Source organism: Antechinus flavipes, chromosome 4 (genome assembly GCF_016432865.1).
Source record: "Antechinus flavipes isolate AdamAnt ecotype Samford, QLD, Australia chromosome 4, AdamAnt_v2, whole genome shotgun sequence".
Classification (NCBI taxonomy): Eukaryota; Metazoa; Chordata; class Mammalia; order Dasyuromorphia; family Dasyuridae; genus Antechinus; species Antechinus flavipes.
The window spans coordinates 192,975,763-193,047,648 of NC_067401.1; the positions used below are offsets into that span (position 1 = coordinate 192,975,763).

Consider the following 71,886-nt stretch of genomic DNA (forward strand, 5'->3'; position numbering starts at 1 on the left):
ACTATCACCATCTTTTATCTATGTGAATTTTCAGGATGTAAGATGATTTGCATTTTTCTTATTAGTGATTTGAATTCTTCTTTCTTATAACTGTAAAGAGTTTGCAAATTTATGCATTTATTTTTATTTTCATTATTTTGTTTTTATTTATTCTATGTTTTGTTTATATTTCTTTTAATTTCTTTTGACCATTTATTTATTGAGGAATGGCTTTAGATTTTAGTTCTGTTCATTGTTTACATATCTTAGATACCAAACTCTTAACAAGAAATTGCCCTCCTTATTTGACACTTCTCTTAGTATCTTAGGGGGACATTAATTTTGCTTGTGGAAAAGCTTTTCAGTTCCACATAATTAAAGTTATTTCTTTTATCTTTTGTAATTGTCTCTATCTCTTGTTTGGTTAAAAACACATAGTCTACCTATAAATGTGAAAAGTCTTCTGTCTTCTATTCTTTAATGGTATGTTCTTTAATGGTGTATATCCATTTAGTATGTAAAATTAAATATGATGTAGTATATATTGAACTAAGCCCAATTGCCACCAAGCTTTTTTTTCCCCAATTCCAGATGATTTTATTAAATAGGGAGTTCTTTCCTAAGTAATTTGTGTTTTTCTATTTATTAGCCTGGGTTATAGAATTCCACTGTTTCTGTTTCTCCCTTGTCTAGTCTGTTCCACTGATCTATCTCTATTTTTTTAAATCAATACCAGATGGCTTTGATGACTGCATTTTCATAATATAGTTTAAAGTCTAAAGATGCTATTTTCCCTTCAATTTTACCTCTTTTCATTATTTCTCCTGATATATTAGATCTTATATTTTTCCAAATGAATTTTGTTATTATTTTATTGAGTTTTTAAAAGTATCCCTTTGATAATTTTACTGATATAGTATTCAAAGTGTAAATTAATTATGGTAGCATTATTGTTTTTATTATACTGGTGAGGCCCAGCCATGAAAACCAAATATTCCTCCAACTATTTGAATTGTTCTTTATTTCTTCATTTTATAGCTAATTGGAGATTTCCCTTTCTATTACTGCCTCTAAGATGAATCATAATTATGTAGAAATCTTTTCAGTTTCAAAGACTTATTTTATAGCCTGTAACTTTGCTGAAGTCATTATCTCAAATAGTATCTTTGCTGATTCCCGAGGATTTTCTAAGTAAAGCATCAGTAGCAAATGTCTCCTCTTTACTTATGCCTTTATGTTTCTTTATATTGATTTATAATATTGCTAGTAGATGAATATATATGAAAAATAAAACACCCAAACTGGAAGAGATTAATTCCAAAAGAAGTCATTTATGAGCTGCTGTATATAAAAGAACTGGCACTGGATAAATTCACAGTGAATTTTTCTAAATATTCAAAAAAATGTTTTGTGTTTGTGTAAATATATGTGTGTGTATGTGTGTGTGTGTGTCTGTGTGTGTGTGTCTGTGTCTGTCTGTGTGTCTGTTGTGTGACTTTTAAATACAGAAAAGAAAGGTATATTACCTTATTTATATGGTCTTAACCTTTAAACCTAACTGATAGTGCCTGCCACATGTGGAGTCAAGAAGACCTGAGTTCAAATCTAGTCTCAGAAAATTACTAAGTTGTGTGACCCTGGACAAGTTACTTCACATTTTCCTCATAAGTAAAATAAGCTGGAGAAGGAAATGGCAAATGATTCAGTATCTTTGCCAAGAAAACCCCAAAAGAGGTCATGAAAAGTTGGACATGATTGAAAATAAAACAATAACAATAATTTTTAAAATTATATCTTACTTTTATTGCTACCTTTTGCTTTTATATTACAATTGTGTGTGTATGTGTGTGTGTATCCCTCCGTCTTATAATAAAGATTTAAAATGAAAGAACAAAGGTAATTTAGCATAAACAATACATTGACCTTTTCTAATATACAATATGCTACACCCAGAATTCCTGCTTCTCTAAAAAAAGAAGATTATTTTCTCAATTCTTCTCCAGCGCCAAACTTGGACATTATAATTATACAATGTTTAGTTTCCATTTTTTTCTATTTATATCATTGTAGTAATTAAATAATTTTTCTGATTTTGATTATTTCACATTTATTAAATGTCTACTGCAAGCAAATCACAATGTTAATGTTGAGTATACAAAAACAAAAACAAAATAATTCCTGACCTCACAGAACTTACATTTTCTAGGGAAGATATAGTGCCTGTACAGCTAAGTATTTTCAAGGCCTCTATAAAGTAAAAAATAAAAATTATTTTAGAAAAGAAAGAAGAGGACAGCTGGAAATGGCATCATTTGCAGGAGATGGCTAGTACTACAGACGACCTTTGAAGAAAGGATTTTAATAACTAATATTTTGGGAAGGATAGCATTTTAGGTGAATCTGAAAAAAAGAGAGCACTCAAGGTATGGATCAATTATACAAAGGCAGGAATGAAGGCTTGGAGTGCATGTATGGGGAACAGCAAGTAACCTAATTTGACTAGCTTTGAACATGAAATGTATAAGTGAAAAGAATGTGAAACAAGCCTAACTAATTAAACTGGAGTTTTTATGAAGAAAAAACTGGTGTAAAGACAAACAACCACTTATAATGATGACAAATGTATGTATTAATATATTCATATAATATTCATTATTTTTCTATGTATTTTACTATATAGTATCAGAGGGATTTCCCTTGGCCATGATTAAGTTGAGCCTACATGGTTAAAAAAAAAAGTCAATAATTTTAAATTGTAGATTCAATGAAATGTTAATCAAAACAACAATGGATTACTTCATAGAATTATAAAGTAATAACAAAACTTATGTGAAAAAAATCATCTATTTAAAAAAAACTAAAGGGAGGAAAAAAACAACCCAGATAACTTTAGTATCACCATGATTTATTGGAAAAAATGTGGGGCTTTAAAAAAAAAAAATGTTGAGCTTGTGGTCAGAAAAGTAGCACTTGAAGCCTGGCCCTGTCACTCACTACTTCATCAAGCCAGAGGCAGCTAGGTGGTGCAGTGATAGAATACCAGCCCTGAAATCAGGAGGATTTGAGTTCAAATGTGACCTCACACACTTAATGCTTCCTTGCTGTATGATCCTGGGCAAGTCACTTGACTCAGCACAAAAAAAATAATAATAATAATCAGCAACCACTGAGTCTTTGATTAGCACCTTCTTATTATTCAATTTACTCACCTTTAGATGAAAAATTTAGACAAGATGATATTTAGAGCCCCTTTGCAGTTTTAAGTGCTATGATTTAACCTTCTATTCTCATGGAATAATCATAGACTGCTAGAAGTAGATCTTACAGGTCATCTGTTCCAGTGGCGCCTAGTCTTTTTGTTTGTCTGTTTTTTAAACAAGGGCTTTTATTGAAATGCCATACAAGAGGAAAAAAAGCAACAATAAAACAAAAAAACAAAAAAAATTCCATAAATTTAGGATATATTTTATTACAAATATACAAGGGGAACAAACACTGAATTCACAAGTGGAGAGATACACAAATAGTGAACACACATGACCAAAACAACTTATATCTCCAGCATCACAGGACCCGTAAGCAATGCATTCTCCTGATATCTTCACATTGCTCCTCAAGGAGGTCTGTGCTTTTCTGCCTTTTTGAGTACAGGGATTCCTTTCTTATTTCCCAACATATTTTCAGATCTCCTTAAATAATAATTGTACCTGTTAAGTATCCTTTCAATAAGAAAATGCATTTGAAAAAGTGACTATGAATTCAGTATCACTTTTCAACCCATTTTTATTTTGCTAGTTGCAAACTCATTTATCTTTATTTGAAAACTAGCAATGTGTAAAATGTATCAGTATTAAATCATCATCATCATAAGCCACCAATGCGTACATAAGCAGCATATCACAAACCACTGCTCCCACTTCCAGCTCATCCCTCAAAACTATTATTTAGGGAAGCGGCTCCTGCAGCGAAGAGCCTAACTATCCCAACCAGCTGCCACCCACTGAAGGGTAGGCAAATCAGCCTGCTGAAGCAGGAGCCACCTCGAGAGAGAGACTGGAAGGCAGAAGCACAAACTAAGCAAGGCAAGCCACCAGTATCATCACCTTAATCATCATCTTCCCTCAGATTCTGACGGAGATAGCTCAGGTCTCTCCAACTCGGCTTCTGGAAAAACAGCCCTGCACTCTGAGCCATCCTCTGGGAAAGCAACCCTATGATGATGTTGATGCGGTTTGCCTGGTGGTCTACGGTTAGTGGCTATAACAGAGTTATTAAGAATCCCCATTAAATCAGTCACAGGTTTTAGGAGGGAAAGAATTCACTCATTCCCGAATTATTAGTTGCAAAATCAAAGTTTATTGTTAGATAGAAATCAGTTTACCAAGAGACTGACTTCTGTAGTGGCAGATCTGTGGAAAATGGAGTTCTAGCGGACAGAAGGGTTCTGATAGCTGAGTGAGCTACTGAAGTCCATCTGCAAAAGTCCTTCGTTGAAGGAAGCTGTTATATTGAGTCTTAGTGGGGGCTGGGACAGCCCAAGCAGGTCAGACCCAGTGGGGGCTGGGACAGCCCGGATCTCCTGTTGGAATTAACAACACTTCAAAGGCGTGCTTTTTTGACCAGGATTTCTAATTGAATCAAAGGCCCTGGCATCCTGGAAAGACAATTTATCTAGGGGGATGTCTTCCCCAGGAGGAGCTAAGAATCTGAAAGGGATCACAGATCAATAGGAAATAGTTTCTTAAAGGGACCACAACCTGCTTCAATGTGGAGTAGTAAATGTTTCTGCTGGTGCTGGTCACCAAAATCCTTGACTGTCAAATGGCTCACCATCAGAAATTGACACAATTTTTCCATGGAAATGACATTTTCCCAAAAAAAAAAAAAAGGGGGGGGGGAGCAGAATTGCTACTTTCTATGTCACTGTATGGTATAATGGGTACATGGGACATTTTCATGTGATTTACAGCTTAAATTTTCTACATGTGTTATCTCTCCCATTATGAAGTGAACTCTTTGAGATTAAGGATTATCTATTTGTATCCCCAACACTTAGCACACTGCTTTACAAATAATGGATGGATAATGTTTTATTCATTCATTCATTAAACAAATGGTTTAGTAGTCAGAGTTGTTTAACCACTCCTATTTGCTCCTCACTCTCCTATTAACTCATTGCACACTTAAGTTTCCTGGTATAGAGCCTCCTTTTCTGTTCTGGAAAGTAGCATCACTTTCCCTTTTTCTTAGCTCTGAGCCCCCAGCTAGAGATAGTTCTTCTGGGAAAACAATTCATGTTAATTCTAAATCTAAATCTCTTCAATTGCCAGTCCCAATAAGCAACTCTGCCTAGAACTGTTGGTGATTATATTGTTTATAAAGATATAAACATTTAAAATAAAGATAGACTTTCTATGTCCAGAGGAAATAGTTTCAAGCTTCCATAAAGGAGATAGGGGAGAAAGAAAATATAGAATTACTTGCTTGAATTTGGGAGGAAAGAAGGAGAGGTTCATCAACGTTGTTTATTTCAACCCACAAATTGCTTCATTGTCCCAAGCAGCCTAACTTCCAGAGTCCCTTTCTTTGGTGGCAGTTGTTCTTATCTGTTTTTCCACTCTCTCAGCCAGCTCCATGTAGCCTCCATTTTCTTATTTTTTAGTTTCATTCATCTTTTTTTTATCTATTTTCTACATCTACCTGAAGAACTTGGGTTCCTCTTCCACTGAGATTCAATCTCCTAGACTCCTAGACTTTTAAAAGTCACCATAAAAAATAACCTGTCATTCTTTATCCTATTATATTGTTTTATGTCTAATTCATTCAAAAAACCAATTTTCATTGAACAAAGTGATCACTTATTCAGAGGTATCTTTTCCAGTTAGATTAACAGCTTATTATTCCCCTTTCTATTGCTAGGTCCTGGGCTTTGAGGAATCACTCACTTTCACAAATATGTGAAGTACATAACTTATTGCTTTCATAAGAAGTAAGTTTGTTTATTATGCTGAATAATTTACTTATATGAACACTTTGCAATAATTCCATGATCCTACAGAAGGTTGTAACCCACAGGTTATTTCCCTTTATTTCACAAGAAGTGACCCTTTCACAGTCCTCCTGGCATATGTGTGGCTCCACTGTATACAGATATACGCACCCAAATGCAAGTCTTGAAACCAGTGACCTTTCCAATATATCATTTTACTTTTCAAAATATACCATATGTCAAAATAAACCCGCAACACCAATCTAGCATATGCACAGAGTGCTTCTGATGGTTCTCTCTACATGAAGAGTCTTAGAACACAAAACAGCTATGCCATGGATGGTCCCTTGTGGTTAGGAGAAACCAAAATAATTATAGAGTGTCTACAAATGTTCCAGTCTTTCTAAGTCATCTCTAAAACCATGCTATCACACAGAAGCAGGCTCCTCAGTGCTCAGGCACAGAGAGATGCTCTTTAAATGCATCAAACCCCATTACACACCACGTTTCATTTCCATTCAACAAGCATTGATTATGTGTTTTCTTTCCATTAATTATTTCCTAATTATCCTGCGTGTAGTTTACTTTCTATATATTTGTTTGCATGTTGTCTCCCCCATTAGATTGTAAGGTCCTTGAGGACAGGAATTGTTTTTTGGTTTTTTGTGGGTTTTTTGGTCTCTTGTCCTTGAGGTCTGTTAACTTCAGACCTTAGTGCAGTGCCTGGCACACAGTAAGTATTTAATAAATGTTTGTTGATTAATTGATTGTTCTGGGTAAGGCATACTTAGAAGCAATGGGTTCTCAAAGACAAAAACAAACGTCACACAAGTCTCACAGATTTAGAACTAGAAGAGAATTTTCCAGACTAGTGAGTCTAATTTCCTTATTTTAGAAATAAAAAAACTTGGAACAAGAAAGACTTTAAATCACTTGCCAAAAATCACAAAGAGATAAAATAAATTTTGTAAAGTTATATAACTTATAAGTGGCAGTGTCAGCATTTGAACTCATGTCTTAAATCTAAATCTAACACTTTCTACTATGCTAGGCTGCCTCCAAGATAACCTCGGCTTTCAAGAAGTTAATATTCTGTTGGAAATGAGAATTAGAGGAGTGATATTTGTATTTTATTAATTTAATATTTGTTTATTACCATGATAAAAATAATTATCAAAACTATATGGATTTTAAAAATATATAATAAGAACAGAATAAAGCGTTCAGAACTGGAGTAAAATATATGGAATGTCCCAAAAGTCTATTAAAACTCAGAACTACACTAAGCTGTTTGGAAAGCCTTGTGTATGAGAATTTAGGATTCAAAAAACTTAAGACAAAACATTAGGGAAAGGAATAATAATATTATTATTATTATAGCAGTTCCCATGTACCAGGTATTGTGCTAAGTGCTTTATAAGTATTTACAAGTATTATTTTATAATTGTTAGGTTATGTTCACATTAATGTATTAATAATTATTCAATAAAATGGGGAAGGGATTTAGTTGACACTATGGGGGAAAAAATATCTCATAGACATTTTTTGGCCTATGTGCTATTAATATATTGCAACTGCATCTGTAATCCAAATGCCACCCACAAAAATATTAAAAAGAAAAAAAAAAGAAATATTATGTTCATGTTATAAAAGAAGAAAAATCAAACAAATTAAAGAAATGACCAGAGACAAAATAGTTTAATTGTAAAATTGAAAAGATTTTTCATAACAAAAAACATTTTACCTAAAATACAAAGAAAAGCAACAGATAATGAAAAAATATTTACAGTAAATTTATCTGATAAAGGGCTGACATTTGAAATTTATGAGAAATTGAGAGAAATTTACAGGAGTAAGATACAGTTCCCAGTAGAGAAATTATTAAAGATATAACAGGTAACACTCAAAGAAGGGAGTATAAATGTTTGATAACCATTTTTAAACGTGTACCAACCCTAAAATAGTCATAGACATGAAAATGAAAACAAGTTAAGTGAAATAAAATGGGCACCTATCAGGTCGGCAAAATTTGTTTCAAATAGCAACATTCCAAATTAACAGCTGGTGGGACTTTGGGAAAATAGCCATTGGTTCATGGAGCCCTCTTTCTGAAGAGCCATTGGGTCATTTGTAAGAATTACACTATAGATCAGATCCTTTTTCCCACAGTTAGGACTTATGTCCTAAGGGTGTATTAAAAAGTAAAAGATCTAGGTGCATAAAAATATTTATAGCTGTTTTATTTCCTCTATCAAAAAATGGAAGAAAAAAAATCTTATGTCTCTTAACGATCAGAAGAATGGCTGAATAAATTGTGGTATATTACTGTAATGGAATAGTATTGAGCCATAAAAAATGATAAACATGAAGCCTACAAAGAAATATGGAAAGACCCATAAAGACTTATGCAGAGCCAGGAAAGTGAAATCGGAATTGCCCACACATTGACTACACAGCGTAAAAAATAACAACAGCAACAAAACTTTACAAGTACACAGATGGAAAAGAGCTCAGAAGGCAACAAACAAGAACAAATCAGTTATTTTGTTAAAACTGAAATGTAAACAGATTGGAGTTTATGATTGCATTTGGGGATTTTAGTCTTAGTTATGTTTGATGTTTTACCTTTGTTAAGTTTATAATAAAAATTGATTTTTAAAAATAAAAAAAAAACGGGGGTGGGGGTGGGGGTGGGGGAGATTGGGCTAGATGATCTCTAAGGTGCCTTCTGACTCTGACATTCTATACATCTAAGAAGCCATGAATTCCAGGCTAAGCCGTAAAAGGAGTTTGGCCTTTCTGTAACCCCTCATCTCACACAATGGAGGGACTGACTGTTCTGTGTCACCTTGGAAAGTAAGCAACCTAATGGAGATAGAAAGGAAAGGAGTCCTACACAGTACCTTTGGGAAATAAAATGGACCTATCCAGAAATGGAATCAAATCTATAGGAATAAGAGGGAAGGAGAAACAGACACGATTATATTGATAGAGAAAAGGGGAATGTCTGATGAGGAAATTTCCTTTTTCAATGCAAATGATTTGTCCAAGGTCAATTAATCAACATTTGTTAGCTGCCTACTGTGTACCTGGCACTACAGATACAAAAAGAGGCAAAATACAGTCCCTGCTCTCAAGGAGCTTACAGTCTAATAGGAGAGACAACATGCAGATAAATCCATAAAAAGCAAGCTATATACAGGATCATAGGAAATAATCAATGGAAGAAAGATGCTGGGATTAAGAAGAGTTAGGGAAGGATTCCTGGAGGTGGTGAAATTTCAACTGGTACTTAGAGGAGGTCAGGGAGGTCACTAGTCTAAATGGAGGAAGGAAATTCTTTCGGGCATGGGGGACAGCCAGAGAGAAATGCCCAAAGATGAGAGGGAATGTCTCCCTGAATTGAAGAGAACAATTGTTGGAAAGTAAAGTACACGGAGCCTGGAAAAGTAGGAGGGGGCTAGGTTAGGATTCTGTGTTAGATTCTTCCATGCTCTGCTCCTGAATGTGCCGCTCCATAACTTCCTTTCCTTATCATGACTAAGGCAGGGCAAAAATCAGCTCCAGGCCCTGAGGGCTCTGAGTGCTGATGGTGAAACCTTGGCTAGGAATCTGGATGCTCATGTTCTTCCTCCAACCTCTCCTTTCCTTCCCAGGGTTGCTCCACTCTTCAATGCATCCCTCTGTTCCCAATCCAGGTCCCTACCCTAGAGGTATCACGGCTATTCTCTTTCCTAGATCAGTCCTTTTTCTTTTTGCTTACAGATTTTCTCCATTCCTTAATCTTCATTCTACCCGTTTCTATTTTTTATTTGATTTCTTTAGATCTGTCTCCATCTGTTTCTACTTTCTATTTTTCTACCTTTTTTTTATCTTTTTCTATCACTATTTCTTTCCATTTCTTTTTTCTAGCCTTTTCTTTTCTTTATCCTTCAGTCTTTCCATCACTGAGATCTTTCCTTCATCCCTCAGCATTTCTGCTCTCATCTTTAGCCTTTCCATCTCACAGACAAAGGGTGTCTTGCCTCAGGATGACATGGGAGATAGTATCTTTTCTTCCTGACAATTAGTAATTGTCCCCATACCTCATCTCAAGGACCTCCACTGCTGCTAGCCATTAGAGATCACTGTCAGAAATGGACCCATCGCTGGCTATTCCTCCTAAGAAGTTCCCCTTTCCCCGTAATCTCCAGGAGGCTGAGTTGAACCTCTTTGAATTGACTGCCCTCCAGAGTGTGTTATGTTTTGTACCAATGGCCCCTCCTGTGTCACTCATCCATCCCCCCAATTTTTTTATGCGATTATAGCTCCGTTATCTCTTGGTCATTTGGTCTCAGCTTCTCCCTCTGGGTCCCCTAGGCGCTACATTTCTCTGTCCTTTTTTTCTCCTCCTAAGTTCTGTTCCTCGATGTCTCGTCTCTTTGTCCCCGATTCTTCATTTCTCCTTGTCTCCACATCTTTGTGTCTCGCTTTCTTCATCTCTGTGTCCCTCAGTTTCTTAATCTATTCTTTATCTATTTCTGACCTTCACTCAGATATCTCTCTGTTCCTCAGTCTTAGTCTTTCCCCATCTCCCTATCTCTCTCTGTGTAATTCCCTGTTCATTTAGCTGGTTTGTGGCAGACCCGGGTGAACAGAAGGGGAGGGGAGAGGGAAGGAGGGAACTGGCTGGAAGCCCAGGCCTGAGTCAGAGGCATGAGGCATCGTGAGTCAGGCTGGAAGGGAAGTCCCTGCAGTAGGGGCTTTCAGAGCTGGGATCACAGGCAGAGAAAGTGTCAGAAATGCCCCTTTGACACAGTGACCCTGAGCCTGGAAAGCCAGACAGATGCTTATCTCCCCTCCCCACCCTGGCCTCCCACCCAGATATGCACAGACATGGTCACAAAAACATGTATGCAGGGATGCACACAAACAAGACTGAAATTCATCCACATGCATTGGACACGGAACACCGAGCTCCCAGGCTCGCCCGATCTCTGTGTGTCACAACACACATACACACACACACACACCTGAAATTCACTTTTCCCCTCCCTCTGTCCCCCATCCCAATGCTGACTCTCATACCAAAAGATATCACTGATGCCTCATGAGCATAGGGCAGTTTGTGCTGCTTGGACAAACGGATTACACAGCCCCATCCTCACTCTCTCTCCCACTCATCTGGATTTGTGAGATAGCTATGGCTGGAGGCGCCGTAGGTGCAAAGGCAGGGGCTGCTAAGGAGAAAGGTCTCTAACCCTAACCCTGTCACTTAGTAGCGGCACATCCACCAGTCGTGACCCTGCCATGGGGATGCTATCACTTATGCCTACCTCGGAAGGATGCTTACAATCCTGCAGACCAGAGATGAAGTCGAGCTCAATCAGGCCAACCCCAGAATTTTATAGAGGGCTGCAGGGGCCCTAACTTGCCCAAGTCACCCCTAGTGAAATTGAGATTTGAACCCAGGTCCTCTTAACTCTACACTCAGTCCCCCTTCAAAGATGAAGCTGGGCCAATTATCTGGGAAAAGATAAAAGGGGAGAGGACGAATACATTCTTCACAAAGGCAGCTAGGTGGTGCAATAGATAAAGTCTGGAGTCAAGAAGATGAGCGTTTCACTTTTTTTCCTTTTTAATCTGATTTTTCTTGTGCAGTGTGATAATTGTGTAATTATGTAAAGAAGAATTGTACATGTTTTAACATATATTGGATTGTTTGCTGTCTAGGAGAGAGGGTGGAGGAAGGGAGGGAAAAATTTGGAATACAGGTTTTTCAAGGGTAAATGTTAAAAAAACTCCATGTATATTTTGAAAATAAAAAGCTACTATTCAAAATTTTAAAAAAATATCTGGCACATGATGAATGTCATATAAATGCTGACTTTTTGTATTATTAAAAGCTGTTAAATAAATATCAACATTTTAAAATTTGTTAAAAAGAAACAAACAAAAAAGGAATTCAAATCCAGCCTGATATTTACTCAATTTACCTTGATTTCCTCATCTGTAAAATGGGTATAATAACAGCACCCACCTTCCAAGAATACTATATAAAAATTATTTGGCCAGCTAGGTGGCATAGCAGATAGAGGCCCGGAAATGAAGTCAGGAAGATTTAAGTTCAAATCCACTCTCAGATACTTTAGTAAATATACATTTAATGATGTGTGACCCTGGGCAAGTCACTTAACCCTGTTTGCCTCAGTTTCCTCATTTGTAAATTGAGCTGGAAAGAGAAATGGCAAACCACTCTGGTGTCTTTGCCAAAAAACCCAAATAGGGTCAGGGAAACTCAACCCAACTAAAATGACTGAACAACATTAAGGCATTCCTGTGTATTATAATTCTGTTTTATTGTCACATTGTTTATTGTTAAATGTTCTGAACCAAAAGATTTCTTGTGAGTCCCTCATGATGTATATTTTAACCCATTTACTAGAGAGATGAGATTAGAACTTCTGTGAAGACAAGATCATATGTAATCTAAGTTTTTTATTTCCCCGTGTGTCTAAAGTGCATTGTTCTTAAATACTTAACAAATTTTCATTGTGTAAGAAATGAGTCCTCTCCACTTGCCTAGATCCATCTGCCACTTTGGGTCCAGATACCCACATCTTCTCATCTTTTCTCTGGTTCTTTCACACTGTATCTCTACTAAATAGATCTCTAGTGTGGAAAAAATTCAACTTTTCTTAACATGTCTAAAACACAGTGTATACTCTTTTACCCTATCCTTGAATCTCTTCATTTGACTGTCTTTGTCCATCCTACTATGGTGCTGGGGTTATTCTTGACTCTTTCTTTTCCTTCGCCTCTCACAGCCATATAGTTTCCAAAATGTTACATGCCTCTATCTCCCCAATAACTCTCCAACCATGTTCTCCTCTCTTTCCACTGTCACTGCCTTAATACAATTCCACATTACCATCCAACTAAATTGTTGCCATGGCCCCCTAACAAATCTCCCCTTTCCTCTCCAATCATCTTGCATATTTTCCCCCTAATGCATGAATTTGGGCGCGTCATTCCTCTATTCAAAAACCTTTAATGGCCTTTTTACCTTCTGTGAACAAAGTTCAAATCCCTTAGGCTGGCATTTAAGGTTTACCAAAATTTGGTTTCACTTTTATTCTTTTTTTAGTATGTAATATTTTTATTTTTCCCAGTTACATGCAAAATAAATTTTTACACTTGTTTTTATAACTTTGAGTTCCAAATTCTCTCCCTTCCTCCTTACCCCCATACCCCATTAAGAAGGCACATGTGAAGTTAAGCAAAACATTTCCACAAAAATCATGTTGTATCACTTTATTCTGAGAGAATTAGCTCTATATACTCTATAATAAAGATAAATTGGACCAGTGATGTCAAACTCAAATGGGAAAAAGGCCATTAAACAGTACATTAAAACTCTGGTACCCAGGACTTCTCTTCTTAACTTCAAATCTGGTCTCTGACACTCATTAACTGTGTGGCCTTGGGGAAATCACTTTACCCCGTGTGCCTCAGTTTCCTCGTCTGTCAAATGAATTGGAGAAGGAAATGGCAAATCACTCCAGTACTTCTGCCAAGAAAATTCCAAAAGAGTCAAATTGAAAAGCAAAATACACATATATATTTTGTTAAATGTTTCCCAAATTACATTTTAATCTGGGGGCTTCAGCAAGCCATGTATAATGCCTCTGAAGACAGCCCAAGCCTTTTCATATTCTTGCCTATATTCACAACATTATTCTTCTTTAGAAAGCCCTCTCCTTACTTCTGTTAAATTCTTATCCATTCTGCTTCATCTTGTCTAAAACTTCCCCCAGAACCTTTAGACTAGCCTCTCTATATAAAACCAAAGTTCTGATTTGTATCCACAAGAGTCAACATTAGTGCTTGTTATGAAGTAGCATTCAAATCCTCCAAGATCTGGGTAGGACATCTTGCCCAGTTGTCTCAGAAAGAAGAGGAAAAAGAACATTATCCTTGTTGGTAGAGAAGCACCTTCTTTTACTTCCTCTACTCATGATCAGGTTATCTCTCTTTTCCCCCACTCTACCACTGGAAAGAGTAAACTGTTTCTGTATCAGTTCAGGCTTTAACCCAAATGCCTACTTTTCCCCAGATCCCCTTTCCATCCCTTTTCCCTTCCTATTCCCCCAAACCAAGTAAGTAATGTGTCAAATTTGACTCTGGTAAATAATAAAGGGCTATGAAATAGCATCTTTTTATCTAAAACAGGGCCTCTTATCTTGATCTTTTGTTTTTAATTGATAGTTTCAATATAAATGATTTTCTTTGTAATTTTGGGCATTTTATTTTAGGCATTTAAAAACATTATTCTAAGAAGGGTTTTACATGTATTTTAACATTTAACATGTATTAGACTACCTGCCAGCTAGGGGAGGAGGTGAGGAGAAGGAGGAGAAAATTTAGAACAAAAGGTTTTGGAAGGGTCAATGTTGGAAAAATTACCCATGAATATGTTTTGTAAATAAAAAGTTGTAATTTAAAAAAAAAAAAAAAAAAAAAAAGGAAGAAGGGTTTTATAGGGTTTCCCCAGACTGCCAAAAGAGGCTCGGGACACACAAAGGCTAAGAAACTCTGATCCAAAGGGAATTCAGAGGAAGCTGGATAGTGAAGATGGTGATTCAGTCCTGGGTATTAAAAAACAAGCCCAGATCATTTGAGTCTGGAAAATTGAAAGAAAACCGCTTCTGAAACTCAATTTATTGCTTACCTCAATAACCCATCCCAGATGTCACTTATTGACAGAGCCCTTCAGACCTAGTTTTGATCCATATTCATGTTTCTTCATCTAATCCTTACAACAATCATGTGCCTAAAAGAAAGGCAGTGTATTCATTACCCAATCAGGGAGTACAATATCTGAGTTGTCTACAAGGTGATGTTCACCTTAAGACACTAGCCCAATAGCCGCCCCAGATCTCCCTGGCACACGTGCAGGAGAGGCTGAGCACCCTGTATGTTCACTAGATGATATTTGGCTTACAGATGTCTCAATTATTTCCCTCCCTTTCTCCCCCAAACTGGAAACTAGCCCATGGCTAGTGTGGCATGCTGCCTCAGTTCAGAATTTAATCTTGTAGATCAAACAAGAATATTATTTAAAATATCTAAAATATATGATCTGTAAGTAGTTATAAAGTCCCACTTCATCTCTTTCTGGCTATGATTTTCCACATTCACAGGACTCAAAGACTTAACATATTGTGAACATGTATTTTACTGGGCACAGCAAAAATGGAAATAGGTGAAATGGTCTCATATGAATAATCCATCTCTGGTAATTTCCCAAACCTTCCCCCAGTTTCCTCCCCCAACTTCTAGATCCTTAGTTATAGTCAGAAGAATTCCCAAATCACAAGTATCCAAAATTTTTATTCAAAACTCTCATGGAAGAAAAATAAAGGGAGAGAAATACATCCAGGACTCTACTTGCAAGTCACACACTACATCACGATCAGCCTTCCCCTACTTGTTTATTAGTTTTGGGGTTTGTCAAAAACTGCCAGTTGCAGAAAATGTGTCCTTACTCCAGATCACAGATTTAGAACTGGATACAACGTTAGTCTAAAGGTGAGGAAACTGAGGCTTACAAGGTGATTTTTTCAGATTCACTTAAAAAGTAAGATGCTGGAACCAGGATTTGGACCTGCGTGCTCAGACCCCTAACCTAAGATACTTTTTACCTAACCTAGGATATTTACTACCTTAATCACTTCTGCAGTCTTACTTCTGAGAGTCTTTTCCCAAGTCTCAGGCCACAGGAGCAGCAGTTGTAGCCACCACCAGTTCAGACTGATCTAGTCTACTTCCTAAAAGTCCAGCAATTCAAATTCAGAGGTGGCTCCCACTTAGCCATACCTGTTAGGCTTCCAACAGCAGTGCTGAAAACTCCAATCCACAAATCCTAGAGGGAAGTGAGAGGAAGGAGAAAGAATGAATCCTGCATGCCAGGATACAAAGTTAATGTTTCTCATGGGAGAAACTTTCTATTTTCTATTGAAAATTCTGTTGGAGGCTTTCCACCAATCACTAGCATGTGCTCCTCCCATGACTCCCAATTCAGGTGAAGTGATGATTAAAAGGGAAGAGCAGGCAATCAGCCACCTTTTTATGTCAGGACCACAGAATTCGTTTTGCAGTCTTTTTTGGGGGAACCATCACTATCCTGGACACAGAAATCAAGCAGATAAGAGGGCAAGCTGATGGTATCAGCTATATTCCCATTGCTTTCCCACTCCCTTTTAGGTCAGACTTACCATTTGGAATTGCCTCACTTGACAGCCCTTGGTTCCCAAACTAGGAGATATATAGTCATGACCATGAAACCAGTCAGCTAAGGCTCATGATAGGTTCTTCTTTCCCTGTGGGCAGAGAAGGGGTGATACTCTTAGAACCTCATAAACTTCAAATAGCATCTCTATGAGTTTGTGAAGATATGGAACTGGAAAGAACTGCTAAAACCATCTAATCCAACCCCTTCTTTTTATAGATGGGGAAAATTAAGGTACTGAGAGTTGAAGTGATTTGACAAGATCACATAGATCAATAGTTCTTAAACTTTGGTCCACAAATCCATATGAGATTGAATAACTGAATGGAGGAGGATGTCAAAAACTTACAATTTATTATAGTAAATGTTTGCATTACATACCTTTTTTATATATCTAGGTACCTGGGTCACCTAAAAACATCTCAAGTAAAAAGGGGTCACAAGTGGAAAATCTTTAAGACGTCCTGACATAGAACATAAATATCATTTATTCATTTCTACAATATTTATTTTTAAATAAATTTTTATCATTATCATCTTTTGTTTTTACATTGCCAAAATTTCTCTCAGTATCTTCCCCCCAGTCCTTTCTCCCAGGTCCATATCACAAAAAAACAAAACACAATTTTTTAAAAGACAAGAACAAGGAAAAAATTCAGCATAATTAATTGATACATGAAAAAACCTTGAAAAACACATGCAGTATTACACACCCAGGGATCTATCACTCCTGCAAAGAGATGGGTTCAGAAAGTCTTATCTCTTCCTCAGGATCATACTTGTTTTTTATAATTCTTCAGTGTTACCTTTTGATAGGTTTATAATGGGTTGTTCTTTCCATTTACACTGTTATTGTCATTTCACATACTGTTTTATTAGCTTTGAATCAATTCATGTAGGACTTTTAATGCTTCTCTGTTTGTCATGTTTAAATTACAATATTCCATTATGATCATATACCACAAATTGTTTAGCTCTTCGTCAATCAATGGGCATCTACTTTGTCTTCAGGTCTTTGCTACCACAAATGGTGCTGCCATAAATATTTTTATTAATATGAGGGCTTTCTTCTTAGCAGTAACTCCCTTGGGCTATATGAATCAGTGTATTCATGTAATAGTGTATGTTATACTTATCTGTGTATGTTGTTCTGGATGGGACCTAACTCAGGCTATTTGTCTGACAGTTTAAATCATACTGAAACCAAGAAAAACGAGCATGGAAGAAAAAGAAAGATGCACTCTAAGAAAGAGGACTAATTAAACTATAATGAAATAAGATACACCACAGTTAATAAAAGGAATCTATTTAATTGTCAGAAAAGGAAACTTAACCAAGATAATTCAAGAGGACAACATGAGTTGATTCATCTGAGCACAAAATTGCCCAAGTGGTCTTGCCAGCCAAATATCAAAGAATGCCTGGAACTCTATTTTCTATTCGGATGACCAAGAAGTGATGTCAGGAACCTCAGTTTTCAGTTTCCTCTCAAGTTTCAAGGATGGTTTAAATACTTTTTAAGGAAAATTTGCAGGGGCATATGTCATTATTCCCCTAAAATGTAAGTTCCTGGTCCAACCTTTCTGGAGAGCAATATGGAACTATGCCCAAAGAGCTATCAAACTGTGTATACCGTTTAATTCAGCAGTGTTACTATTGGGTCTGTATCCCAAAGAGATCATAAAGGAGGGAAAGGGATCTACATGTGCAAAAATGTTTGTAGCAGTTCTTTTTGTTAGTAGCAAGGAACTGGAAACTGAATAGATGTTCAATCAGTTGGAGAGTATAAACATTATGGAATATTATTGTTCTATAAGAATTGATCAGCAGAATGGTTTCAGAAAAACCTGAAGAGACTTATATAAACTGATGCTAAGTAAAGCGAGTAGAACCAAGGAAACATTGTACACAGCAATAACAAGATTATGTGATGATTAATTCTGATGGATATGGCTCTTTTCAACAATGAGGTGAATTCAGGCCAGTATCCAATGATAAAGAGAATGATCTACAACCAGTGAGAGGCCTGTGGGAACTGAGTGTGTATCACAACATAGCATTTTCACTTTTTTGTTGTTGTTTGCTTGCTTTTTGTTTCCTTTATCATTTTTTTGATCTGATTTTTCTTGTATAGCATGACAATTATGGAAATATATTTAGAAGAACTGAACATGTTTAACAAATATTCGATTACTTATTGATAGAAGGAGGGGGTGGAAAGAAGGGAGGGAGAAAAAATTGGAACACAAGGTTTTACGAGGGTGAATGTTGAAAACTATGCATGTATTTTGAAAATGAAAAGCTAAAATAAAGTAAAAAGTAAGTTCCCTGAGCTTGCTAATGGTTTGTTTTTGGTAAAATTTATATTTTTTCCTTCAGAGTCTAATAAAAGGTGTCAGGGCAGCTAGGTGGAGCAGTGAATACAGCACCAACCCTGAAGTCAGGAGGACCTGAGTTCAAATCTGCTCTCAGACAATTAACACTTCATAGCTGTGTGACCCTAGGCAAGTCACTTAACTCCAATTGGCTCCAGAAAATAAATATAAATAGAAGGTGTTAAGGCAACACAGAGTGGGTGCTTAAATGTTTATTTTGTTTTTACTGAATGTTTAAATTTAAATTTAAATTTTAAATTTTTAAATTGAATTTGAGTATTTCCCAGGTTTGAGCTAGTACCAAAACTAAGATAAAGGGTTATTGATCCTGCTTCTCAACTAAATTGTGACTAAATCAAAACAATATACCATGGAGTAAGGAAGAAATGCCCCCAAAACACATCCTCCCTTCTCCTCATTTATCCATTCTGAATACCTCCAGGGATCACCCGAAGAGACTAAATAAACAAGCAGATTTCTCTCCTAGGGATTCTGCTTTTCTGTGTTATTAAAGACAGGGTGAAGAACTAGATGGGACAATAAAGGTACCTTAGTTGTAGTATTGTTATTGTAACATACAGATGTTCTTCACCCCCAAGTCAGTGGGCCAAATTGAGATCATTATGGAACTTGAGGACTTAGTGAGAAGGGTGTAAACTAGAACCAACCTACCCAGGAGGAGGAACTTGGAAGAGTAGAGAGAGGAGGTACTTGGCTTCGGGGGCCCAGTTGTGGGCAGGGCCTAGGATTTGGCAGGGTACCCTGTATAGTGACCTAGAAATATATGCTGCCAGCAGCCCAGGGAAGCCCCACCTGGCACTGCCCAGTGGCTAAGCGGTATCACTAAAAGGCATCAAAGTATGTCTGTCACTCTCCCACACATACAAAAATGAGTCTCTCTTCCCTCTCCTATAGCCCAGTGTCGCTGCCTGAACTGTCTTCAGTATACCTGCCCTATCTGGAGAAAAGACAGGACAGAGACAAAGCAATATATTTATAGGACATGGGCTTGATTCCCAACTCCACTGTCTAATAGGTGCCATCCTGAGAAAAATCAATTTCCCATGCCTCAGTTTTCTCACCTATAAAAGAGGACTCATTTTCCTTTCAGTTCCAATTCCTATGACTCTAGGATTTCTGGATTCTTCTACCTAATTAGGATAGTGGTCCAAAATTTTATGTGAACCTCTTTCCCTTACCCTACCCCATTCCCTCAAACCCTACTTTTTACTTTTCTTGGACTTGAGATGAACAGCACATCACTATCCATTCCATGGTGTGATCTTGTTTTTAATTTTTATTTTTAAAATAATAGCATTTTTTTTTTCCAAATACATGCAAAGATAGTTTTCAACATTCATCTTTACAAAACTTTGTGTTCCAAACTTTTCTCCCTTTCTGCTCTCCCCCATTATTGAGTGATCTCTAATCATTTCCTCCATCCCAATCTAACATCCCTCCAATTTACAAATTTGCAGTCAGAATGAGAAGTTTCCAACAGCTAAAAAGGCTAGTCATGTCAGTCTAGTAATGATAATACATTACCTTTTTATTCTTTTCAAGGCAAAAAAAAATGCAAATGACATACTTTAAAGTTTAGCATATAATAATAACACTTTCTAAAATTGGGGTGTATGGATTGTTCAGGGAGGACCAGCACCTCCACTGTGAGAGCTTGCTGAGAGCCCTCTACAGGGCTGCTCATTTACCTTTGGTATCCATTGCTCATCTAATTCTCACCCATGGCTCTAAGAATAGCATGTACAGTAGCCACACTCTAGTAAACTGTCTCAAAAAAGACTAAGCCAAGTTGACTGCAATCAACAGTCCTCAAACCCACTGGTGAGTTAGGGGATGACTACATGCAAGTGAAGGTCTCCCACAGTGAGACAGGAGGATGAGAACACCATGAAGGCAGCTGAAGCAGGTTCTGTGGAACATTAGCACTTGGTCAGACTTCTAAAAATGTCATCCACAGATACCTTGACTTTTGTTTTGCCAATGGACTTCCACTGACTCTAGAAAAGAGAATGATGACTTTGTGCAGCTCTGCCTTCCTTAAATCCAATTAACCCATATGTCAAGACATCCCCTCTGATGTCGTTGATCCTCTTTGAAAATGAAGAACAAACAGACCTAGACAATCCACGAAACAATAAATCAGGCTCTGATTTGCAGTTTTGTTCATTCTGAGAGATAAATAGCTCATGATGAAAATTTAACTAACACTCTCGAGCTAGGATTTGGTTGGAACTAACTCCAACACACTCTTCCAATTCAACTATATAAAGAAACTGAGGCCCAAAAGGCTTTGCTTACTGTCTCAAGAGCTAATCTGGACCCCTCTTTGGAGTGCTATAGTCCTATCATGGGCTGTTGTCTCTACTAGCTAATTTAAAAATAATAGATTTAACACCTAAAGAGACTTTAAAGATCATGCAAAGTCAAACCCATAATTTTTCAAATGGGGTAATTGAACCGAATGAAAGTGAAGTGAATTGTCTTAGGTCATACAAGTAATGAATGGCAGAGATGGAATTGGAACTCAGGTTCCAAGATTCCAAATTCAGACCTCTTTTCCAATGCATTTAAGTTGCTCTCCCGTTTGTCTGAAAGACTGGGAAAAATCCATGCTTGAAAGCAGGAAAGATAAGATCTTTTTCTCTTCTTTCCAAGCAAAAATATCTTTTTTCATCATTATCATGAAACATCCCCTATAGTTGTTGTCTTCTCCTATTTATATATAAATTATTTGAGGGCAAGGGTTATCTTGCATTTTTAATTTGTACTTCCAGTGGTTGGCATATAGTAAAAGCTTAATAAATGCTTTTGAGTTGTTCATTCATTCACTCTTCTGAATATCAAGTCTGTCCTAATAATACCAAGAAATAAGAGAGAAGTTTCATAGCCCACATCTGGGGAAAAGACAGCCTGAACAGGACATAAAAACTTAGTCAGCAGGATGGGCATACACAGAACCCCATGTTCCAACCCTCTGACACATCTGTACAATATTCAAAAAAACCAAGAAATCATTTATTTATTTACTCACTCAACAAGTATTTAGTCAGCTTTGACAAAGGGCCCAGTCCTATACTAGGTGCCAGGAAGACGACAAACTATAAGGTTGAGTCTCACTCTGTCTTCAAGGAGCTTATGGTCCAGGTACAGAGATAACCAATTAACAATTGACATTTTAATTTTTAAAAATTAAAATTAGCATTTTAATTGTTCTGTGTGCCAGGCATTGAGCTAGGTCCTGGGAAAAGGACTTGACTATTTCATATAAAGACAAAAAGATGGAACAGTCCCTGCCTTCAAAAAACTTAACTATCAAACAAGTACATATTCAGGAACAGGAAATGGACCTGTGATTTAAGTGAAATAGGGAACTCCTCTCACAAGTGCTGTTTGGCACCTTCTCTTCAAGTTGGTATTTAGTCTTTTAAAGCTGTTCTAGGTCCAAAGCCAATCAATGTCAGAAGTGAGACTAGAATCCAACTTCCTTTATCTGCAAGGCTGGCTCTCTACCTATTGCCTTTAGTACAAAGATAAGCATGTATAAAATAAATAAATACAAGGCAATTGGAGATAGGGGAGGGCACTAGCAGCTGAGGGTATCTGAGGAGGTCTTTGATTGGAAGCAAGACATAAACAGCAATTCCTCTCCCTTTCCCTTCCCTAACTCCCAGAAGCTAAAGACTCAAAACAAAGGTCCAATAGAACAAAATATTCATAGAAACTTTCTTTATGGTTACAAAGAAATAGGAACAAAGTGGGTGCCTAACTATCAGAGAATGGCTACAGCATACAAATGTAAAAGGCTTGTCCATCAAGAAATGATCAAATATAAGGAATTCAGAGAAACCTGAGAAGATTTGCATAAACCAATAACTTAGTGAAATAGGCAGAGCCAAGAGAACAATATATGGACTGAGTTTACCAATATATATGAAAAAAAACTCACTAGAAAGGAAGTTGAACTGAGTAATGGGAAAACCAGCAAAGATAATAAAACCTAACCTCCTCCCTCACTGCAAAGGGGCGGGAGACTACTATTTATGATGTACTTTGTCAGATAAGGTTTATATAGCCATTGTTTAATTGTTCCTTCCTCCAAGAGAGGGTTCAATATCTGAATCAGGAGAGAGGTAGGAAATGTGATATAGACACAAACAGCATTAACTAAACATATTTTGTTTTAAAGAAGGTAAAAAGAGGGGCAGTTAGGTGGTATAGTAGATAGAGCACCGGCCCTGAAGTCAGGAGGACTAGAGTTCAAATCTGGTCTCAGACACTTAATACTTCCTAACTGTGTGGCCCTTGGCAAGTCATTTAACACCAATTGCCTCAGGAAAAAAAAATTAGAAAAAGAAGCTAAAAAGATACTAATTGACAAAGTTTCATACAGGTTATTGAGTGATGTGAACTCAGATTCTCAGCCCTAAAGTCCTTAAGAATCGGTTTTATAGTGGAAGAAATTCAGGTTCATGGGTCACATAGCAAATTAAGAGACAAAGGCAGGAGTTGAATCCAGTCTCTTGACTCCCAACTCAGGGTTCCTCAGACTACATCAAGCCAGCAGGCCCCAGCTCAGAGCCTCTAAAAGGCTTTTTAGAAGAAGGTCTCCAATTGCTTTGTCACCAAGGAAGTGATAGGGAGAGTATATCTCCTCCAACTGCTCCCCACTCATCCCCACTCTCCAATTTCCCCCTCTACTCTTCCCACTTTCCCAGACCTTTTCTTTTCATTCATATTCATCTGTGAGAAGAGGGGGTGGAGGCATCTCCAGGATAAGACAGCCACTAGGCCAGAGGTGGAAAATGGAATTCACACTGTGGTAAGTTTAGAGACTGACCCTGTGATTTCATTGACTGTCGAGAACTTTCAGGTGAGGAAATTCCCTCTACCACTCAAGCTAGGCACCTCTCTACAATGTATAATCTTAAGAGGGATGCTGAAAGCAGTGAGTTAAGTGAATTGTTCAGGGTCATACAATAGTGTATGTGTGTGTGCATATTTACATGTATATATTGTGTGTATTTTTCTCCAAAGGAAGACTTGAATGCAGATCTTCCTGTCTCAGGAAGATCTCCTCTTAAGTAATTCTCTTAACTAATACTTCACAGAGTCTGTACTCTATTAAAGGTTATGGCCAATGAAAGGTGTTTTGTTTGGAGAAATCACAGGAATTTGCTTATTGTTGATTTCATTTGATGCTTGTTCCCTGAGCAAGAAGTGAAAAGGGAGTATAGTGGCTAGAAATTGGAAATTGAAGGGATGCCCACCAATTGGAGAATGGCTGAATAAATGAATGATATGGAATATTGTTGTTCTGTAAGAAATGACCAACAGGATGATTTCAGAAAGGCCTGGAGAGACTTACATGAACTGATGATGAGTGAAATGAGCAGGACCAGGAGATCATTATACACTTCAACAACAATACTACATCATGATGATCAATTCTGATGGAAGTGGCTCTCTTCAACAATGAGAGGATTCAAATCAGTTCTAATTGATCTGTAATGAACAGAGCCAGCTACCCCCAGAGAAAGAACACTGGGAAATGAGTATGGATCACAACATAACATTTCCACTCTTTCTGTTACTGTTTGCTTGCATTTTTGTTTTTCTTCCCAGGTTATTTTTACCTTCTTTCTAAATCTGATTTTCTTGTGCAGCAATATAACTGTATAAATATGTATACATATTTTGTATTTAACATATATGGGACTACCTGCCAACTAGGGGAGGGAATGGAGAGGAGGGGAAAAGTTGAAACAGAAGTTTTTGCAAGGGTCAATGTTGAAAAATTACCCATGCATGTTTTGTATATAGAAAGCTATAATTAAAATTTTAAAAAAGTGAAAAGGGAGGACTAGGCAGAGGACATTGAGGAGACCAGGTTTGGAAGTCAATAGGATAGGAATGCAGAAGGAACTCACCATTTACCAAAGAACCAGATTTTGTTTTTGGATAGCTGTTAAAGTAATATTCTCCTGAAATCAATCCTAAATTTGCCTCTTTGAAACTTCTACTGTTGATTTGTAGTTCTTCCCAAAATCTTGTCATTTCCATCTTTGAAATATCTCTCATCTATGTTTCTTTCTCTCCTCTAACACTACCCCCACACTGATGCAGTCTCTCCACTTCACATGACACCTGGACTATTGAAAGTCTCCTGGTCAGTTGTCCTGCCTCAAATCTATCCCTACTATGGTCCATTCTCCTCTCATCTATCAAAGTGATCTTCCTCAAATGCAGATCTGAACTTGCCATTTCCCTATTCAATAAACTCCAATAATTCTATAACTTCCAGATTCCGTTTGGCCTTTTTGCAATCTGGCCCTTTACCACCTTCCTAATTTTCTTTATTCTGTTCTCTATGATCCACAGAGAGATATCCCTCTTCTTCTTCTGGGTCTTCAATTCCCTGGTTTCCTTGAAACTCAGCTGTTCAAATCCCACTTGCTATGAGAGATAACTCCAATTTATACTGTATATGTCTGGTATGTACAAAACTTTATATATTACCTTTCCCATTAGAATGTAACTTCCTGCTATAAGAAATAAGCAGAATGCCCTCAGAAAAACCTGGAAAAATTTACATGAACTGATGCAAAGTAGCAGAACCAAGAGAATATTGTTCACAATAATAGCAACACTCTATGATCAACTATGACTGACTTAGCTATGTCCAGCAATATAATGATCCAACACAATTTTAAAGGTCTCATGAGGAAAAGTGCTATGCACATCCAGAGAAAGAACTGATGGGAGTCTGAATGCAGATCAAAGTATATTATTTTTACTTAATTTTTTGGGGGGGAGAGTTGTCTGTTTCTTCATTCACAACATGACTAAAATGGAAATGTTTGCATGATTGCACATATATAGCCTATATCAAATTACTTATTATCTTAGGAAGGAGGAAAGTGAAGGAGATAGGGAACTCAAAATTTTTAAATGCATGCTATAATTTTTCTTTACATGTAATCAGAAATTAAATACAATTAAAAAAAACTAAAACAACAACAACAACAGCAAAAATGATTTCCTTTAAGGACAGAGACTGTTTTTGCTTTAATTAGTATTCTCAACATGTAGCCAGCTCTCATATGCCCAAGTTCTTTTAATTTCCTCTTCTATAAACTCACCAACCTTCTAAATGATAAGGACTTAAAGCTGTTAACAGTCTAGCTGTCTTTTTCTGGAATTTTCTAGAAATCAATGTCCTTAAAATGTGATAGTTTCCAGAATTTAAAGACACATTACATATAAAGTTTGATCAAAGCATCTACAGAGGAACCATCTTCTTATTGCTGGAAGCTAGGTCTCTCAATGTAGGAGGAGATGAATTTTTTTTTAAATCACTTTATTAACTTATATTGAATATACAAGTCATTAAAATCCCCATTTATCTTTTTCAGATTGCTTTCTAACTGCTCCTTCTACTACCATCTTGGTAAAGACCATTTCTCAAACACATGTATAAGGCTTTGTATTTATTCCTGTTACTTTTTATCTTATTATATTCAGCTAACTGGATTTTTTGAAAGATAGCAGAAAATTACATAACTAAAATAAAAAATGACAAGGTAAAATCATAATGACTACATATGATTGTATCCCAACCAAAATAAGCACCTCACTACTCCTCTCCCTCATCTGACAGGGGAAATGCTACATACTTTTGTACTTACTACTAAATATCTATATGCTTGGAATTAGGAAGCTTTGAGATCAAAACCATCAAAACATGGTGAATCTGTGCAAGGTATCACTGTCAGTTTTCTCATCCTGCTAATAGAGATAATAATAGTACCTACCTCCCAAAGTTATTATAAGGATAAAATGAAATATTTGTAAAGCACTTTGCAAATCTTAAGACATTCTACAAATGTTAGCTTTGTTATTATGAGCTAGGTACTACTCATCCTCCAAGACTTACCTTATCTGTGAATCAGCTCACACCAATCTACAAAAATAATCTTTCCCCTTCTTAATAATCTGAAGTATTTGATCTACTTTGACAAGAAGGCTCACTGAATTTAGAGCTAGAAGCAATTTAAGAGTTCTTCTAGTCCAAACTTTTCATTTTACAGATTGGCAAATGAAGTACCAAAAACAAGGGGAAATAACTTGCTTTAAGTACATACCACTAACACAATAGCAGAACTGGGACTAAAATTCAGATTAAGGGATCATAGACTTGGAGATGGTTACTCATCTTGGAGATTACCCAATTCAACCCTGTCATTTTATAGATTGGAAAATGGAGGCTCAGAGAGGTAAATTAAGTGCCCAAAATGACAAAGGTAAGTTGCCTTCCGGCTCCAAATTAATTCAGCACTAAGACACTCTTCCTACTCAATGTCTTATAGCATCTCTCCTCCTGCTACCTAATTTTCTTTTAATCACACTGTGTCTTGGTGCTAGATTCATTATAGGGACCTTGAGGGCTGAGTATCTTCTTATAGTCCTTCAAAATACCTGGTTACAGGGCTAAGTACACAGTAAAACAAGTCAACATTGGGGGAAGAAATGAATGAATTCAGGAAATCTGGGAAGGGATGGGAAAAGGATCTGGAGTTAAAGTGCACAGGATTCTTAACACTTCCAGAATGTCAGGGATGAAATTGACCCTAGAAATAATCTAATAACCCATTCTCCCCTTTTAATAGAATAGGGAATTGAGGCCCAGGGAAGGTAAGTCACTCATTCCTCTAAGATTACTTAGTGAGTTCATGATAGAACCAGGAGAACCCAGGTTTCTTTTCCATACATCAGGTTGCCTGTGTAACAGAGAAGCCCCTCCCCCTTTCCAGGCCACACAGGAAGCCAGGGAGATGCATACTTCCAGCAGTTAAAACACTTTTAAGGGGGAGGGGTGTGTGTGTGTGTGTGTGTGTGTGTGTGTGTGTGTGTGTGTGTGTGTTGAGAAAACCTAAAATAGCACTTGGCCAGACAAGCCCTTTCCACCCCCACTTCTATTTCCAACCATTCCCAGAAGAAACTGGGGAAGCCCTAAGCACATTCTTCAAGGACAGATGGATCCTTAGGGTACAACAAGATGGCTCCCAAATCAGGACTTTGGGGAATGCAACATTGCAGCTCTGGTCAATGACTGGAGGGGGGAGGGAGGCCAGGGAGGGGAAAAGAAAGGGGAAACTCCAGCAGTTTCTATTAAAAGCGCTCTGAGGGTCATATATAATCAGCTCTCAATACTCACTTCCCAGTCTCTGAAAAACTAGTTCTAGTGACGGGACTGTAACTCCCTACTGCTGCCTGGTCCTTCACCCTGGTCTCTCCCCCCAATCTCCCTCCTTTTTTTCGACTTCCTTCTATGCCTTCAATTTCCTTTTGGGGGTTTAATGATGTGACTTTATGTCACCTGAATAAAAATGCTCTTCCACCCCCCTTTTTTTTCCCTGGTGGGAGGGAGGGAAAGGATTGAGTTTTTAAAAATCCATTAATATTTGATTTGGGCCATTGCTCCCTTACATCAATAAATGGTCCAGATTACATGCTCCAATCTTAATCTCCTCATTTTCCCAAAACCTTCTCCATTTGGGAATAGTTCTCTTTACTACCCTATCTCCTGGTCCTGACGCTTGGAGAAATAATCCAAACTTTCCTTCTCCCTTCTAAGATTGCCCCTAATTCCATCTCCTTCCTAAAAGCCCATCTCCATGCAAGCCAAAGTTACAGCCAACTGTACTGTGCCTCCCCTATCTGCATCTTTAAAAAATATTTTTTTCAGATCAAGGCAGGAGAAAAAACTAAGGCTCCAATTCCAGGACTGGCTCTTTACTATCATTCTAAGTTTAGGGGTTTCTTCCTTAGAACTTTTTTTTTTCCCTGAAGGGAAAGGGCCAGAGAATGAATGACACGGGAAGGAAGAAATAAAGAAAAGAAACATATGAGTCACAGTTGAGTGTGTCACCGAGCTCCGCATTGCTATACCCTTCATCACAGAAGGTAGTGTGAGGACTCCTTCAGGAATTCTGGGGCTAGAAAGTTTGGGACAAATGGAAGTCAAGATCTCTCCCCTCCAAGTCTGCCCCTTTCACTCCAAGACAAGCACTAGGAACACCAGAAAAAAAAACTTTAACAAGAGCCAGGTCACCTGCCCAAAGGACATTCCATTTTATATTTTAGCCAAGCAGGGTAATTATTCGTCTAACAGGCTGTGCCTTGATTATAAGCCATTAGCGTCCATTAATAAATTACAGTTTGATTTCACACACGTTTTAATTCAAACCGTCTTGTATTTCACAATCAGCCAAACTTTGGTCTACCCTTTCACAAGTAGATAAGGAGTAAAGCCCCTAGACAATCTAACTTAGTTTAGGGAAGTGGAGTACTTTATAAAGAGAAAAACTATAAATTGGTTTTTTTTTTCTTCTTAGGGCCAAGCTAACAGGTGTATCAGTGTTTAGCCCTAGCACAGAGAAAGCACCTACTTACACGAGGGGCACTGGGACTAAATGTGTGTACTGACTTGTACACCCCCCACCCACATACTTGGGATCGCCCCACCCAACTCCTTCCACCTCCACGGCAGGAACTGGGGTTTGTTTTGGATTTTTTCCTAGAATAAAGCTAGAAGGGACCCTGGAGATGATTTAGGCTAAGTCCCTGTTTTCACGCATGAGGAAACTGGGTCCCACAGAGATTACGTTAGACTTCCTCTAGATCTTACAGTCGATAAAAAGGCAGAGAAGACCTCCTGGTTGCAATCCTGGCGCCCTTTACACTATTAACTCCCCGGCCTCTCCAGCTCACAACTGCCCCTAACAAACAAGAAAAGAGACCCCTAGTTTCACCAAGGCAAACAGGGAGGGGGAGGGGAAAAGGGGAGGGGAAAAGGAAAGAGACTATCCAATCGGGCATGTGCGTCCCTCCCCAAGAACCACAACCCCAGGGCTTCTTCGAACAGTGCGTAGTAACGCACTTCCACCTCCAGACCCCACACTCGACCACGCGCCTTCAGCCCCCAACCCCAGGACCACGTGGAGACAGGTACTAAGAAACTCACCATGCTCTTCACCCGCGTCCCCCCTCCCGCTCTGAAACCTGATCCCTCAGGCCCACACTTAGCCACTCCACCCTCACCCCACCCCCACCCGCGCCCACCTAGCACGATAGCCCGAGGCCGCCTTTTTAAATCCCCCAGCTCATTTGCATGGCCCCGCCCCCATGCAGTGACACAGCCTCAGCGCGGGCCAGCCCCGGGGGCCGCCCCCAAAAAACTCCCCCCCCCTTGCCCCCGGTCTCTCTTTTTAAGCTCTCCTGAGCCGGGGCTGCGCTTCTCTAATTGGGAGTGTGAGCCGGGGCTATTTCTGGAGCTGGCGCCACTCCAAGAGGGCGTGAGTTCGCGGCTGCTGCTCGGGCGGTTTTCTACCTTCTTTTTTTCCCCCCTTCTCTTCTCCCCCCCCTTTTTCTTCCTCCCTTCCACCACCCTTTAAATAATTTATTTTTGTTTATTTATGGGGGGGAATGCACGGGCCGGACCCGGCTTCCTGCCTCATGCCTTGATTTTTTTTTTTAATTTATATTTATCTCCCCTCCCTCCCCCCTTCCCTTCTGTATTCGTCCCCCCCCTCCAATGTGACACATAAATACCCCGCGGGGGCCTGGGCGGCTGAGCACGCGGCCGGCGGTCTCTGAGCGCTTCTCTCCTCTCTCCTGGTTTCAGATCCGCATTTGCAACAAGCGGCGGCGGCGGCGGCGGCGGCGGGAGGAGCCCAAGCAGGGAGGCTTAGCGAGGTCATTCGCTAGCAGTCCGCGTTGCTCCCCCGCAACCCGGAGCTACGCACCCAAGACGGCCCGCTGCCGGTGAGTGCCTGCGGCTTCGGGGAGGCCGCCGATGGAGGGGAGGGGAAGGGGGGGCGGGGGGCGCCGCCGCCGCCGCGCGTGAAGGGGAGGGGAGCGGGAAGCGCGCGCGCTGCCGGCTTTATTCCCAGGCTCCCGGGCTGCACGAGCGGCCGCCGGGGAGGGGGGGGCGCATTCGAAGAAGGGGGTCTTTCTGCACGCCCCTTCCCCAACCTCAGAGGCGGAAACCCAGCGATTGGCGCAGGGGGCTTGGGGGGGAGGGGACTTGCGCGCCCGCAGGTAGCCCCCCGGGAGAGAGAAGCCGAGGTTTGGTTCTTTTGGCCTCCTATACCCCCGCTTTCACCACCAGCTCTGCATGGAGGCTTTATAATAATAAGGATATAGGCTTCTCTTTGCAAAGGATCGGAGCTCACCCGGACCTGGGGGGTAGGGGGGGAAGCTCGGCGCTCGGGTTGCAAGGGCACGAGGGAGAAGCTGGAGCTGGGAGGGGGAGAGAGTGGGCACGTGCGTCGGGTTCATGCCCATCCCCCCACGGGAGCGGAGGGAAAGGAAAGTCAAGGTAGTGTAGGAGGAAGGGGAGGGAGAAAAGGGGCAATCGCTTCTACCCCCAGTTTGTGACCCCACCCCCTCTCAGGAGGCGGGGCTCCTTTTGGATAAATTGGGCTAAGCCGACCCTGCCCCACCCTCCTTGAGACTAGACCCCGCGGCTTGCTGCTTTTCTCACCCCGGGCTCGGCCAGGCCAGCCTTCCCGCCCCCACAAACAGGTTTCTCAGCTTTGCTGGGCCCTGTTGGAACTAGTCTTTTTTGGCACCCCAGGTTTTATTGAGGGTGGTGATGTGAAGGGGCGCACACCCCTACACATCCATTGTTTCTTTTTTCACCCCGAAAGGGACAGGTGAGAGAGTAGGATGTGTAGAGGCTGGCTGGTGAACTATAGGGGGTGGGGAAGCGTTCTGTAGGCATTAACTCGGTGAGAAACAGAAGGCCTGGAAATGAGGTCTCCCCAAAAGCTTTAGAGGCTGGCCCTTAATTCTGGCCTGCCTGCCGGCCTGGTAATGGCCTTGTTTCTGCACAAGCCCTGCTTCCTTGGGGGAGGAGGCATGTGTTAAGTCTCCCACCCAGCTCGTGTGATTCCACCTGTGAAAAGAAAGTGAAGGGAGTCACAACGATGACTTTGAGCAAGCCTTCTCTCCCTACCTTCTGCCCATACTGAGCCTTAGTTTCCTCATTAGTAAGAGGACGGGAGTTGGATAGGTTTTATAAGGGAAAGGACTCTACGTCTTCCAAGACTTTTAGGTAGAATGATTTAATTTATCCCTTCAAAATTGTACTTCCTTATAGTTGCAGCCATTCTTTTTAATTTGATTCTCTACTCTCCCAGGAAGTAGTCACAGATTTTCTGTGAGCTTAGCAAAAGCAATTGGGGTGGCTTAAAGTCACCCAGGCTGTTAGGGAATGGGTCTCAAATATTTTCAGGTATGACTAAGCAGGAAGATACTAAAAAGGGGCTAGGGTGGGGTTCCTCATTCCTTACCTCACACCCCAATACCCCCTTCCCTATCCCCCAAACAAGCAGGTGTTTGTGTTCTGAAATGACTTGAAAAGATGACTGAGTGAATTGCCTCTCCTGGGTGGGAACTTGGGGGAGGGATGGGGCAGATGGTCCAGATTTCATGTGAGTTGGGATCTAATTTAGCTGATTAATTTTGTTTAGTTTTTAACGGAAACCTGTGGTGTAATATAAGATTCTAATCACTGGCTAATTACAAAGCAAGGCAAACCACTAATTACAAAGCAAGATAAATCACTAAACCACCTTGTTTTTAAAAGTATCTCAAAATCTGAAATGTTATAAAATGAAATAATTATGAACAGGGCAAAGATCTGTGGAGAGGATTTCTCCCAAGGCAGAAGGATGAGGAGGCTTCAGAATTCATTGAGAATCTTTGGCAAAAACATGTTTTGTTTTTGTTTTAAAATCTGTGTGTACATATGAATATGTATGTACTGGGAAAACTTTAAAATATATATATATACTGATAAAAAAATTAAAAGTTTCTAGACTTAATTTCTTGAGTCTAATGGAATCAGAAAGGCATGTTGTCCGGGAAGAAGAGCTGGTTTTGGAGTACAAACCTGGATTCAAATCTTGCCTCTTGTCAATTACTTCTGTGTGATTTTGGTCAAGCCACTTAAACTCTGGGTTTCAGTTTTCCATTATCTTATTTGATCTTTACTGTAATCCGCCAGGAATAAGCATTACAAGTTATTACTTATCCCCTTTTCATAGATAAAAAGGAAAACTGATTTCTATAGAGGGGATAGATTGGATGTTTAAGGGGAAAGTATGTGGAATTTGGAACAGATTGAATGTCTGTTCTCTGAGCCTTTCTTGAAATGTTAATCCTTGCCAGACAAAGGAGTTGGAAGTTCAAACTCTTAAAGTTTGAGAGTGGAGTCATATTATGTGACTGATCAGTGGTGGTTTTAATCTTTGTCTTCCCATCTGTAACTTGGGGGTGATAATAACAACTTAGAATGGGATGATACCTATGAATTGTCTGAGTTAAGATACATTAAGTCTGGGAAAGAGATTCTAATCTCTCATAGGAACCGAAGTTCCTTTCTTCAAGGTTCTAAGATTACATGAAGTAATGGGGGAAATGGTGGGCAAATTAGTTGATGGCCCATATCTGAGGGAGGAAGGCTTATTGAAGTCACTTCACATCAGCAACTCTCTAAAATCTGCATTTGTAGCAGGAATTTTCTCATAGGGAGGGTGCCAAATGTGCCAAATGAAATCACAGGTCCAGCTGCTATCTCCTTTACAGGCTTCACAATAACCCTGTGAGGCTTCAAATGGAATTGATGGCAAAGCTTCTGATTGGGTCTCCCAGTGCCACACAATCCTCTTGACTGCCTAATTGTTAAATGCTTCACTCTTTTTACAGCAAGAGAAATCCTGGGTTTAATATTTGGAAGAATTTACAAACTCAAAGTGACTCAACCTTAGAATGGGCTACAAATAAGAGAGAACTCTGAGGAAAAGTTAAGAGAATGCTTTAAAAGCATGATTTACCTTGAAGTTTCTAGCACTTTCTGGAAGTTTTTAAGTCTCCAAATGTTCCCTTCTTGGTACACAAAAAGAATATTTGGACCTTTGATCTTTCTGAGATAACAAGGTAGAGAAGAGGTGTGTGGGTTTAAAAAAAAAAAAAAACTGCAAAAAAAATGCCAAGAAAAGAGCATTGAGTTGGGAGGGGGAAGGAATAAACATTTATATAGCAACTGCTGTGTTGAGAGCTTTACAAACATTATCTTTGATCCTTACAGTAAACCTGCCGGGAAGGTGTTGTTCTTTTTCCTCATTTACACTTCAAGAAATGGGCAAACAGGTTAAGTGACTTACCCAGGGTCATACAGGTGGTATGTCTCAAAGGCTGGATTCCAAATTCAGTCATCTGGACTTTAGGGCCAGAGCTTTAACCACTATGTGACCTAGATGGCCCTGAATACTCAAATGTTCAGTAGCAGAAACTGGATTGGAATCCAGGACCATAAATACCAACCCCCTCAATTAACAGATGAGGAAACTGAAGCCAGGGAAATTAGATAACTTGCCAGCACAAAGCATAATGGTTTCTCTATGTCTCTCCAAATGTGTTCTCTACAAACTTGCCCCATCCTCAAGGTGCTTTCTCCCTTAGTTTCTTTTCTCCTGGAAATGGACTTAGGAGAGGAGGCTCCTAAGTGAGATATGTTTGTGGTACTAAGCACAGTCTGACACTATGAATTCTCTGCTACCTGCTATCCTCCTCTCCTAAAGTTTACTCCTGGGCTAGGGCATCTGGACAGGTCTCAATCTGAAAAAGCTAAGTTGGTCAAGTTGTGCTGCCACTTCTGCCCTGGGCCCTATGGGGTGGCAGAAGCTGGGTAAGGACAAAGAGCCTTTCTGAGCTGGGGAGATAAGATACCGATTAACTCCATCCTGGCCACCCCCCATCTCTGCTTGGATAGCAGACACTCCTGGGGGAGGAAGGGAGCAATTGGCTTGAGTTAGAGCCAGGGAATTCCATCCTTAGGACAGAGAGAGGGAGAATGGGAACATCCTGGTGTGTAATAGTGGGAGGATGGAACAAGGGAATGGTAGCAGGTGGCTACATAAATAATTTTTAATTATATGTGGGGTTTTTTATGATTATTTTCCCTACCCAGTACCCCATCCCCCTGCCCTTTACCATCTCTCATCAAAGAAGAGAAAGATGAGTGAATCTAGTTCCAAGTCCAGCCAGCCTCTGGCCTCCAAGCAGGAAAAAGACGGGTCTGAGAAGAGAGGGCGGGGCAGACCCCGGAAGCAACCTGCGGTAAGTGCAAGGCAAAAAATCTGTCTGAAAGCATCAGTGGCCCCAAAACTGTCCTCATATTCTATCTATGTTCACATACTGGCAGAATGGCAAAAAAGAGAGTGTTACGTGCTTTTATTTTTTTCCTCTTAGTAGAAAGATCATTAAGATTCAGGGAACCAGATTTGAATCTAGCCTTTCTTAATTTTGTGACATTTGAAAAGTGATTGCCTCCCTCTGAATCCCACCAATTTGTAAATATTAATATATGATTATGAGGACTTAGGCTATAATTTTCTGGTGGGCCTGGACTGAGTATGTAGTGGGATCTCATTTTTACCTGGGTAACTGGAAATTTGAAATAGCAAGAAAATTGGAACGAGGAGGAAGGAAGGAAGACCAGTAGGAAGATATACTTCATTCTGTCCTCCCTCTCATACCTACTGCTACAATATTGACCTTGAGAAAGAATCTGGCATGTAAGGATCAAGGAAGAGCTCAGAATTCAAGGGGTGTGGGGAGCTGGGGTACAGAAACCAAGGAATCCTAGCTCCCATCCCTGAGCTAAGCTTAACCCAAAACTATGGGATCGTATCAGTGTAGTGGAATGAGCTGGCAGTACCAGCAGACCTGGTTTTTGGTGAGATATCCCTAAGCAAACCACTGACTTGCTTGGCCTTTGTTTTCTCATTTGTAACATGAAGGGGGTAGATTATGGTATCAATTTTCTCCTGCTCTGCCACAACTCCCCCAGTCCTATCCCTTTGTGTGGGCAGAAGGGACAGCACAGATTTTTCTGTTGCTCTGTTACAATCCTCCAGAATATGAAGATAAGTAAGTGATAACCCTGTAAGCATTGGTCTGATTTGTTGGGGGCTGTAGAGCACTTGGGCCAAGCAGGGACCGAATGAGCCTTTGTCCTTGGGCTGGATCCCAGGTGGCTTGTTTATAGCTGCGGTCCAAGTATTCCAACACCCACTCACTCCCCTTTGCCCACAAACCTCTTTCTGGCCAAGTCCAGCCAGAGGGAAGGAAGGTGACCACTTGAGGTGGTTGGGTTTGGAGGGAAAAGGGGGAGAGAAGCCAAAGTCGTTTAGGTGTTAGAGTGGGTAGAGTCCTGACCTTGGGGTTAGGAAAATCTGAGTACTAGCTGTGTGACTCTGGGAAATTCAGATAACTTCTGTTTCCTTCAGTTTCTTCATTTGTACAATGAAAATAATAATAGTTCATATGTTCCAGGGTTTCTATGAGGACCAAATGAATGTGTACTTGGCACATAGTAGGTGCTGAATAAATAAATGTGCTGAATTTACTGGGTGGTGACCCTTGCAACTGTCATCTGATAGGTAGTGATGTCCATTAAAATCATCTGCTGATTAAAACACTTAAATCCCCTTGTGGGGTGAGTTTTGAAGGAACTAAAGAGGGTCTTGAATGATGTAATTTCTCCTACCTTCTCTGTTCCTAATCTAAAGCCAGAAAGGCTTGGTGATCTTGGGTGGAGGTCAGGTTATCTTTGGAATATATTAATAAAATGGGGATATAAACCCATCATTCAGAATCCCTGCTTACTGTCTCCCAGGGTCATTGGATGAGTAATGGATATGAAGTCTTTCAAGGGCTTTCATGTCTCGATGAAAGAAAAGGGAAGAATGTCCCTGAGAAGCTGGTGGGTCTGCCCTTTCTAATTGATGACTCCATTCCTCTTAGTCACCCCGAGCATCCTTTCTGTCTTTCCCTCCCTTCCAAAGCCTATTCCAGTGGGCACCTTCCCTCTTGTGGCTGGTGCAGGGGAATGGGTGTTGGATTACTTGGCCTGTGACTATAAACAGCCCAAGTGACTGAGGAAACTATAGCTGGGACGCCTTTCCTTTACTGCCCATGCATTATTTATGAGCTTTTTATTTCTCTTTGGCTTATGAAAATTTCAACAGCAAAGATAGGAACCTCCAGGGTGGGGTCCCAGGCTTCATGTGCTTTCCCTGGGGGAGGGGGTTTGGCAAAGTCCCAGAGTTCTGGTGGAAGTAACTTCCTTCTTTGCCTCCCTCTCCCAAAGGGTCTTAAATTTATACTATTCCACTCCCCTTACCAATTTTTCCCTACCAAGGACTGATAAGGTGTGAAGGTTATGTGTGAGGGCTAACACAGAAAATGGAATAGAGAAAAGGGAACTCAGGATCTCCTGGGGCCCCAGGCAGCAAGCAGGTCCAGGATTGGTTTTTTGGGTTTTTTTTTTTGGGGGGGGGGTTGTTTTTGTTTTCTTAATATTATTTTGACCCTAAGAAAAAACATTGAGGAAGAGTGTCTCAATGTATAAATGAAGACTTGGAGGTCTAGAAAGATGTCATGGTTGCCCTTCAAAGACCTTAGGCATGATAAGGACCCAGAGGTAAGCACGCTTGGAATTTCTTTCCCCTTTGTAATGGAAAGGGAAGAGTAAGTCGTAGTTGGATGACCTTGTCAAATCCCAGTTCACTTTATCTATAAAATGCTTTCAGGGAATCTATAAGGAAAGAAATTTGTGACTTTCAAAGTGCTTCAGAAATGTGATGTAATTGTTTGAGGTGGGTGGGAGGTGTGTATGTGATGAGGTAGGTGACACTGCCTGCATTTTTCCACTCTTTTCTACTCCTTACCCCTTCTTGTCCTTCCAGAAGGAACCCAGTGAGGCACCAACTCCCAAGAGACCCCGGGGCAGACCAAAGGGAAGCAAGAACAAGGGGGCTGCTAAAGGCCGGGTGAGTTCAAGGGGTCTGGTCTTTTACCTCAGCAGAATTTGGAAAGCATCAGTGATGACTTAGCCGGATGGAGAAGGGCTGGAGGCAGAGTGTATGTGTATATATAGGTAGGGGGTTGTGTTTGTACATATAGCAGATAGACCAATAGCACTCAAACTTGTCTGTATGAAAAGATATGAGGAAATCATGGCTTTGGGTGTGTCTTCATCCTTACTGCTAATCCTTTCCCAAAATTGGGGGGGCGGAGAGGTGCATAGGGGCCATTTCAGGACTGAGATGTGAAAGAGTACCTTGATCCTCAGCATCAACTTAACATAGCAATCTGTCTGGGGAGTATGGATGGGAATACAGTGGCAGGGATGAAAAATGTTTTAGAAGAGAGAATTGTGGACCTGAAATTGAGGTTTTATTCAAATCTGGACTCCCAAACTGTGACCCAGAGCAAAATGCTTATCTGATGCCCTCATTTTTCTTAATCTGTTTTTTAAAAAAAACAAACCTATTCCAGGGTTGTAAGGGTTAAATGAGATAATTGTTAAGAGTCTAGCACTATGCTGGATACATAGTAAGGGCTATATTTTTTTGGCTATTATTAGTGGGAAAGAACATTTGAGCTTCCAAGCAGAAGATGTGAGGTTCCCAGCTCTATTACTTGCTGTGTGACTTAGTTATATATGTGCCTTGGTTTCCTCATTTGTAAAATGAGAAATGAAAGAATTTCAAAAAAAAATTGCCTTTATCTCACAGGGTTGTTTGAGGATCAAATGATAAAGAGAATGAAAAGCATTTTAAAAGATGATCTGCTATAGACCAACACTTTATAAAATGGCTTTTACAAAACTTACATAAAATTTTATATAACCAAGTTGATTTGTTGCTTAGGGCTGGACAAGAAAGAGTTTGGTATTGCCCAGAGGGGCTTCAATCCCTTTCTGTTTCTCCCAGCCTTTGGGGAGATGGGAAATGATTCATCTGGGGTATGGGGAAAAGGGGGGAGGGGCTGATGTTCCATTCATCCCCCAGGAAATTAAATTATTGAGGGGGTGGTGAGGGAAGGGGAGGGACAGCTTAGAGAAGGGGCCAAACATTTGGGATGGGGGAAAACATACCATGGCTTCTTTGAGAAGCTGTTTTAGCTTGCTTTATTTATTTATTTATTTTGAAGATTCGACTCATATCCTCTGAGTCATGGGTGGAAGAGACTTAGGTCTCTGGTGGGAGGAAAAGGAGGGAATGAGGAGGTGGGTGGGTGGGGGGGTGTGTGTGTGGTCGGTCTAGTGTTGGAGGATAAGCTTACCTACCTAGCTTGGCAGAGTTGTCAAGTGTTATAAAGGGTTATCCTGTATAGATGGCATCAATTCACCATACCTGTGGGAGAAAATTAGAGCCTTTGCTTTCTTTTTTTAAACTGTTTATTTAATTCCTGAGTCTCTTTCCCTCTAGAAAACCACCACTGCACCTGGGAGGAAACCAAGAGGTAGACCCAAAAAACTGGTAGGTATAAGAGATGCACGTGTGAGAGGATGAAAAGGGACGCTGTTCTCAGGGTAGACTGGGCACCTTCTACTTCTAGGATCTGGCTTGGTCAAGAGGGGAAAAAGCCTTGAGAAAGGGAGAATGATGCTGCTAGGGATCTCTCAAGTATTGGTACTCTGCATAAAGCGTCTTCTTTCTTTTCCCATTTTTTTCTTTTCTCTCTTTTTTTCCTACTCTTCCCAATTTTTCTCCTAAGGACATTGGGATATTCCATTCACTAAAAATCCCAATTTCCCTTCCAAAGACGATCTATCCTAAACCAATAAAAGTGGGGAAGTTATATCCAGTAGTACTGTGGTTACTGATGTCAAGGTTGGAATCTCTTGGTGAGCACAAATGGCTGTAAAGGCTGGGAGAAGCTGGCCAGGTGGTCTCCTGATAAGATGGTAGTTAGCCTGAAGCTATAGTTTCAAAAGCAGCTGTGTACAGTAACGTTTTCCTCCTCCCACTCACCCCCTTCTACCCTGTTCTACCACCAGTAGCTTTCTGTCTTCAGCCAAACCAGTCCCCCTCCCCGGGGGTGGGGGGTGGAAGAAGAGAAACAGTATCTGGCAGACCTCCAGGAGTGAGTAACAGGAAGCAACTTGTTTTGGAGTCTCTGCCTGGCATGGGGGCCACCCTGGGTCTGTGCGGTGTCCCCAAATTCCCACCCTGTGAGTGTGCTCCAGAACTCACTTCCCTTTCCTCCACCAAGGTCAGCTCTCGGCCACTCCCAAGCCAACTCCTGCTCTCTAATATTCTGGGGATCTTGTTTAGACCCTATGGGGAATTTCTGGGTTGGCCAGCGTCCCTCCGAGAGACCCAGGGTGAGGACGCATAGAGCCCAGAAAGCTAGGGAACAAAGGTTAGATCTCTCCAGGTGGCTCACCTCTTTTATTCCTGCTTTGTCACAGCTGCCCACCAGGGGTGGAGGTACCCCTGACTTCCATCTCCTCCTGTGCTTGCTTTTCTAAGCATTCTCTTGCCGAGGAGATTTGCTCAGTTGTTTCCTTCCCCCCATCCTGAATTCCCTTCCCCCACGGTGGTAGTGGAGAGAAAAGAATGCCTGGGGGGAGGGGGAGAAATAAGGCTGCTATGAGCAGGGCTTGGGGAGGAGCCTCCAGGAGGAGAGGAAGCAAGTGGAACGATCTTAGCTCTGTTTTCCCTTTAAATTCCTCTTCATTTTATGAATGAAACTGGGCAGCAAGAGTGCTGAGTCATTCACACACTCAGCCCTGAGTCATTCCAACCCTAAAGCACTTGGAGGATGAAGAGGGTGGAATGGGGGGGGGGGGGAGGTCTGAGTGTGCATGAGGGAACGTGGGGGGGGGGTTCGGGTGCCCCTTGCTTATAATGTCCAGCTTTGTGGGTTGGAGGTGGGGGAGGGCCCTTCCCTTGGAGGAAGTAAGAGCGGGCAGAGCCGGTTGGTGTATGTGGGTTTCTGTGGGACCTTCGTGGACTCTGCCTGCCCAGACAACCCCCTTTCATCCCATCTTAACCACTAGCTTCCCTTCTCTGCAGGAGAAAGAAGAGGAAGAGGGGATATCCCAGGAGTCTTCAGAGGAGGAGCAGTAACCAAGTCTGCTTGTATCTTGCTACCTCATTCCCCATGATGATGATGACAACGGCGGCGGCGGCCCTTTCATTCTGGGACTAGACAGAAAAATGTTGATCTTTTAACTCCCATTTTTCTTCCCCCATCTTTCCTTTCCTTCAATCTGTCCTTGGTTCTACTGGTCAGAGAAACAGCTCTACCAGGGAAATGCCTCCCCATTTACACTTTGGACATATTCATAACTAACCCTGGCCACCCTATATGGGATTGCGCTGGGCAGGGTGGAGCAGACAGCAGGTGGTTGAACCTCTAGGGACATTCCCTACCTCCTTCCCCTCCACTTCCCATATCCATCCTTCTACCCATTGACTAACCTACCCACTCTTTCCCAGGATTGGGATTTATTTTGTATTCCTCCTTCCCTGGACAGAGCTGATTTAGCTGCCAACACCTGTTTTTTTGGTTTGTTTTTTTTTGTCTTCCCCCCACCTCCACCCCTCCATGGAGCCAGGATTCCTGATTTCTCATCTCCCTCTCTCCCACCCTCACCCCAATCCAAAATTTGAGAGGGAACGACAGAGGCTTGAGCATCTTGATCCCAAGAGCTCAACTTTAATTGACCTCTGGGGATATTCTGTACCTCCACCACCTGTTCTTTCTACCTTCTACCCAGTCAAGATTGGTCCCAAGGATGGAGGTGGAAGCAGACTTTTTTTTCTGGGAATAGAAGGGGGAACCCCAAACCCATCCTAACCTTCCTGCCTTCTCCCCACTGACATTTCCTGAGCATCAAACTGGAATGGGGCTGGGCCTAGGGTGTCAATTTTTGTAGTTGAGGTAAGAGGAAGGGAGAGGGCCTGATTAATTTGTTTCCTTGCTGCTCAGAAGATGTAGGGAGAAGGGGGATTTGACAATCCTATAAATTTCCCGATCTTGGGTTGGCCTTTCTTGGCCTCTTGATTTTTGCCTTTGAAATGCTTGGTTTATAAAGCAAGGATATTTCCTCCCTGTGAGCCTCCCTTCCCCAATCCCCCCTTTTAGAATGCCATCCCCCCTCCCCCTAGGAGCTGGTTACATCTTCTCTCCGTTCACAATCTACCTCTGAACACTTTTGTTGGTTTTCTTTTTTAAATGGTTTTGTTCTTAGATTCTGTGGCTTCCAGACATTCAGCCATGCGGTTTTGTTCTCATTTTCACCTGCCCTCTCTCTCTCCTCCATCCACCCTGCTCATCTTCCCCAAATCATCACAAGGAGGGCTTGGGGAAATAGTGGACACCAGGCCTAGTTTACTAAAAAAGTGACATTGTTGGGGAGTTGCCCAACTCCACTACTATTGTCCCTCCTTTGATAATCTTCAAGTTGGGAGGGTTAAGGGAAGGAGATCCAGCCTAAGTGGGGGAAAAGGGTGGTCCCAGACTATTGTGAGGCCCCACCACTCTGGTTTCCTATTTGCAGTTACTTGAATAAAAATAAACTCCTTTTTCTGGATGAAGTAATCTTATTTAGGGGGTATTAGATAGGTAGCCATAGGTTACTTTGTGTTCTTAAGTGGACATTTTGCAAGTTGTCTTCTGGATCTGAAAGAGGGATTAAATTGGGAAGTAGAAGTGCTCTCCTCATCCAGAACTATCTCAGTCACACTCCCATCCACAAAACGTTTTATTTACAAAATATATATATACTGTATAATATAAACAAAGCCATCCCTAGGAAACCTTTCCCCTGAACTCAACAATAGCAAGGACTTTGAGCATGCTGAAATGGGGGAGGGGGAAAGGGAAGCAGTACAATAAGTCCAAGTAAATCCTATTCCCTCCTAGTTTCATGGTTTGCCAGAGAAAGAAAAATGGTTGAGTAGTCCCTTGGTGGTGGGGGAGGGATCCCAGCCTAAATGAAGGATAGCTGTCCCAGCCAGCAGGTCAATTAAGGGCTTGTGTAGTCTATTGTAGGGCAAAGGGGAGGCCAGGAGGCTTTTTCAGCAGAGATAACAGAAATAAGCAATTCTGGACTTCTATAAAGGAGTGAAAAGATCATCTCCGATAGGGCCAGGATTTGGTGTGCTGTTTCCTTAGATTATGTCTTCACATCCAAAAGGGGCATCCGTTTGTGCTGGTAGCTACTGTGCCAGCCATGGACCACCTGTAAGGAGGAAAAGGTAGCTTGAAATGTCCTGTTCCTACCTGCTGCAGTCCTTAATTCTGGATATTCCTACTAGGTGGCAGGAAAAGTCTTTTAAACATGGTTCCCAACCCTGATCAGAAAAGTATTTCCTCATTCCCCTTCCTTTCAGGGATCCAAGGTTAAGGGATGCTCAGACTCCCAATCAAATTGGCCCACTCACCTTGGGATCCCCCACCTCACAGAGCAATTCCTGCTCAGCTTCATGCAGTTCTTCTGCTGGGTCATAACTGTACATGGGCAGCAGGTGGTGACGGAGCCTGTCCACCCTGGGAAGGAAGGAGTCCCCCAATTTCCCTTAGACCAAGTGGCCTTGGGTCCCAAAACAGACAAACATACAAAGCACAACATTTGTCCCTTATCCCAACCCCAGGCTGGGCAAACTTAAGATGACAGAACCTGTTTACCACAGGAAGGAATTTCCCTTTTTCCATTCCATAGACTAAGTGGCATTAGACACCAAAATAGACATTGAGAACTTCTAAGGCAAAATATACATTGACCTGAAATAAGTAACCTGACCACTTCCCAAACCCACTAAAGCACTAGAGAGAACCAGCTATCAGTTGTTAGAACAGATGGGAGATTGGAAATAGATGGCCCCACGGGATGTAAAATACCTAGCAGTTTAGATGTTGAATTGCTAGTAATCTAAGGTTTGCAAAACACTGCAGACATTTGATCTTTACTACCTTATCAAGTGGGGAAACTGAGGCACAGAAACTAGCACCACACGGATATTAAGTGACTAAGGCATAATCTGAACACCAGTTCTGACTTAGCTTCCAGTATTTTGTCCAGTGCGCCACCTAGCTGTTCAATTGAAGAGGTCCCCAGGCTGAAGTAGAATCACCTCCCTAGAACAATGCTGCCTTCACCTGTCCCTCTTCCCCCTCCATCAGGAAGAGCTGCCTGCTTCCCTTTATACCTAAGCACTTACCGTTTCTTCTTCTGGATGTACATCATCTGCAATAAAGATAAAATACACTGGATGGGGGTTGGAGGGCTGGTCACCCCCCCTCCCCAATTCCCACCTCCACCCAATCGATCCTTCCATCACCCTAGGAAGAGTCTTTGGGATAATGAGAGGTACACGGAGGGATAAAGATAAGGGCTTCTCTCCTTACCACAGCCACCACCACTCCTACTAAGGTGATGAGGAAGAAGGGGCCAAGCACATAGCCCACCATGGAATCACTGGCAGCCCTGGGGGCACTAGGTGCAGTCGTGTTACTCATCACACCAGCAGCTAGGGCAGGGGCAGGAACAGCAGGGAGGAGCCGTCAGCATGGGGCACTTCGGGAGGGACACATCCACTTGGGTCCCTGGGGGCAGGAGCACAAAAGTTCTCCATTTCATTCAGGGTGCAATTCAAACCTTGAACCCCTCCAGGAGGCTAAACCTTTCCCTACCCGGGGCAAGAAAAATAATAATATTAACTCACATTTCTATAGGGCTTTCGGATTTATAAATTTCTCACAACAGCACTTTGAGGCAGAAAGGTAGGGTTTTAAAACAAATACAAATAGCAAAATCACCTTTTTACAGTGGAGGAAACTAAGGCCCAAAAAAGAAACTTGTTCTGGGGCTCACAAAACCAGTAAGTAGCAAAACAGCTTCAAATTCAGATGTCTCTTAATCCACTAATAGAAGCACCACACCTGGGTTCAAATCCCACTGGTATGGTCTCAAACAAGTCATAATCTTCTCTAGAGCTTGTGGGTTTTTTTTTTTTTTAATCTTTTTTAAATGAAAAAGTTGAACTACTGAGTTCATTGGTCTAAGGTTCTGTCCACTTCTTAAAAGATTTTGTCTTTGTTTCACTACCCACTTTTAATTCAAGACAATAAGGAACAACGGTGCGTAGGTTCTAAGTGCTAAGAGGGAAACCCTACCTCATAAGTAAGAGGTGCTGGAACCCACCTGACTACACACTTTTCACTCCCCCCCTTTTGGGACCAAGGCCAGACTGGGCTGGAGAAGCTCATATGAGCACACTCGAGTCTCCATTTCCAAGAAGAGCACCAAATTCCTAACTCGGGGCAGACCTAGGGAGCCCCACACACACCCCCAAAGCCACTACCGCCTCTAAGGGATGGCAAGATACACCTCCATCCCAGCAAAAGACACCCTATCCCTTCACTCTTTAATACCCCACCCCTAAGGCTTGGAAGAAGCTCCATAAGCCTCAACCTTTCCAATCCTCAAATGCACAAGACCAGGGACTGAAATTTGGGGTGGGCTTAGAGAAGGGATGATGTCATTATCTGGTGCCACTTCTCAGTTCTTCCCATTATCTCCCTTGGGCCAGTAGCACCCTTAGTTTGGCATGAGGTTGGACAGTGAGGGGAGGGGCCTAGGGATGAACAGCATCAACATGACCCAGCCCCAAGTTCTGAAAATCCTGAGGATGTCAGGAGCAGGTGACATCACACTGAGATGGGGGAGGAGGGCACTCAGACTCATGCAGTCAGGCTCTCAAGGCAGCTTCAAGAAGCAACCCACCCACCCCACCAAGTTCCCGGTGGGCAAGGTGTCCGGGGCTGGCCCCCATATTTATCCGGCCCAGCCCACACATTCCCGCCTCCCCAACTCGTGCACACGCCCAGCTTGGTTCTGGGCACCTGGGCATTCTTTCCCCAGAGCCACTTCCCTCAAAGTGCACCTGCTCATCTTCTCTCACTGCCCGCAGTCCAAGCACCTCCGGATTCTCCGGGGCCGAGTGGGAGGGAAATGGGGTGCAGTGTTCCTGGGGAGCGGGGGAGCCGAGACAGCTGCCTCTTTCCAACCAGGCCTCTGCACTCCGGGTCACGGACACCGTGCCCGCACTCTGCAGCCCCCCTGGCACTGCCAAACGGCCTTACCTCCCGCGGCTGTGACCCCAGCTTACACGGCCTCCTCAAGGCTGCAAGCAAGGACCCCCCACCCACCCCAACCCACCCCCCGGAAGCGGCCAGAGCAGCGCGTGACGCTAGGGCCCCGGGTAAATGGGCGGGGCCCAGAAGCCAGAGAGCAGCCAATCCGAAGGGAGGTGATGGGCGAGGCCTGAGAAGTAAAAAGCACGGCCAACCCCAAATGGCAAAATGGGCGGAGTCCCTGAGCCACCAATTACAAGAAAGAGAAGGAGGGGGCGGGACCAACTTGCTCCGGGAGGACGGAAGCGGAGGGCGCGGCTGTGAGCCGCAAGGGCCAGAACGAGACGTCAGGGGGCAGCAGAGGGCTATAGAGCCGGAGAGGGTTAGGGGAGGGTCAAGGAGGAAGGGAGGAGGAAAGAGAAGAGAGAGAAACCTATTTTCCCAGCATCCTTTGAGACTGGCAAAGAAAATGGAGATGTTATGGCGTCCATTCTCCTGCAGTTTCCAGGACACCCCCGCATCTTCACCTAGAAATAATAGTAGCTGGGAAATTGTTATGGGAAAGGAGAAGGAAAACTTAACTGAATCCTTCTCTTCCCCTCCCCCAAAGTATTTCCTAGTGGCTAACCTTTAGCAGCTCCCAAAGCCTATTTGACTCATTCATCTGCCCTCAGTGGAGCCAGGAGATCCTACTTTCCAAGGTAAATAGACCTTGGCCTGGGGGTGCAAAGAGACCCCTACCCATTCCCATATTCTTAGGAAGGATCTGTGGGCTAGTCCAGGATGGGCCACAGATTGAATTCATTCTTTCCATCTGCTCCACCTAGGAAGGAAGAGAGGGCAAGGCAAAGAATGACAATAATAGCTCATATTTTGGTAAATTTACTTTTAAACTGATTTTTATAAAGCTGGAAAAGGACCTTTCCCCTTGTCCAAACTCTCATTTTATGAATAAGGGAAAAGGCCCCCCACATAGGTGACTTGTCTGAATTCACATATATAAATGACAAGAGACCACTGGAGAACGCTTACAAATAAGTGACTTGTTAACACCACCGCTACTTTTCAGTAGGTCTTCTTTACAAAAGATGCAGTTCCTGCCCTCAGGGAGCTTCCAATCTAATAGAACAAGAACAGAAGGTGTTAGGGTCAAAAATGGGTGATTATATAGCAGTTCTCCTCCAGAGTTTAGATAGTAGGCAAAGGATGCACTGAAAAGAATATCGGAGGTACATATAATTATTACATGTATGTATATGTACATGTGTACTATATATGTTATGTATCTAGATATAAACACACATACAAGGTGTTCCAAAAGTCTTAAGGTAATTTTAAGCCTTCGTGTCTTAGAACTGAACTAAGACTTTTGGAACACGCTATGTAATAGTTACAGAACAGATCATCTAAGCTGGAAGCAATCTTAGAAGCTGCACAGTTGAATCTGTTCCTTTATTGGGGGAGAAGCAGAAGGTAGTGAGTCATACCCAGAGTGATTGCAAGCTCAGAGTCAATGATAGGACAGAAGTGAAACAATTTCCCCGGGGACTTCAGAAATAGTATCTTCTAGAAACTGGCATCTGAGATGAGCTTTGAATGAAATGAGGGAATTGAAGATACAGAAAGAATTTGTTCCAGTCATGGAGAAGAACATGGATGAAAGCATGGAGCTGAAAGATAATATTCTAAGTACAACATTTGTTCGATTTAATAAGGCAGGACAAAAAAAGAAAAAATGTAGGAATCCCCCCCAGGTAACACATGAATTTTATTATTTTAAAAAATTTCCACATTTTATTTTTATATATTCTCTTCCAATAATTTCTTCCACAAAATATCTACTTTTTCATTTTAAAAAGTTATGAAAAATTAATAGCTTGATTGTACCATTGTATGTCACCTTCTGGTTTTTTGTCTGCAATTACTGCAATGACAATGTGCATTGTTTTTGATCTGAAGTTTATATATTTTGTTTTAATCAAATACTTTTGCTTTTTTCAAATTCAATTTTATTTTAAGTTCAGTTCTTAATTCTCTCCCTGTCATCTTCCTTTTCCTCCACCCCACCCATTGAACAAGCAATTTTGTTTACATTAAATTATCTTTTAAGAGGAATATTTACTTAAAAGATACATAGCAAGACTAAACATATAAACATGTCCCTCCAATATTCAGATATCTTTTTCTTAGCTGTTCTAAAATAAATTGCAATTAAAATAAAGCTTCTTTTTTTTTCCTTTTTTAAAAATTTTTTTATTTTTTTTTAATTACTATAACTTTTTATTGACAGAACTCATGCCACGGTGGAATTGTGAACGAATCCAACCATTCTGGAGAGCAATCTGGAATTATGCCCAAAAAGTTATCAAACTGTGCATACTCTTTGATCCAGCAGTGCTACTACTGGGTATATCCCAAAGAGATACTAAAGAAGGGAAAGGGACCTACCTGTATGTGCCAAAATGTTTGTGGCAGCCCTGTTTGTAGTGGCTAGAAACTGGAAATTGAATGGATGCCCATCAATTGGAGAATGGCTGGGTAAATTGTGGTATATGAATGTTATGGAATATTATTGTTCTGTAAGAAATGACCAGCAGGATGAATACAGAGAGGCTTGGAGAGACTTACATGAACTGATGCTAAGTGAAATGAGCAGAACCAGGAGATCATTATACACTTCAACAACGAAATTGTATGAGGATGTATTCTGATGGAAGTGGATTTCTTTGACAAAGAGACCTGAGTTTCAATTGATAAATGATGGACAGAAGCAGCTACACCCAAAGAAAGAACACTGGGAAACGAATGTGAACTATTTGCATTTTTGTTTTTCTTTCCGGGTTATTTTTACTTTCTGAATCCAATTCTCCCTGTGCAACAAGAGAACTGTTCGATTCTGCAAACATATATTGTATCTAGGATATACTACAACATATTTAACATATATAGGGGAGGGGGTGAAGGGAGGAAAGGGAAAAATCAGAACAGAAGCCAGTGCAAGGAATAATGTTGTAAAAAAAAATTACCCTGGCATGGATTCTGTCAATATAAAGTTATTATTAAATAAAATAAAATAAAATATTTAAAAAAAAAAAAAAGAACTCATGCCAGGGTAGTTTTTTTTAACAACATTATCCCTTGCACTCACTTCTGTTCCGATTTTTCCCCTTCCTCCCTCCCTCTTCCCATTCCCCCAGATGGCAAGCAGTCCTATAGATGTTAAATATGCCACATATATGTGTGCAGAACTGAACAGTTCTCTTGTTGCACAGGGAGAATTGGATTCAGAAGGTAAAAATAACCCAGGAAGAAAAACAAAAATGTAAACAACTTGCATTCATTTCCCAGTGTTCTTTCTTTGGGTGTAACTGCTTCTGTCCATCACTGATCAATTGAAACTGAGTTAGATCTTCTCTTTGTCATAGAAATCCATTTCCATCAGAATACATCTTCATACAGTATCATTGTTAAAGTGTATAATGATCTCCTGGTTCTGCTCATTTCACTTAGCATCAGTTCATGTAAGTCTCTCCAAGCCTCTCTATATTCATCCTGCTGGTCATTTCTTACAGAACAATAATATTCCATAACACTCATATATCACAATTTACCCAGCCATTCTCCAATTGATGGGCATCCATTCATTTTCCAGTTTCTAGCCATTACAAACAGAGCTGCCAGAAATATTTTGGCACATACAGGTCCCTTTCCCTTCTTTAGTATTTCTTTGGGGTATAAGCCCAGTAGTAGTAGCACTGCTGGATCAAAGGGTATGCACAGTTTGATAACTTTTTGAGCATAATTCCAGATTGCTCTCCAGAATGGTTGGATTCATTCACAACTCCACCAACAATACATCAGTGTCCCAGTTTTCCCGCATCCCCTCCAACATTCATCATTATTTTTTCCTGTCATCTTAGCCAATCTGACAGATGTGTAGTGGTATCTCAGAGTCTTCTTAATTTGCATTTCTCTGATCAATAGTGATTTGGAACACTCATATGAGTGGAAATAGTTTCAATTTCATCATCTGAAAATTGTCTGTTCATATCCTTTGACCATTTATCAATTGGAGAATGGCTTGATTTCTTATAAATTTGAATCAATTTTTTGGAAATAAGGCCTTTATCAGAACCTTTAACTGTGAAGATGTTTTCCCAGTTTGTTGCTTCCCTTCTAATCTTGTTTGCATTAGTTTTGTTTGTACAAAGGCTTTTTAATTTGATGTAATCAAAATTTTCTATTTTGTGATCAATAATGGTCTCTATTTCATCTTTGGTCACAAATTTCTTCCTCTTCCACAAGTCTGGGAGATTAACTATCCTATGTTCTTCTAATTTATTTATAATCTCGTTCTTCATACCTAAATCATGGACTCATTTTGATCTTATCTTGGTATACGGTGTTAAGTGTGGGTCCATGCCTAATTTCTGCCATACTAATTTCCAGTTATCCCAGCAGTTTTTGTCAAATAATGAATTCTTATCCCAAAAGTTAGGATCTTTGGGTTTGTCAAACTAGATTGCTATAATTGACTATTTTGTCTTGTGAACTTAACCTATTCCACTGATCAACTAATCTGTTTCTTAGTCAATACCAAATGGTTTTGGTGACTGTTGCTTTATAATATAGTTTTAGATCAGGTATAGCTAGGCCACCTTCATTTGATTTATTTTCTATTAATTCCCTTGAGATTCCCGATCTGTTGTTCTTCCATAAGAATTTTGTTGTTATTTTTTCTAGATCATTAAAATATTTTCTTGGGAGTCTGATTGGTATAGCACTAAATAAATAGATTAGTTTAAGGAGTATTGTCATCTTTATTATATATGCTTGGCCTATCCAAGAGCATTTAATATTTTTCCAATTATTTAAATCTGACCTTAAAATAAAGCTTCTTAACATTCCATTAGGCTTTTATTTTTATTTTTAAAATAAACCTTAAACTCAGCTTCATGAGTTTTCAAGAAACTAATCAGTAATTGTTATACTTGGAATATAGCGCAACCTGTTATATTCTATGTTCTTAATAGTAATCTACTGTAATTTATAACATTATAAAAATAGAAGAAGAAAATACCATTAAGTACAAATCAGAAAGGAGCAACAAGGAGTTTGTTGCCAATCTCCAAGCTGCTGCAGAGAGACCAATCAAGCTCCAATCATCATTTACCCCTCTCTAAAAAAAAAAAAAAAAAAAAAAAGAGGAATAAGTAAGGATGTACCATACTGATGGTTGTAATGTCCAGACTATCTTTCTGGAAGCCCTCAGGAAGGGCTTTGGGACTAGCCTTGGTCTCAGCAGAATAATCATCAAGAGAATAGTCAGGAATAAAGTCCAAAGTCTCCTTCAGTCTCCCAGTCTGAACCAGTCTGCTCCACAGTCCATTCCAGCAGTGGACTGACTGTCTCTAGTTTCTTCCAGCAGTCTTCCAGTCTGCCAGTCTGCCAGTCTGCCCCCTGCAGGAGGCAGGAGAGCCACCATGAGGCTGATGAAAGATGGAATGTCTGTGGCTGACTTTGTCCTCAATTTAAATACCCTATTACAAATTACATCAATTGTAGAACCATTACATCACCATACTAAGTACTAAGTATATGTAAACTAGATAACCATTGTCTCATCAATTCCACTGAGCTAACACCTTGTTTCAAGCATACATCTCCTCTGTTGGAATCTTTATAAACTGCTAACTCATTAGAGTTGATGTTTTGGGCCAGAACCTGAAACAAGGTACTAAGTAGAACTAATTGATACAGTGCTTGTGTTTACACCTTTACTCATTGGAATTCACAAGTATGGAAGATTCACAAAGTTAACTGTGTAACTTTGTGAATTCACACCTCCCTTGAAGCTCTTAGGGCCAGAGAGCACCATGGGCGAAAACCCATAATCTCTCTCTCATATATCCCACAATTCCTCTCTCTCATATATAAGCTATAGAGGCTCTCAGGGGGGAGTTGAGCTGAAGATTGAAAAGGCTCTCTCAGAGGCACAACATCTCACACCAGGTGGCTGGGCTCCTGTACTTCCCCCACTGAGACCAAGTTGGTCTGAAAGACTCTCCAGAAAGCTAGCCGAGCCCCAAGTGAAGAGATCCATTCCATCTTTGTGCTGGCTGGAGGCTGAAGAAAGCAGAGGGAGAGGCTGAAGGACAAAACTTTTGGATTTGGAGACATTCGGAGGGAGCTCTTGGAACCGAGCAGAGACACAGGCCTCTAAGCTAACCGGGCTATATTGGAGACAATAAAAGATCTGAACTTTTATCACCTGGCTTCATTTGGCGTAATTATTGATCTGAACTGATACTAAGGCTGCCTCCAGAAAATCTCCTCGAGAAACCTGCTCTCACTCTCAGAGAGAACCATTCTTATATTATATTTTAAAGAAGAAAAAGATCACAACACTCCTCTACCGATGATGACCCTTCAATATTTAGGAAATAATTTCCCCTTCCCCCACAGCTCAGGGGACAGAGAAATTTATTACATAGTTCAGCTCAGTTCCTTCAAAGTGCTAATCCCATCAAGTTCAAGTTTAAAGTCCCACCAGTCTAGCATCTCAGATCTTTTTCCCACAGGGATCCCTTCCTGGGGGGGCTCCAACATCCAGTCTAGAATTCTGGTCTGTGAAATCCCTATGACTCAAACTCCCAGCTTGGAGACTCCTTCACATGTAGAATTGAAAAGGACAAATGAAACAATATGAAAACTTCAAGTCTGTTTCTTGGGGCAACATGACCTGGGTTCAGAGGAAGAGAAGTAGCTTTTCCCCCTTATTTCAAGGAGTTACCTGCTGTGAATCAATGACTCATTCTCCCCTAGATGCAAATGCAAGAAAGAAGCAGGGTATGGAACTAATGGAGAGGATGCTTCAGGCCAACCCAGAATGTGTACAAATGGACCAGATCTCTGTAACTCCCAGAAGCAAGGTCTCCCAAAAGAAAAAATGACTGGTATGGGCACACTTCTTAAATGGAGGTTCTGGAAGAAGCTGTTCAATTACATGGAAGGATTCCAGGAGCAGAAAATACTTCCAGAATATGAGTTCTAGGGATGAAATGACCTTCTAGGATGAAGATGTTTCTGAGGCATGATGAAATTCAGAGGACAGCAGCCTGACTAGATACCTCTTAAAATGGAGGAATAAGACATTCAATTAATTATAGACAGGACCAAAGGGTTGGGCTACAGTGATCTTCCATGCCTCCTCCAATTTGTAATTATCAATTTGATTTTTAACTCAAATATAAAATTTTATATTTAGTATTATTAAATGCCACATTATATATTCAACTCAATATTAAAGCCAATCAAGATTTTTTTTTAAAGGAAAGTACAGGAGTAGACACACAAGTGTTTAATGATCCTAACATACTAAATGGAACAGACCACACTAATTTTAGGATCTGAATAATTGATCGGTGACAACTAGACCTATTAGACCAGTAACTAGGCTAAGCTGTGATATTACAGGTAAATCTAAAGATAATTACACATGTCTCTAGGCAGCAATATTAAAGACTGCCAATGTAAAAAAGTATCTTACATCCTTGCATATGTTTACTGTGAATTACTGCATACTTAAGCATGCTTGTTTTTTTTTTATTTTGCTGTTGTTTGACACTCATGTTATAGAAATAGCTATTAATTTGTGTGTGTGTGTGTGTGTGTGTGTGTGTGTGTGTATGCTCCACCACTTCTAATTAAGTTTTATTCTAAATATTGAACTAGTGATAGCATTATTTTTACAGCTAGCTACCTTCGCTCTGGTAGTTATCCATGCTTGCTGTTTTTGTTGATATACAGATATACATTTGAATCCCAGCTGTCATCTTGTGTGTTAGTTATTTCTCATGTTTGGGGCTAACTGCCAATTTGATAATGTCCATTATACTTTATCCCATTCCTTGATAAATAAAAAAAGGGTCAGATGTTCCTGAGACTGTCCACTGGAAATTTTCCAAATAAGTATCAAATAATTAATGAATGTTCTTCAGAGTTGTTCACTCAATTGGTTCCAAATTCAAATATTTTCATTTAGTCCATACCATTCCATCTTTTCTGCAAGAAAACATGAGACACCTTTTCAAAGGTTTTGCTAGAATCTAGGCAAACTATACCTAAAACATCTCTTAACTTTCTGGTCTAATAACTCTGGCATGAAAGGTAATTTCATGGCCTTTTAAAAGAATTATCATTCTAAACTTAACACCAAATAAAATGAGCATTTCCATATACAAAATAAAAGAGAAAAAGTAAGATTGTACAGCTGTGTCCTGATGAGTGCAAATAATGAATCCAGTGACATGGTTTCATTATTCAAATTCCCACTGTATATTTCCATTGGACTGGAACCAATTACCATATTTGGCATAATTATAATTTCAAATAGTATGAATTTTAACATACACAACCACCCCACAGGATTCATTATTTGCATTTATCAGGATTTAGCTCTGTGTGAAGTCATGAATCCCTATTGCTTTTCCTTTTAAATATATAATTAAGTTCAATATGTAGCTCTCAAAACTGTCCCACTTGTATGCATTTCCTTCGGGCCTTCCTTCTGTTACTTTCTGTGCATTTCCTTTTAGAGAGGTAGGAGAAACAAGGAGAACAAGTTTATTTGACAACATTATTTAAAAACAACAACAACTATGAAAATGTCGAAATACCAGTCATTGAAAGGAGAAACCATGATTCCAGAAAATCAAAGATGAAGCACATTACCCTTCTACATTTTCTTTTTTTTTCTTTTCTTTGTATGTTATACAGGCTATTTTATTTTATTTGTCCTTTTTAAAAAATTAATATTTGATTTTTCCCCAATTACATGTAAAAAAAAACCAATTTTTAACATTCATTTAAATTATTTTTTCAGTTCCAAATTCTTTCCCTCCCTTCTGGACTCACCTCCCCCATTGAGAAGGCAAGCAGTTTTATATACATTGTATGTGTACATGTACAGTCATGCAAGATATATTTCCATGTTAATCATGTTATAAAAAATACAAACAAACAAAGAAAAATAATGAGGATAAAGAAAAAGTATTCTTCACCATGAATTCAGACTCCATCAATTCTTTCTCTGAAAATGGGATAGCATTTTTCATCATTAAGTCCTTCAGAATTGTCTTGGATCATATTGCTAAAAACAGCTAAGTCATTCACATAATACAATATTCTTGTTACAGTATACAATGTTCTCCTGGTTCTGCTCATTTCACTTTGCATCAATTCATATTAAGTTTTTCCAGGTTTTTTTGAGAACACTGTGTTCGTCGTTTCTTATTGAAATAATATTCTATCAGAATCATATAAAACGGCTTGTTCAGCTATTCCCCAATAGATGGACATCCCCTCAATTTCAAATTCTTTGCCACTACTAAAAAAATTTGGTATAAACATTTTGATACACATAGATCTTTCTCCCTTTTTAATTTTTAAATCTAGGTATGCAATGGTATGAAGGTTTTATAGCATTTTGAACATAGCATAATTCCAAATTGCTCTCCAAAATGGTTGAATCAGTATACCACTTCACCAACAGTGCATTAGTATCTCAATTTTCCTGAATCCCCTCCAACATTTGTCATTTTCCTTTTATGTCAGATTAGCCAATCTTAGAGTTGTTTTAATTTGCATTTCTCTAATAGTGATTTCCTTGGCAGAAACAACAAAAGCAAAATGAGGGTTGAGTATCTTTGCCTTACCTCCATCTTTGACCCTCTATTTGTTCTGTGCAAATAATCTTTGATTATTCATTTGTTTTAAAGGAGATCCCAATAGTCTTTTTATTGACCTTATCTTTCTTGGACAGTCTTACTTCACATTGATTTTTAGCACTCTTAAAAAGCATTCTTACAGTACCACCACAAGGTTTTGTATATCAGTAGCATCTATTTAAAACTAGTAGTGTTGTATACTTTTGTATATCTCTTCTATTGCTTGTCCTTGTTTCTACATCTTTTTTGAGGGTGAAGTATTCTCGTGGTGATTACTCTGCTGAAATGAAGACTGGTCCAGAGACCTCCAGAAAACCAACCAGAACACTATATGTATGTGTATGTTCATCTTAGAAAAGCTTGTATTGAGAGCTGATTCTTTTTAAAAAATATTTTTAATACATATTGCTTTATGAATCATGTTGCGAGAGAAAAGTCAGAGTAAAAGGGAAAAACCATGGTAGAGATTAAAAAAAAAAAAAGTGAATATAGCATGTGTTGATTTACATTCAGTCTCCTTAGTTCTTTTTCTGGATACAGATGGCATTTTCTATCCAATTGCCTTGGATGACTGAATCACTGAGAAGAACCAAGTCTTTCATAGTCGATCATCACACATTCTTCCTGTTACTGGCTACAACATATTCCTGATGCTGCTTGTTTCACTCAGCATCAGTTCATATAAATTTTTCCAGGCCTTTCTAAAATCAGCTTGTTCACCATTTTTTATAGAACAATAATATTCCATTACCTTCACATATCATTTGTTCAACCATTGCCCAATTGATGGGCATCTACTCATTTTCTAATTCTTGCTACCACAAACAGAGCTGCTACAAACATTTTTACACATATGGGTCTTTTCCCCTCCTTTATGATTTCCTTGGGGTACAGAACAGTAGTGGCAATGCTAGGTCAAAGGGTATGTACAATTTTATAGCCAAGAGTTGATTTTTAGTAGATTGCAGTGAGGTTGTCATTCTGTTACTCTTGAAATTCTAACTGAAACAAGGCATCTGAGAAATATCTAGCATCAGGTGAATGCTACACCTTGTACACTTTGGGCAAGGAATTGGAAATTGAGTGGATATCCATCAATTGGGGAATGGCTGCATAAGTTATGATATATAAATGTAATGGAATACTATTGTCCTATTAAAAAAACAATGAGTAGGCTGATTTCAGAAAAGCCTGTAAAGATTATATGGATGAACTGATGCTGAGTGAAGTGAAAAGGAAACATTGTACTAAGTAACAGTAAGATGATATAATAATCAACTATGTTAGACTTAGATCTCAGCAAGGCAGTGTTGCAAGACAATCCCAATAAACTGAGGATGGAAAATGCCATCCACATCCAGAGGGAGAACTATGGATACTTAATTATGCAGATTCAAGCATACTGTTTTTACTTTTTTGTTTGTTTGTTTTTTCTTTCTCATGGTTTTTTTTCCCTTTTGTTCTGATTTTTCTTTCACAACATAACAAATATAGAAATATGTTTAAATTATTTAAAATGATAATCTCTATCAGATTGCTTGCTGTCTTGAAGAAGAGAAAGGCAAGGAAGGGAGGAAGAAAAAAAATTGGAACTCAAAATCTTACAAAAATCAACTTTGAAAACTATCTTTACGTGAAAATACTATTGAGAAAAAATAAGTTTAGTTTCTAAAATAAATTAATGATCTGTATAATTATGCTGACAGATACTTTAGTAATCACAGTTAATATTACTCAAACCATTTTAATAGTTGACCTACCAAAAGTGTTGTGACATCAAATACTATGTATTAGGAAAATAATTAGCAGTAATAAGAAAATATTAAAAAATCTTTTTTAAAAGTGTACTTTACCAAGCTCCTTTTCGCACTTTGCCATCTCTCTCAGTAAATAGTCTTCTAAGCCTGTCACCATTATGGGTAATTGAGGTTTCTTGGAACTGATGTATGTTCAGAGTTTTCATGGGATGTTTTACTTAGAGATATTCAACTATAATCTCACATATGATAATGACTCCTTTTGGCTCCTCATCCAAGTGCACACTTCAAATGGCCGAACCTATAGGATACCTCTTTTTAAAATTCAAGTTTGTAAATTCCTTATGAATTCAAATCTAATTTAGTATACTGCCCCCTTTTCCTTCTTGTTTTAATTATTTTTCTTTGTTTCTTTAGAATTTTATTCTGGAGAGTTTCCTGGGATAATTTTTCTATAAAAATTTGACCCTTGGCATATTATCTCCCCTTTCTAGGATGATTTTAAAATTCATTCTCTCAAAATCTAATGTAGTCTTTGCTGTGATACAAATTGTCCTTAATCCTGGAGAAGTTGGTAGGCTAGAAGTATATGTTTATGAGTAGAAAGACATTCAAGTTCCCAAAATTCCTTTGCATCTGATCCTGAAAGGACATTCATTGAGAAAACAGTGGTCCCACACAATGAAGACAGAGAAGAGGAGTTCTGGGGATCCAAAATGACAGAAACCATTGCTTGCTGGAATGTAATGTTTAAGCAGGATCTCTATCCTGATGGTAAAGATGAGGAGTCTGGAATCTTATCTGAAGTTCTAAATAAAGACCAGGAACTCAGGAGATCAAGAATGAGTGAGGGTCTTCACCCAAATGTGGGTGAGGGCCAGATGAGCTGGGACTAGAACCAGCAAACTCCAGGGCCAGTGAAATATATAAACTTGATCCGCAGTACTTTCTTTTCCCACCATCCTTGAAACAAAGGAGTCCCTTTCCATTTGCTTGTCTGGCCACTCATCTTATTTCTTTTCTGAATGGTTGGGAGAAAGATTGTGGAGAAGAAAAAGCCAGTTGTCCCTGATAGTGACAAACAAAACAGTCGAATTTGGAAGCCTTATTTCTTCAATTATTCTCATTACTATGCTTCTTAAAGCTCTAATTTCTAAAACTCAATGACCATTTACAAGTTTTTCTGATTATGAATATTTAGAATAGGAATAAACTCAAATGGAAGAGATTTTTCTCATTGCAAACATAGGCAGAGGCAAGCAATGAGAAAAAGAGAGCATTTTATATTCATAATAATTTTCCAGGCTTTGTAATAGAATCTATATATTTTCCTAATTAACTATGATTAAAAAGGTTCTGGAGACATAGTTTCTGTGTAATTTTATAATTTATTCATAATGACTGCACATTATTAATAAAAGGAAGGTCAATTGGTCATTTCTCTTTGAGATCAAAGACAATCATGGTGGCAGATTCACAATTTATAAACCTTTGGAAGAGTAGATATATTTTTTGAGCATAGTTCCAAATTGCTCTCCAGAATGGCTGGATCTGTTCAGTTTCATCAACAATGTATTAGTATCCCAGTTTGCCCACATCCCCTCCAATATTTCTCATTATCTTTTCCTGTCATTTTAACTAATCTGAGAGGTATGTACTGGTATCTCAGAGTTATCTTAATTTACATTTCTCTGATAAATAGTTATTTAGAGCACCTTTTCATATGACTAGAAATGGTTTTAATTTCTTCATCTGAAAATTGTCTGTTCATATCCTTTGATCATTTATCAACTAGAAAATGGCTTGAATTCTTATAAATTTGAGTCAGTTCTCTATATATTTTAGAAATGAGGCCTTTGTCAGAACCCTTAAATGTAAAAATGTTTACCCGTTTATTGCTTCCCTTCTGATCTTTCTGCATTAGTTTTGTTTGTACAAAAACTTTTTAACTTAATATAATCAGAAAAAAATTTTTTTCAATCAAAAGTGCTTATTATGTTCCAGGTACTATGTTAAAGAGGATAAAAAGAAAGGTTAAAAACAATTCCTTCCCTCATAGAGCTCATATTTTAAAGAGGAAGACAATATGTAAATAGTAAGATACATATAAGATAGCTGCAGAGTGAAAGATACTAGATTTAAAAAGATTTCAGCAGAAGGCAGGACTTGAACTGTCTTGAAGGAAACCAGGAAAGCCAGAAGGCAGAGACCAGAAGAAAAAAATCTAATCTTGGGGGTAAAAATATAACAGAGGTTTGAGATGGAATTTCTTGTGTGACAAACTGACTAAGAAGGAGGATTCAAGACAGTAGTAAAAGGAGAAAGAAGTGTCACAAAAACTTGAGAAAGTTAGGAGACAGCCTCAGTGCTAACCACAGGAATTTTCATCTCCAGGACAGTGTGGGGAAAGATTGAAGGAATCTCTGCTGATAAGGGATGCCAGGCAGGCTGTTCAGCGGAGATGTGATTCTGGGCAAGAAGGAACAAGAACACATCCAGTGAGTGCAAAAGCAGTGGGGCTGGGACACTGTTGACTTTAGGCACTCATTAGAGGGAAAAGTTGTTGATTTCCAGGTCCAAGCCAGAGGGGAGAACTGAAAGAGGAGCTTAGACCAGAGGTACCCTGCCTCATATGCCAGAACTAGAGGTGATTCCACTAACAAGCTCCTATAAAGAAAAAACAAAAAAATACTCTCAGGCAAAAGAGAAAGAATATAACCATAGAAAGTTACCATGGGAATAGAAAAGACCAAGGTTCATTTTAGTGGAGGATACTGAAGTTAAAATAAATAAATAAATAAAGGCTTTCTTACCCTAAAGAATAAAGTCAAATGGTCACTGGCTGCCCAACAAGAATTCATGGAAGATCTCTAAAAAGACTTTCAAAATCAAATGAAAGAGATTGAAAAGGGAAAAAATTTCAAATCCAAGAAAAGCAAGGAAATTATGAAAAGAAAGTCAACCAACTTTAAAAAAGGAGGTCCAGAATCTTAAGGAAAAAAAAATGACTCCTTGAAAATTAGAATGTAAGACATCTTCATAAGAAAAACTACAACTCTGAATAACAGATCAAAAAGAGAAAGCATAAAAATAATTGTACAGCCTGAAAGCTATGATCAAAAAAATAATCTTAATAAAAGAATACAAGAAGTAATTAATGAAAATTATCCGGAAGTGTTAAAACAAGAGGGGAAAGTAAACATATAAAAAAAAAAAAAAATCCACCAAGCACCACTTAAAAGAGATCCTATGAGGAAATCTTAGAGGAACATTATACCCAAATTCTGAAACTCTCAGGTCAAGAAGAAAATACTGCAAACAATAAATAAATAATTCAAATATGGTAGAGCCACAATTAGAATCACACAAAACCTAATAGTAGCTACAATAAGAGACTAATATCAAAGAGCAAAACAATTGTGGTTATGGCCAAAAATATCATACCCAGCAAAGTTAAGCATAATCCTGAATGAAAAAAAGACAAATATTTAATGACTTGCCAAACTGTCAGGATTTTGTTGCAAAAAAACCTAAACTTGATAGAAAATTTAACATACAAAATCCAAGAGAAATATAAAGTAAACATCGAAGACTAATTGCAAGGGACTACTAATTACAAGAGACCCAATAAGGATAAATTTTTTAAATTATGTGCAAATGTAAATCATATGTAGGATTGCCATTAATAATTGGGTAGTTTGAAAGAAATTGGAAGAGGGCTAAACATAGTGTGATTTTAAAAAGCAAAATCATGTAAAAAAAGGTAAAAAGAATAATTATACAAATGAGGGGCAAGAAGAACTGACAAAAGAAGAATTAGATGTGAGAGAAAGGCTGATAGTTCTGGGAACCCTATTGTCATTGGGAATGGGCTAAAGAGAAAGCAATACATATCTATATATCTAGAGGAGTACAAACGTCTTCTAAATTCAAAAAAAATAAGAGGGTAAGGGAATGGAGAGGAAGAAAGAACAAGGAAAGGGTTTTTAGAGCCAGCCCTATTGACATGAGATCAGGGTTAAAAAGAGAACAACATTTAGAAGGGAATAAAAGTCTCTTAAATTTATAAAAAAAAAAAAATAAGTGGGTAAGGAAAAGGAACAAGAGAGAAGATACAAAAGAGTGTGTTGATTAATGGGAATGGGATAAGATATGTAGAATATTGGGAATTGAATAAAGAGGGAGGGATAAGTGAAGTAATAGGAGGGCAAAGTAGCTCGTACATGTAAAGTAGAGGACTCAGGATATAGGAAATAAGAGATACACATAAAGATAAAACAAAGATCAGTGTGGAAATTATTATATAAAAACAGCAGGAGTAGTTAAAGCTAAATTATATTTAATCAAAAGAGAATAACAGGGCAACTATACTATATGACAGTCACGTCAATCAATATTGTTTTAGACTGTTTAAAATAAGTAGACAGTAAATATAAGGTTGAAATATTGCTGTGGTGTATGAAATGATTAGTTGATGGAGTTAAAAAATAAGGAAAGATTTGGATTTACTTTTTATTTAAGTTTAAAATGAATAAAGAAAAATAATAAGAGCAATAATAGGTCAGAGAGAGTCCTGCTTTTGGTAAAACATTTAAAGCTCTATTTTTGAAAAGCATCTATTCTAAGACCTATCAGATAAGTTCTGAGGTCACTGAAAAGTTTAGTGATTTTCCCAAGATTAAGAAGTTAATCAAATTCTGTAATGCCAGAGAAACTGAGCAAGATAGAAATTAGCAAGCGAGTATTTCATAATTTATTAAATGGAGAGATTTACTGGGATCAAATGGATCCATGATTTGGTCCCAGGACTGAATGAAGACTATCGTCTCAAAGAATACAGCAGCAAATGTCAGATTCTTTTGTAGGGTAACAAGAATGATGATCTAATAGAGGAGGCACCTGGATGGGGATGACCTAATGGGAGGAGGCACCTAGGATGAAATAATGGAAGGTACTGAGAGGGTCCTGATATTCTAATGGTGTCTAAAATGGATAAAGACCTTTATCCCATCAAACATTAAGAGGGAATGATTATAACCTGAAGTTTAAGATATAAGACCTTTATCCTAGCAAACATTAAGAGGGAATGGTTATAACCTGAGGCAGAGTACCTGAATAGGACAATTAGGAAAACCGGGTCAACATTAAAAGAGAACTGTGGCACAACAATACATGATTTAAAATGATATATTCCCAAATATAGATCCAGTATTGTCCATTAAATTACCCAACAGGGAACTGAATTAAAATAGTTACATAGATGTAAAAAAGAAAGTAAGAAAGGAAAAGGAAAAGGAATGAAAAGAAGAAGAGCTATTTGGTGCAAAGTTTTTTTCCCCTTTGGTCCTTATCTTAAATCTAACTCTTAATTACATTTATTTTCTTTGTGTAAAAGCTTTATATATTTAAAATTATCTACTTTATTTTTTATAATCATCTCTATCCTATGTCTACTTATGTATCAATACTTGCATAACTTATTTTTTTATTTTTAAATTTTATTTTATTTTAAAAAACAGTAAGAAAAAAGCAAAACAGAAAAGGAAAACTAATGAGAACATTGTTATGTGCTCAAGCAGAACATCAGGGAAGATTCAAAATATATAACCACAAATTACCAGTTCAAGAAAGTATTTATTAGTAAAAGAAATTATATTTATGAATATCCATCTTTTCTTTACTTCCTTGTAATTTGTTCTTTCATTCTCTGCTGTGCACCTTTTTTACATTATTCTATTTTCCCTTTTTCATCCTCCCATCAAACAAGCTATAGTTAAGAAAAGATCTATTTATGTATACATATGTAGATACACACACACACACACACACACACACACACACACACACCACTTTCCACTCACATACACATACACATATCTTTCCTATTACTGTTGACTCATTGTTTTAACTCTGTACTTTAACTTGCCTCACTTAACCTTCCCCTCCTATGGATCTCTCCCTTTTTTTTCCCCTCACCCTTTGCTTCTCCATCTGCCCATCCCTTCACCCTTATTTCTATATGGATTTTGGAAGATGCTATATCCTTCATGATATATATTTAGTATTGTTTATTTAACCCAGTCATGATGTGAATAGATTTTTCAGAACTACAAGCCTTCCTCCCCCCTCGAATGCCTCTTTGTCTATTCTTCCTCTGTACCACATCTAAATGACATAATTACTGTTTTTATCTTAACTCTGTCCCAATCTTTTTTTTTTTTTGAGCTACCTTATTGATGTCAATCTTTTTTTTTTTTTTTTTTTTTTTTTTTTTTTTTTTTTTTTTTTTTTTTTTTTGACAGTTAAGGAAAGGTATTTACTTAGCCATACCAGGGAAGAATATTCAACAAAGATATACATCAAAGACATCAATTTGATTCAGCTGAGTACAATTCCCCTGTCTGTACATTGCCTCTGTACATTGCCCATGGCAGTCCAAAAGTCAAGTGTTGGAAGCCAATTTAACTCTTCAGGGCTTTAAAAAAAATTGCTGGTTTTTTAAAAATAAATTTTATTCTGAACTCTTAAATACCAAATACAATGAGCATTTCTGTATACAAAGTAAAACAGGGAAAAAATGTACATAAGACTAGGAGTCTCTATTATGTATATCTTGCTTTTCTTTTAAACTACATAATAAATTCAATAACTTTCAAAGTTATGTTGCCTATCTCTGTTTCTTTCTGACTTTCTTTTTGTTGTCTTTTATTCAAGAAATACTCTAATGACCCTCTTCTCTTTTTTTTTTCTGGTACCTATCAAACACTTCTCCCTCCTATCTTTCCACATTGTGAAAAGAAAAAAGAAATACAAAATTTTGTAACAATTATTCATAATGAAGCAAAGCTAATTCCACATTGGCCATGTTGGAAAGATGTCTCATTCTGCAATTTGAGTTCATAACCTGTTTGCCAAGAATATGGATAGCATGTCTCATCCTCATTGCTCATTGCATTGATCAGAGTTCTTAAGTCTTTCAAAGTTTATCTTGTCATTTTTAATGTGTCAATTGTTTTCCTGGTTCTGCTCATTTCACTCTGCATCAATTCATACAGTTCTTCTCAGGCTTCTCTGAAATTGCCCTCTTCATCATTTATTACAGTACAATAGAATTCTATTGTATTAATGTATCACAACTTATGTAGTCATTCCCCAATATATGGGTATCACCAGTTTCCAGTTCTTTTCTTTTTTTTTTTTTTTTTAATTTTTTATTTAATAATTACATTATATTGACACTCATTTCTGTTCCGATTTTTTTCCCCTCCCTCCCTCCACCCCCTCCCCTAGATGGCAAGCAGTCCTTTATATGTTGGATATGTTGCAGTATATCCTAGATACAATATATGTTTGCAGAACCGAACAGTTCTCTTGTTGCGTAGGGAGAATTGGATTCAGAAGGTATAAATAATCCGGGAAGAAAAACAAAAATGCAGATATTTCACATTCGTTTCCCAGTGTTCTTTCTTTGGGTGTAGCTGCTTTTGTCCGTCATTTATCAATTGAAACTCAGGTCTCTTTGTCAAAGAAATCCACTTCCATCAAAATATGTATTGATGTCAATCTTAAACATATGATATATATTTCCCATGTTAAAAAATAAACAATTTATCTATGTCTAATTTATCTAATTCAAGTCTGTTCCTTGAAAATGATCTTAGATATCTTATGTGTTAAATTTCTTATTAAATTTTGGTTTGGTTGATAGAAAGTTTTGAAAATCTGCAAGTTCTTTGATGTCCATTTTTTCCTCATTTGATAGTATAGATAATTTTGCTGGATATGATATTTTGGCTGCAGGTCTAATTCTTTTGATTATCAGTAGATATGATTCCAAAATCTGTGGTCTTTTATTGTTTCTTGCTAAATTTTCTGTTTGATCTGGGGGTTTCAAAATTTGGTAATAATATTCTTATGTGTTTTCCACAAAGGATCTCACAAAGGATCTCACTGAGGTGGTGATTGGTGGATTATTTTTTATTTCTACTTTTCCCTCATGTTTTATCATTCCAGGACAATTTTCTTGGATTTTTTTAAAGCTTTTTTATTTTCAAAATATATAGAGAGATAATTTTCTTGGATTATTTCTTGCACTAATGTGCCAAGGTTCTTTTTTTTAATCACAACTTTCAGACAGTCCAATTATTCTTACATTTTCTTTTCTAGCTCTATTTTCCAGATCTGTCATTTTTCTTAAAAGATGTTCACATTTTGTTCCATTTTTTCATTCTTTATAATCTTTTTTGTTATTTCTTGGTCTCTTATAACTTCATTGACTTCCCCTTGCCCAATTTTAATTTTCAAAGAATTATTTTTCATCTTTGAGACTCTTATCTCCTCTTGCTCCTTCTCTAGTTGGTTAACTTTTTTCATAATCTTCTTGTTTTTCTTGAATGGTTTTTATTTTTATTTTTAGTTTTTTAGTTTTTCCTCCATATCTTATTTGATTTTAAAATTATTTTTGGAGTTCTATAAATTCTCTCTGGTCAGGGAGTCATTTCAGGTTATTCTTTGAAGTAAAAGGTTTTTTTTTTTACTTTAGTGTACTCCTCTAAAGATGAATCCTGGTCTTCCTTGTACCCTGTTGTGCCTGTTTCTATGGTTGGGGTCTTTCTTTTTAACTGGTTCATTTTATTTTTTTAAATAATAGATATTAATGTAAGTCCCTCTCATGTCGGGTGGGAGGATGGTGCCTCTAGCTTCACTCTAGCTCTCCCCTCTGACCAGGAACCCAACCCAAGAGCTTCACCCTCCTTCAAGTGCCCTCAGCCATCAGTGTGTCTCTGCCCCACTGCTTTTATATTCCTGAGTGTGCTGCTTCTTTCTCACCCAGGGCCTCAACTTTGCACCACAGCTGGGCCTGGCATTCCTAATCAACCAAAGTTCACTCAGTTTTCCAGGACTCAGACCTTGAACTCCTCAATCTGTCAGGGAAGTGAAAGTTTTTGTGGTTCCTGCTGAGGCTCTAGCCAAACCCAATTAGCCCTAGGGCTCTCCACTAGGTGTTTCTGCAGAGCTAGCAAGGAGATGTTTGCCTTTCACACAAGATTAATCCACAATCCAAGTCTTTCTTCTGCTCTTCTAGGGTTGTATGAAGAGGACTCCAGTTCTGCCCCAAGTCTTCTTAATTTTCCACCAATCTGTGTTCACCCTAAGGCACAAATTTGTTCTATTTGTGGGGGAAATCTGGAGAGCATGAAACTTTACGAACCTATTCCACCATCTTCCCAGAATCTTCCCATAATTTATTTTTCTTTAAAATATATTTTATTGATATCTTTTGTCTTTATATTGCTTACATTTTCTCCAGTATCTAACCCTATCCCTCTGAACTAACTAAATAATGTTTTTTTAAAAAGTGTCAGGGAATCAGCAAAGTACTGAAAAAAAAAAAAAATCTGTGATGAGATTCAATATCTTGTCATACCTTTTTTTGGAGGTCTTTTTTTTTTTTTACTTTTTGTTTTGTTTTATCTCAAAGGTTTTGTTGATGCCTTTTGTTTTTGTATCATAGTTACTACTAGATAACCCTCTACCACCATCCCAAACGAGCCTTCCTTTATAATAGAGGAAAACAGTTAGACAAAATCAACTGACAAAGCAACCACATCTAATAGCTTATGTAATGTGCTTGTTACACCAATACCACCCCTTTCTGTGGTACATTTCTTCATCTTGGTCATTATGATTATGTATTGTTCAACTTCATTTTTTCCTAATAACATTCTGTAGCTATTTTGTGTGTTATTCTCTTGGTTCTGCATCTCTGATTATTTATATTCACAATTTATTAGAGAATAATAATATTCCATGCCATTCACATGAACAATCTGTTTAGCCATTCCCCAGTAGATGGATATCTACTTTATATGCAAATTTTCTTTGCCACAAACATTGATGTTGTATATATTTTAGTATGGTTATATTTCCAAACATTTTTTCTCTCTTCAGCCTAGAGTATTAAGCCTGTGAGATCTCTTGGGATAAACAGTATGAACAGCTTAGTGACTTTCTTTACATTGTTTTCCATTTTTTCCATTCCAAAACAAAACCATGTTTTCTACAATGCTTGGACCAGCTTATAGATGTATAAAGTGTTAGCATTCTATATCTTATCCAATAATGATTATTAGTATCTTTTATCAATGGTTTTCAGGGTACAAAGGGATACCTCAGAATTGTTTTAATATATTATTTCTCTTATTAGTGATTTGACACAATTTTTCCTATAGTTACTAATCATTTATCTTCTTTTAAGAACTCTTCACTTAGTGGACCTCTTCGATAAAGAGAGCCTTAATTGATCAAAGATGGACAGAAGCAGCTACACCCAGAGAAAGAACACTGGGAAATGAATATAAACTGCTTGCATTTTTGTTTTTCTTCCCGGGTTATTTATATTTTCTGAATTCAATTCTCTCTGTGCAACAAGAAAACTGTTTGGTTCTGCACACATATATTGTATCTAGGATATACTGCAACCCATTCAACTTGCCATCTGGGGGAAGGGGTGGAGGGAGGGAGGGGAAAAAAATCGGAACAGAAATGAATGCAAGGGATAATGCTGTAAAAAATTACCCTGGCATGCGTTCTATCAATAAAAAGTTATTTAAAAATTAAAAAAAAAAAAAAAAAGAACTCTTCACTTATATCCTTAGCAGGGAATGATCTCTTAATCTTTTATATTTGTGTCAAATCTCTTTAGAATTTAGATGTAAAACTTGGAGCAGATCAATTTTACACAAAGATGTTTCCCCAGAATTATATCTTTTTTTCTGATTTATTTGCCACTGATATAGCACTTACCTCTCAAGGTTGTTAAGAACTAATGAGGTAATATTTGTAAAATGTTTTGTAAATCTTAAAATATTATTTAAATGCTAACTACTACTACTATTATTGTTGTTAGTATTAAAAGTTTTTTTTTAAGTTTCACATGGTTATAAAATATGATTATATACTTAGTATTTTATAATTACTTCTAAACTGAAGTTTTGAAGCATTAGCTCTGAACCTGCAATACCAGAGAAACTGAGCAAGATAGAGATTGGAGAACAATTTAAGGAGAGATTTACTGGGACCAAATGGATCCATGTTTGGTCCCAGGGCTGAATGAGACTATCGTCTCAAAGAATCCATTAATGAATGTCAAGTACAAGATTTTTTTAAAGGGTAACAAGAACAATGACAAAATGGGGGAGGTATCTGGGAGGGGATGACCTAATGGGGGGAAGCACCTAGGATGACATAATGGGAGGTACTGGAAAGGCTCCTGATATTCTAATGATGCCTAAAATGGATAAAAACCTTCATCCCATCAAACATTAAGAGGGAATAAGTATAGCTTAAGGTCTAAGATATAAAATCTTCATGCTATCAAACATTAAGAGGGAATGGTTATAACCTGAAGCAGAGTAACTAAATAGGACAATTAGGGAAACTGGGTCTGGACATTAAAAGAGAACTGTGGCACAGCAAACCAACAGACAGATCTCTAAGTTAATTCATATACAGCTCCCCCCCCCCCCCCCCCGCACCCCCTTCCCCACACACACACACAGACCCTTCTTCTTTGTCAAGAAAACCCCAAATGTGGTCACAGAGTTGAACATAACTGAAACAACTCAAAAATAACATAATTTTAAATACATTCAGGATCAATTTTTTTAAATTTTGAAAAAAATAGATTAATTTTCCAAGATTTTCTTTTCCAGATTTCTCTAAGGAGCTGGGCCAACATTATGCTACATGCCCAGATACACATGCACTGATGATATTAAGGTTTCTAGAAAATAAAAGGTAATCATCCTTCATTTTAAGAAGATCTACCTCAATTAGCTTTTTAAAAGACTTAAAATGACCCTGTGGGGCAGACTGAGCAGAGATTACTATTCTCATTTTGTAGGTAAGGAAACTGAAACCTAGAAAGTGGAAATAATTTGACCATGATCACAAAACTATTCAGTGACTAAGCCCCTACTTTTAGAAAACAAGATTTGACTCCCAGATTAGTGTTCTTTTTAATTAGAAGTCTGACTTGAGACATGTCAATCAATCAGTAAATATTTATGAAGTACATATGTACAGTTAGTTGGCATCAGACTTATCATCAAGAAGATCGGAGTTCAAATCTAATTCCAAACATGTAGCTATGTGATCCTAGACAAGTCATTTAACCCTGTTTGCTTGTTTCCTTATCTGTCAAATAACCTGGAGAAGGAAATGACAAACCACTCCAGGATGTTTGTCAAGAAAACCCCAAATGTGGTCACAGAGTTGAACATAACTGAAACAACTCAAAAATAACATAATTTTAAATACATTCAGGATCAATTTTTTTAAATTTTGAAAAAAATAGATTAACCCCCCAAATGGAAAAGATTACAAGTGGATGTTACTAATGTAGTTAAGGGCAGTGCAGAGAGTTGAGGTGTGAGAATCCCCTTCTGGTTGGTGCAGGTTCAACATGAAAGAATTCATGAACCCAAAAAGTTTGGTAAAAGGGAATTTATTGTTGGCACTGCAGAAATCAACTTTTGCTAGGAGACTGACTTCCTCAGTGCAAGGTTTTGGTAAAGAAATAAAGGTCCTAGCAGAGAAATCCTGGCAGAGAGATAAAGAGGTGTTATCACTAAGAAGAGGATGTCTTCACAGCAGGCAGGGGTCCTGGTAGGGAGCTCTGCCAAGGAGGGAGAGATCCCTTGTCAAAGCACATTCCTACTCAGGACTCCTGCAAGTTATGAGTTTAAAGTTACCCTTTTTTATAAGAAAGCAATTGAATGAAATTCCTTCAATGTTGTCACTGTCCCCAGGCCTAGATTTCCAGTTGAATAAGACCACTTAAGTTTAAGCTAAATATGCAGTGGTCTATTTTTTCAGCTTACTAGAGGGCGCAGCCAGCTACTCAATAGAAATATCAGGTCTAGATCTCCAGCTAGATGAAATCACTTAAGTTTGAGCTAAGTAGGAAATAATCCTGGACCAATCTTAATGAAACCACTTAACTGTCCCAAAGGTGGGTCCCTGTCAGGGCTCTATCAGAAGAGTTTCAGGGCTTACCTCAAAAGTCAAGAAAGACAGTTTCAGGGTTCATCCCCGTCATTACCAAAGCAGCAGAGAAGAAATCAGCAACTATTGACTAGTATGTCTATTTTCCCATCTCTATAAAGTTGTTTTGAGGATGGTCTTTGTATTTCTGGAGGATATCCTTGATGAAAGTGAGAATTCAATTTAATTTAATAAACATTAATTAAGTATCTATTATAGGCAAGGTTCTGTGTCCAAGTTCTGGGTTTTTGTTCGTTTTTCTAAGTGTGTACCAGTGATTTCATTGGTATGGAAACTCCCAATGTAGAATTTCCTACACTCTTCCTATTCTATACATCTATTCTAATTCACAGAATAAGAGAGTTACCTGACATAGCTGAAAAGTTAAATTACTTGCTCAGTGTCATGCCTTGAAACCCCCCACTCCCACCCTCCTTCCCACCCCCAACTTCCTAACTTCAAGATCATCTCCCTAAACTTCCTTACTTCTCATATACTGGAGATAAAATAACAAGAACAAAAATAACTCCTCCCTTCAAAGAATTTACATTCTGTTGGGGAAACATCATGTAAAACATTAAATACAAGAGAATTTAAGGAGAGAGAGAGATAAATAGAGATCTCTAGTAGCTGGGAGAACCAGTAAAATTACTTGGGCTGTGTTTGGATGGAAGCTAAAGATGCCTGGGGGCAGAGGTGAAGTGGAATGTGTTCTAAGCACGTGGGAAGGCCTGTGGGAGATAAAATGTAGGGCTGAGACTATGGTTACTACAGTCTAGTGGGTCTGGAATGTAAAGAATGTGAAGGGGAAATCATGTGACAGGCCTGAGGAGGCAGGTTAAAGCTAAAATGTGAGGCTTAAGAGTTGCTTATAAAAACAGTAACAACCAAGCCCTGGATAATTGTGAGCAGGGAAATTAAATTGTCAGACTTGTCTGCATCTTAAGAAGAATAATTGTTTTCTGCTCATAGATGAGAAGAGGGAAACTAGAATCAGGGAGAACTACTAAGTGGTCTTCAACTAGGTGGAAGAGTTAAAGGAAGGAGTATAACTTTGTAAGTGTAGAAAAAGTAGAATCAATAAGGCTTGGAAATTGATCGGATATGTGAGGTTGTAATGCTGGAGAAACTGAGCAAGATAGAGATTAGAGACTAATTTAATAATTTATTAAATGGAGAGAAATACTGAGACCAAATGGATCCATGTGGTCCCAGTGCTGGATGAATCTATCATCTCAAAGAATCCAGCACTAAGTATCAGAGAATAAGCTTTTTTATAGGATAACAAGAACAATGACATAATGGAGGAAGTACCTGGATGGGGATGACCTAACAAGGGGAGGCACCTAGGGTGACACAATGGGGGAGGTACTGGAGAGGTTACTGATATTCTAATGATGTCTAAAATGGATAGACCTTTATCCTGTCAAACATTAAGAAGGAATGATTATAGCCTAAAGATATAAAACCTTTATCTCATCAAACATTAAGAGGGAAAGGCCATAACCTGAGGCAGAGTAACTAAGTAAGACAATGGGGAAACTGGGTCAGGACATTAAAAAGGAACCATGGCATAACAAGGTAATGGAGGGAGAGGAGTTAAGGATGACTTCAAAGTTTTAAACCTAGGTAATGGAAGGAAGGTGGTCCTCTGTCCTCAACAAAAATAGGAAAGTTTGAAGGAGGGGCTGGTTTTGGAGAAAACTTGAGTTCT

At 38.9% G+C, this 71,886-nt stretch overlaps 2 protein-coding genes, 1 long non-coding RNA gene and 1 other non-coding gene across 6 annotated transcripts; 1 reads left to right on the forward strand and 3 right to left on the reverse strand.

The window, feature by feature from the left end:
- Window positions 1-13,246: 13,246 nt before the first annotated feature.
- LOC127561156 (uncharacterized) lies at window positions 13,247-30,338 on the reverse strand. The gene is made up of 5 exons (XR_007953468.1): window positions 30,245-30,338; window positions 16,225-16,329; window positions 15,827-15,872; window positions 14,679-14,780; window positions 13,247-13,517 (listed from the first exon to the last, which is right to left on the reverse strand). It is a non-coding gene; the product is annotated as an uncharacterized LOC127561156 (long non-coding RNA).
- Window positions 30,339-30,358: 20 nt separating this feature from the next.
- On the forward strand, window positions 30,359-42,095 carry HMGA1 (high mobility group AT-hook 1). Its single transcript, XM_051996425.1, has 5 exons — window positions 30,359-30,457; window positions 34,671-34,819; window positions 37,453-37,536; window positions 38,980-39,030; window positions 40,573-42,095. The coding sequence occupies exons 2-5, from the start codon at window positions 34,718-34,720 to the stop codon at window positions 40,624-40,626; spliced, it is 291 nt and encodes a 96-aa protein (XP_051852385.1). The 5' UTR covers window positions 30,359-30,457; window positions 34,671-34,717; the 3' UTR covers window positions 40,627-42,095.
- SMIM29 (small integral membrane protein 29) lies at window positions 41,059-45,734 on the reverse strand. Of its 3 annotated transcripts, none has more exons than XM_051996423.1 (5): window positions 45,650-45,734; window positions 43,913-44,110; window positions 43,726-43,772; window positions 42,949-43,054; window positions 41,059-42,746 (listed from the first exon to the last, which is right to left on the reverse strand). In XM_051996423.1, exons 2-5 carry the CDS (start codon window positions 44,021-44,023, stop codon window positions 42,681-42,683), a joined length of 330 nt encoding a protein of 109 aa, XP_051852383.1. In that variant the 5' UTR covers window positions 44,024-44,110; window positions 45,650-45,734; the 3' UTR covers window positions 41,059-42,680. The 3 variants fall into 3 exon arrangements, with proteins under 3 accessions (XP_051852383.1, XP_051852384.1, XP_051852382.1); XM_051996424.1 differs by lacking the exon at window positions 45,650-45,734 and adding an exon at window positions 45,451-45,643 and having other exon boundaries at window positions 43,726-43,751; XM_051996422.1 differs by lacking the exon at window positions 45,650-45,734 and adding an exon at window positions 45,451-45,643.
- A 4,998-nt stretch (window positions 45,735-50,732) lies between these two features.
- Window positions 50,733-50,876, reverse strand: LOC127563597 (U8 small nucleolar RNA). The gene has a single exon (XR_007954039.1). It is a non-coding gene; the product is annotated as a U8 small nucleolar RNA (small nucleolar RNA).
- Window positions 50,877-71,886: the final 21,010 nt, after the last annotated feature.

What these genes read in the sequence shown, in the direction of transcription:
- HMGA1 (XM_051996425.1), top strand. Translation starts at nt 34,718, where the DNA reads ATGAGTGAATCTAGTTCCAAGTCCAGCCAGCCTCTGGCCTCCAAGCAG. An exon ending in AGGGGGCTGCTAAAGGCCGG is followed by an intron (nt 37,537 to 38,979) that starts GTGAGTTCAAGG and finishes CTTTCCCTCTAG; the next exon opens with AAAACCACCACTGCACCTGG. An exon ending in GAGGTAGACCCAAAAAACTG is followed by an intron (nt 39,031 to 40,572) that starts GTAGGTATAAGA and finishes CCTTCTCTGCAG; the next exon opens with GAGAAAGAAGAGGAAGAGGG.
- SMIM29 (XM_051996423.1), bottom strand. Translation starts at nt 44,023, where the DNA reads ATGAGTAACACGACTGCACCTAGTGCCCCCAGGGCTGCCAGTGATTCC. An exon ending in TACATCCAGAAGAAGAAACG is followed by an intron (nt 43,055 to 43,725) that starts GTAAGTGCTTAG and finishes CTTCCTTCCCAG; the next exon opens with GGTGGACAGGCTCCGTCACC. An exon ending in GTGAGGTGGGGGATCCCAAG is followed by an intron (nt 42,747 to 42,948) that starts GTGAGTGGGCCA and finishes TCCTCCTTACAG; the next exon opens with GTGGTCCATGGCTGGCACAG.